General features: G+C 40.5%; 2 protein-coding genes and 1 pseudogene across 3 annotated transcripts in view; 2 read left to right on the top strand and 1 right to left on the bottom strand.

Annotated features, from left to right (window-relative positions):
• LOC147899227 (6-phosphogluconate dehydrogenase family protein) overlaps nt 1-12799 on the top strand; it is a 14334-nt gene extending 1535 nt beyond the window's left edge. The window contains exon 2 of one of the 2 annotated variants that reach the window (XM_087378647.1): nt 11585-12799. In XM_087378647.1, coding sequence (XP_087234773.1) covers nt 11585-12617 — 1033 coding nt within the window. In that variant the 3' untranslated portion in view covers nt 12618-12799. The remainder of the gene's footprint in view (nt 1-11584) is intronic. The other variant, XM_087378648.1, reaches the window with a different exon arrangement.
• Nucleotides 12800-23923: 11124 nt separating this feature from the next.
• On the top strand, nt 23924-25321 carry LOC147899226 (AAA-ATPase At4g25835 pseudogene; annotated as a pseudogene).
• Nucleotides 25322-27083: 1762 nt separating this feature from the next.
• On the bottom strand, nt 27084-27710 carry LOC147899225 (caffeoylshikimate esterase-like). Its single transcript, XM_087377667.1, has one exon. The coding sequence runs from the start codon at nt 27708-27710 to the stop codon at nt 27084-27086; it is 627 nt and encodes a 208-aa protein (XP_087233793.1).
• Between the last annotated feature and the right edge of the window lie 25865 nt (nt 27711-53575).

Raw genomic sequence — 53575 nt, 5'->3', positions numbered from 1 at the left:
CGTCTCCTCTAGCTGAATGTGAGGAATCACCAAATATGTTGCCATCCCAGTTATCATGCTAAGTACTTGGCATCCTTGTCTTCCCACTCTTCACTGCAGGTGTTACAAAAGCGCAAGGCATTGGGCTACAGCTTTAAACATTCGGTGACGTTTCAAATCCTTCTTGTCATGACGTGGCTCCATATCTTCACCTTCCACAATGGGTAGCTGGTCCTATCCAACATGCCTTCCTTTCGAAGTTGGGGATAGGCTTACGAGTAGCCACAAGCAGATAGAAAGCTGAAGTGCACATTGTAATATATAACACCCTGATGTTAACTTGACCAAGGCACAGTTAACTGATACCAAGTCTCCTTCCATCAAGTAAAGGGCCTTTTTCACATCTTAAACGCTTGATTAGATCTTTGGGCTTTGATTCATGTCAGAGAATACCTCACAGCCTATGGAAATTTTGAATTCCCACAGATCCTTACAACTCTAGATTTCTTTCCTCACATGTTCACACAAATATAGATGATAAGACAAGACTCAGATCTGGAAATAACACAGCAAGATAGGCAAACCAAAATATGCTCTTGCACATCAAGCTGTCATGATTTCTCATCTTCAGGTAGACCCTTTCATTGATAATCGTCTCTGGAGTATAGCGCGTGGAAGCTTAGAAAATACTTACACATTCTGAGCCCAGATGCAGTCTCAACAGAGAGACCAAAACACATCATGAGTTTTGAGTCGGGTGGTAGCTGCAACTGATATGCTACCTCCGCAACATTGTGGATGAAGTCAAAGTGCAGCGGAAGGTACAAACAAATAGGGAGCGATCTGCGTAGAGAGAGGCAGCAAACTGCGACTAGAGAGAGAATAGACTGCGCAAGACAATACAGGAAAATGTCTGCACATAACTGCTGAGAAAACCTCCAATGAATAATCACAACTCTAGGACTGAACTGCGCCTCTGGTGCCTCTGACGACTGGTAATTGAGGCTGAACTGCACCTCAAATGACACCATGAATAGGTTGTAGACTGCACCTAAGATGTGTAGAATACAAGAGGGCCAAGTGCCCTATATATAGAGAGGGAAGGGGGGAGAAACCGGCAGTGAACTGACCTGACCAGGTCTGCTGACCTGGCTGACTGACCCGACCATGTAACATGTCTGGTCGGGTGAACCTGACCTGGTCAGGTTGGCTGACCTGACCCTGGTCAGGGTCCCAAGTTGCCCTCAAACTGGCCTCTGACTGGCCTGGTTGCTGGCCCAAACTGTGGCCTCTACCAGGCCCTGAACCAGCCTATGCCAGGCTCTCTAACTGAGCCTCTAACCTTAGCATTGTGCCTTGGCTAGACCCCCACCTAACCTGCAGAAATACAATGATAAAGGACCGACATACTACACCTGTCTTTGGGCAGGCACACCACATAGAAGCCCTCTCTCCCTAATATACGGACAAGAGTTGACTAATTCTACACCCCCTCTCAGCTTTTGGATGTTGAACCCAACGTAAGGAAGGAGGGCTCTCCTGGGCCCCATTGTAAATTCTTGGGTCATTGGAGGGGACTTCAACATGGTGGAGCTACCCTCAAAGTGGCAGAGAGGGTGGCATCTATTCTTTGGAGAGGGTAGCTTAGAAATGTTTGGTTTGATGATACCTTTCACACTCAGTCACAGTCACTCTTGTTTTCGTGGTCGAACAGGAGGCCATAGATGCCTATCCATGCACGGATTGATCAGTTTCATGTTGATGATTGGGCCTTGGATAGAGGAGGATTAGTATGCATTGCCCTTGGGGTTTCCACTTCGGATCACTTTCCAGTGGTGTTATTGGTTTCTTATAGAGCAATTGAAGAAGCTTAGTGTTCTCTGTCAAACTCGCATCCTCGTCGAGGAGCCTTTGTAGCCACTATCTAGTCCGCAGCTCCACTAGCAGCGTGGTTCACAACCTTCGTTGATGACAAGGCTGGTTGCTTCTGGCCGCTCCACGAGATCGCTTTGGACCAGGGGTACATCTGCTCTGTGTTGGCAAACTCCTTGTGCCTGGTGGATCTCCTCCCCAACCAACTTTGAGGTTCCACTCCCGCTTCATTAGCATGGGTTATAAAATATGTGAGGCATAGGGAGACTATTCTCATTCTAGCTACGACAATGCCACAATTCCTTTAGATGAATATCTATCAGTGAAGAGAGCACATATAGTATCTATAAGTGAAGAGAGCATAGGTAGTATAGCTGCTCCTTCCCTAACTACCCCGCTTGTCGCTTCGTCCCTGATGGCCGTTGACACTTCTTTGAACCACCCACTTGCCAGTCTTACACACTTCATGTATTGACAACAGATGGTAACCAAGTGCAGGAATATACAAAACCTGGGAGGTATACTTCCCCCCTTTGCCATCGGGGATCATCTTCAACCTACCCTCACCTTCAACTGGTATAGTGGAGTTATCACCAATGCATACATCACGTGACTGTCACGGAAGGTTCTCGAATTGCTCTCGGGAATGTGTCATGTTCCTTGAAGCACCGCTTTAAACTCACCAATGGTATTAATTGTCCCCTTTGAACTTGAAGAAGATGGAGCTCCTGTGCCCTTGATCTCTAGATGTACGAATGTTGGGATCGTCGCGGTTGTTTGTACTTGCTTGATAGTGGTTACATGACCGGTTCGCCTTCAAGTCCTTACGGTCAGCATTGGACTTATTTTCAAAAGATTTCCCTTCCCTTATTGTTGTTGCTCCACCCTTTGCTTGTGGAGCGGCCAAGGCTTCCGATCCTCCACTCTGTGGAACGTTGTCGATCTGCTCCACCTGGTCCAACACCATTGGCACAAGCTCCTTCCACGTTAGACTATTGAGTGTCCCACTCATAATCAGGGATGAGTAAAATGTTAAGCACTCTGAAAAGATGGGACAACAAAGTAATGGCCAGATCCTCCAAATTGACCTCCTTTCTTGCGTGAAGGACCTCTTGCTGAAGAGTAATGTGCTTCCGCACTGTAGTTGACTTTTTGGGGTTCAACACTCGCATTTGGACTCGATTGAGAGACGCCAAATGCTCCCAGTGTCATATACTTCACATGGTTTATCACTTGGGGGTACAATTCCGGACGATAAAGGAACGGACTCGAGCATTTACTTGATCCCACAATTGGGCCAAAGTCTTCCACTCCTTCTGTGATGCTAAGGTCCTCCTTTGGATCCGGCCTCTCAACTCCAAGAAGAATAAAGTTAGCCATGTCATATGATTGAAACACTAGCTGCATTATCACTCTCACACTCCATTATAAAGTCAGCTAGGTCGTATGATCTGGTCTGTTGGAAATGTGGGTAAAGTGTGGGTCCTCATTGGCTTCTCAGCCATCTCATGTAGACTTGCCATCTCATGGGGAGAAAGTTTGCTCTTGTGAAAGGGAGGTGGGGTGGGAAAGAAGAGAAGCTAGGTTGGGTGGGAAAGAAGACCAAGGACGGTGGTTGGGAATGAAGAGAGAAAGAGGAGGCTGTTTCAGTGATGCCTTCTTCACCAGGATCTCCTAGGACCTACTCCCAAGCTGTCCATGCACGTAGCACACCTTCTACAGCAAGTCGCCTTCTTCCCAAACCGTCTGCACCTTCAGAACACCTCCGTCAATGGTTCACCTTGCTGTAGCAGCAGCAACTTCTGTATGTCCCCCCTCACCCTCTCTTGGATTAGACTTTACACGAACTCGGGCTCTGTGACAGTCACCACACCATCATAAGATCAAGACAAGCGATGGTTTCATCCATGCGCAATGTAAGGGTGGGTGAGGCATGGTTGGCGACAATATCTCAGAGTCGGCCTCCCATTAACTTACCCTGGCATTGTGCCTTGGCTAGACCCCCATCTTACTTGTAGAAATACAGTGAGAAAGGACCAATATACCACACTTCTCTCTAGGCGGGCACACCCACATACGGACAGGAGTTGACTAACTCCAATTGATGATCTTAGGGACATAATGTGGGCCAACTTGGTGTTTATGTTACCCTCTAAGGACCATGGCAAGATGGGGAGATAATCAATTGGTTGATTGACTGGGTCTGTTTACAAAAGGCTGCAATGCGAGCTTTAGCATGTCACTAAAGGCCAAGCTCACATGCATTGTGGATTGCCATTGGACTGATGTTGGTTTCATCCCATTAGTTGAGGATTGAGACGAGGACAGCAATAGGTATACCCAGAGAGCAGTGGATTTGTGTAGTATGCACATTGGGAGTGGTTGAGACAGAGGATCATTTTCTCTATGCCTGCCCAGCCTACTATGAGATCAGGGGACGATACCATTGCCTCTACTAGGAGGGGAGTAGCTTTGGCTCAATCTCACGACTGATCTTCTTCCATGATCAGGTCTGCATTGGGCTCTATCTGCTTGAGATGCACCGACATAGGGAGACTCTACTACGACAAATTAGAGAGCACCATGAGGTGACCGGACCACAAGATACACAGGCTGACCTGTCATAGCGACGTGTCACAGGTTTTTGTGCATTTGAGTCAGCTCTAGGGCATATCGGGGTGGAGCTAGTTGACATGCGGACAGTCTCGATCAACGAGAGGGAGATAGAGACCACCCACGACACGGAGAGTGACTAGAGCACACTCTATGGAGATCCGGTCTATCACAGCTTTCCTTAGGGGAGACCACCCGAGACATAGCCCAGTGAGTTTAGAGATTGAGGAGACCACGCCCCCCAGCCACCATAGCATGAGATAGGCCGACAGACGTAGATCCGAGATATTTTCACTGCCCACAGACGAGCCACCACAATGTTGGGCTTTGGTTTATGAGTGCTGGCTCTCAGCCTACTTCAGTTAGTATGCGATTTGTACTTGATTTTTTCTCGAGATATTGAGCTCTTTAGATCAGCATAGTATTAGCAAGGGTCCTAGCACGCCCTTTGCTCCAGCCCATTGAGGCTTGTACGAATTTTTCGTTTTGGGTGTACTTTATACTTTGTCCCATAGGCCCGTGATGCCTCCTGCGGCTGTTGATGCATCTTTATTTATTTATTTATTTCTTTCTTCTCTACCCCCTAGTATGTGAACATTTCTTGATGAATACGGACCTTTGCAGCTTGTTCATATGTGCACAGTGATACTTCTTACAGATGTATGATTAAATGTGCACTTTTCACGGCACCGTATACGTCCATTTCTTTTCCTTCACACCTCAAAGAGAGCTTTAGTAGATTGAAAATTTCAATTCTTCTTTATCGAACTCTAGTGACTTGCCGCCATTACTCAATTCACCTGTAAAGGTCTGGTATAAGTCTTTCTACACTCAAAGCTTGATGCTGAAAATTTATACCTCCATCTGTAATAGAACTTTGTGGCAATGACCTATAGCCATGGTCTCTGCCTAGAGCTGTATTGTATGGAAGAGTGTATCTGGAAGGGGAAGAGGAGGGATAAACTAGTGGAGGGGGAGGTGTGTACAAACAAACACACACACACACACACACACACACACACACACACACATAGAGTTGTATTAATGTGTGTGTGAGAGCGAGAGAGTTGTATTAATGTCTTCATAAGGCCTCACGGGCCTATGAGACAAAGTACACAAAAAAAGAGCACGTCTCTGAGTGTCAGAGAGGGACGAGGAGTGCACATGCATCTCAGCTCGAAATTATTATGTCAGAGAGAGAGAGAGAGAGAAAGTTGTATTAATGTGTGTGTGTGTGTGAGAGAGAGAGAGAGAGAGAGAGAGAGAGAGAGAGAGAGAGAGAGAAAGAGTTGTATTAATGTGTGTGTGAGAGAGAGAGAGTTGTATTAATGTCTTCATAAGGCCTCACGGGCCTATGAGACAAAGTACACAAAAAAAAGAGCACTAATACGTCTCTGAGTGTCAGAGAGGGACGAGGAGTGCACAAGGCATCTCAGCTCGAAATTATGATAGCACACCAATATATTCTAGTCCTATCATAAAATGGCCTTCCTTACATCATTTTAAGACTGAGAGCCTTTGGGCTGCCTAGATTTGAAGGCTTTGATTAGTGCTATTTCATCTTGATAAACAGCCCACATTCCCTCCTTCCGAGCATCTTTCACTTTGGCTAATTCTATGTTCCTTACTTTGAGCTGGTTCGGGGGGAGCTCCTTTGAAACACATGTCTTGGTACCTCTCAACTTGTTGGTTTGTTTGAGAACTTTGCTCCTTGCTAGCTTGTCCTGGAAGAGTACCCTTACTTGTGTCCCTTTTTGGAGGCCATAATCTAAGGCTTGAGTCCCACTCTGGGGATTGCGTTCTTGAGATTGTCAAGCTTTGTTTCTGTATTGCCCTCGCCCACACTCCAACCCTTTGGTAGTGCTCCTATGTGTGCAATCCGATCATTAGCAGTCCTTGTTTCTTACTCTTTTACCTCCTTGTAAACATCACATTTGTCAATCTTGGAGTTCACAGTGGCTCTGAGTCCCTGTTTCATAGACTTGAGTTGGGTGGTAACTATTTCCTGTACTTCAGTAACAAGCTATCGTGCATGTGCTGCTGTGGTGCATTGCTGCACAACCTCTTTGATTACCTCTTGCTTTCCCTCCCTGTACATGTCCAAGACTTCTCCAAAGAAGCAATTCAGAGCTTTGCGTCTCTTGAGTTCTCATTACAAGAAATAAATCTTCTCAAACAGTCGATTTTGCTGTGATAATTGTGGAAATTCAAGGCGGGGGGGGGGGGGGGGTCTCGGGGCTGAAGCAATGGCAGATTAAGAGAGTTTCTTTGCTGGAGGAGTCGAAGGACTGGAGGCAAACAGCTTCGTTTTGGGAAACTCCATGGTGGCCTTCACACATTAGACCCCTTTGCTGAAGCTAACCTCCAAGCTAGGCTAGGGAATCAGCCCAGCCTGGGGTGGATAGGACTGAACGGCTGCTAGGTGGTACGAAATGAAATGAGCTACTAAGCAAACTGATGGAAACGCCCGACCCTACTACGCGCGGTTTTGTTCAGGCAGCCGACCTGGTATGAAGGGAGAGGCAAAGTTGCTGTGCGAGCTGCTCCTACTGGTGGTGATGGTTTTTCTTGCTGCTGATTCGTGCTGTTATAGGGGCGCGCTGCTACAGGCGGGTCTAAGAGGGGTAAGGGGATGAGGAGCCGGGTTGAGAGAGAGAGAGAGAGAGAGAGAGAGAGAGAGAGATGTATTAACATCTATAGGAGGCCTCGCGGGCCTATAAGTACAAAACCAAAAGTAACTCATACAAGCTGCTAAGGGTTGAAGCAAAGGGCTCACTAAGGCCCTTGCTGAAAGCTAAAGTGCTACACTAGTGAGCAAAATAGCTAATTACAAAATAGCAAAATAGTATAAGGTGCTCAGAGCAAATGCTCCGAGTACATGCACAAGCTCCATATATCCAGACACCTTGGTGGCTCTTTGATGGGATGGAGGAGCTCTCGTATATGTGTCTGTCGAGTTGTCTCTCGGGGCGGCGGAGGGCGTGGTCTCCTCTCTCTGTGTATCTGATGGGCTACGTCAAGGGTGATGCCTCGTGTATGGTAGTCTACTTTGAGGAGGTCTGAAATAGACCGAACCTCGATTGTGCGTGCTTTGGTCACTCTCCGTGCCACATGTGGAGTGTGTTCCTCGTCTGGTAGCATCATGGCGGTGACTCTCACTGCGAATCCATGATGCTCTCATCTCATTAAGCTCCTCTCCTCAACCTCCCCAGGAGCTGACTTAGATGCATAGAAGTTTGTGACGTGTCTATGCTCCGTCGATCTCGGTGACTTGTGGTACCGCCTCTTGCTGCTCTCTGTATGTCGCATCAATATGTTTCTGTGTCGTCGCATCTCAATCAGGTAGAGCCCAGCACAAATCTGGTCGAGAAGATGGATCAGCCGTGTAAGTGGACCAAAGCCATGCCCCTCCTAAAAGAGGCAGTGATATCACCCCCGGATCTTATAGTAGATTGGGCAGACACATAGAAAGTGCTCCTTTGTCTCGACCTCCCCCATCGAGCATAGTCTACAGATCCTCTGCTCTCTGGGTATGCTTGCAGCTCCCCTTGCCTCAATCCTTAGCTGATGTGACGAGACTCGCAAATGTCTGATGGCGATCCTTAGTGCATGTGAGACTCTATCCTTCAGATATTGAGGTCTGATGATGAGACCATACTTTGAGACTCTCAGGAAGTAGTCATGGTAGAATTGGATCTTGGTGGGGAACTCTTGCTCTCCCCTCCCCCAAGCCTGAGACGTATGAAGCTGGTGGGGGAGGTCCAATCGTATTATTCGGTTGATCTCATCTCGTGGGATCATCTCGTGTGGTGTATCCATGGAGGGAAGTCTGTCCATCTGAATGCTGTGGCTGTTAAACCATGTGGATACCCGTGCATACCATGCTGAACTCATGGAGGGAAGTCTGTCCATCTGAATGCTGTGGCTATTAAACCATGTGGATACCTGTGCATACCATGCTGTATCAACACCGCTCTATGCTAGTTGCCTGGAAGACTCTAGTGCTAGCCTCGGTAATCTCCACTGGGTAAGCCCAAACTTTGTGGAGGAATATCACTGTTTGAACGATGGCATCAACCTGGAGAGGGCCCAGGGGTCATGGCAAACTCTTCTTGTATAATCTGACGGGGGACCGAGGGCTTACTTTGAATCATCCTAGATCCGAGGGCTACCTATAGCCTCGCAAATCTCTTCCACTTTGTCTCGCTGAATTATCACCTACCCAGAAAGGTGCTGCATACATGGTAGTCGGTCTCACCAGGGTGTCAAAAAGCCAACCCTTTATCGGAGGGTCTTGGAAGTGGACTTGGAAGCACTGCCTCTCTAGTCGGGCCAGAGCACCCTGCCCTCATGTGAGTCGTGCAGTAGTTGCATGGGTCATCGTGAAACTGGTCCGGTGAACACTGCCCCTAAAAATGTGTAAGACCGCACTATCTCCACTGGCTCATCTCGTTATGTGAAACTATGGCGACGGGACATTGTTCGTGAGGTGTTGAAGATCATAACCTTGGTCTTTTCAAGGTAAACTGTAAAGTCTCTCTCTCTACAGAACGTCTCCAGAGCCTCTAGATGTTTCTACAATCCCTCTGCTGAAGATGATATGAGGACTATGTCATCTGCGTACAACAGTATGTGCACCATCAGGTCAGCCAGAAGTGAACCCTCTCCACCCAGACGATCTACAAAGGATGTAATCTCATTCATATAGAGCCCAAAGAGAGTCGGTGAGAGGGGGTAGCCTTGCTTCACTCCGATAGTGGTCTCAACCCAATCCGATAGACCTCTCGGGGCACGTACTCTCCCTCTGACGGACTCATAAAAGGCTCATCACCCCCCAAATCATGATCTTTGGGAGCTGCAACTCCTGTAACCTCCTGATCAAGCGGGAACGTGGGACAGTATCAAATGCCTTACGAAAGTCTACAAAGCAAGTGTAGACTTCCAGGTGCCTCGACTTCGCCTCCTCAATGATAGTCCTCAAGGTGAAGATGTGTCAAAGGTGGAGTGCTGTCTTTGAAAAACCTGCCTGCCTAAGAGCCCGCTGCCCATGACCCTTTGTGTGGTTGCTGATCTCCCTCTCTAGTACCGACCCATATATCTTAGCCAGAGTGTGGCGAATCATAAGTGTACGGTAGTTCTTTAGTGTCCATGGGATCACCCGCCTTGTGAATCGGTACTATGGTGGTAGTGCTCTAGGTAGGCAAGAAGCCATGGGATACGATGGTTGAACAGCTGCGCTAGAACCGGGCTCAAGACCTCCTGCCCATGTGCAAAGTGTCGAGTTCGTAGTTCCTCATCATCTGGTGATCTTCGGTTATGAAGCTAGAGAAGCGCCCTTACATTCTGTGCAGTAAACAAGTGACACATAGTGGGCTTGGGCATAGAGGACATATCAGGTGGCGTTTGACCTGGGACATCATAGAGGGAGCATGCATATGTGTGCCAAACGACTGGATCTATGATGGGGATGGGCGGCTTCCCCTTCGATAAGAGCCCCCAACCCCTAGTGGGATCCCCTCCGCGAAAGGATCAGATCACCTCATCTATCCTATGTATGAGGAAAGCCCACTTCTTATGCCATGTCACTCGGTGTGAGATCCGCTGTGCCTTTGGTGAAGTCAAATGTTCCAATGCTTGCTCACATGTGAGGTGGGCTCTCATCTCTCTGCACTCGTCGTCAAACCAGGGGTTTTGGGACATCTTCTCATCTGGGACACGTGCAGATTGAGTCGTGGGAAAGGATTTGGTTCTGTATCATTGAGACAAGGGTATCTGAGGCGTGGGCGAGGTCCATCCCATCTCCAAGTAAGGCTGGAAGCTCTGAGGCCAAGTGGCTCATGTATACCGGGTCAAGAGCACGGTCAATATGGATCTGAACACAAGTGGGTGCGGGGGGAGCCCTCCTCACAACTGGCATGGTGGTCAAGATACATAAGGCAAGGTATGAGCGGTCGGCACCGAGTGGAGGAGGGGGCACAGTAAAATCGTGCATCCGTGAGGCAAAAGCTAGTGGACCCAACAGGTAGTCCATTGTGCTTCTTCCCCCACCATGTGGAAAACAAGCTAGCCCACCAGATGATGGCCATCTCTGGAGACGGTTATATATGATGAAGTCATGGATAGCCCCCAACTCAAGCAGATGTCTCCCGTATGCTGTCACTAGTGCACCTGCATCCTGCTGATTGCCTCACTATCCCCAGCTCTGATGCATCTATCTCTGGTACTATGAGGGAATTATCATCGAAATCGAGAGAGAGAGAGAGAGAGAAGAGAGAGAGAGAGAGAGGCAGAAGCTTGAAGTAGGTTAGGGGATAAGTAGTCAAATCAATACATGACAACAAACGAGTGGAGGCGGCGCTTTATAGCCCAAATCCTTCTATTTAGCCCTTTTTAAGCCCTAGTGCCAGCCTTTTTAACTAAGCATAATTTCGCCTTCATTAAGTCTCCTTTAGTGCTAGCCTTTGTCATGATTGAGTATGCCCTTCACCTCCGGAATGCCGACAGAAACTCAGCACGAAGACTTTGTATAAATGGATGCTCAAGTATGTGTGGGTGTGTGGATTTGTATATGTGAGAGCATACTTTTCTACTATGGTCTACATCCACTGTTGGGTGCTGATGACATCAGTGGGGATGTCATAGTAGCTTGTCCCTGCTATGCGTGATGGAATTTATGGTTTTCAACCTTATGAGTGACTATCATGAGATTGAAACTGCACTATGTTGTGTTTTTGGAGGATGAGTTTGGGAATGTCATCTAGGTATATCCTTCTCAAAGGATTTTGCTCTCATACTCGAATATGGTGGCTGTCCATGTGGGACTGTGTGTTTTGATCTGACCTTTGTGGAATACATGTATCTCTAGGAGGGTACTTTCCAGGTGTTTTCAACAGACACTTTTTTGAAAGGTTTAATCATTAACCGTGTCAAAGGGCACCTTATACCAGGCGCAATGTGATCATTAGACTGCCTTTTCATTGAATAGAATTTTATTTAGTGCTCGTCTATAATTTCTTGTAATCGAGATCTAATCCTGAATATGCATTTTCAATGGTTTCGAAAAGCGAAGCATCACTGAAGCCAATCCTAATGAAGGAATGTTTTTTTGGAACTTTGGCAGAGATTATAAAGGCTTACTATGGTCAAATCTACCTGTAGTATCTTTGCTTCTTTTTTCTGAAAGTAGAACAAGGAACAGGCAGATACGTCAGATGGCATCCTTTTCTGAACTGGTGGAGGCAAAGGAAATAGCTCCAGGCAATACACGTGTAGGATGGATAGGAACAGGGGTTATGGGGCAGGCAATGTGTGGGCATATTTTGGCAGCTGGATATAGTGTCTCTGTTTACAATAGAACTCCAGGTAAAGCTGATGCTCTTTGTAAAAATGGAGCAGTGTTCCTAGACTCTCCTAGGGCTGTGGCTCAGCAAAGTGATATTGTATTCACCATTGTTGGATATCCTGCGGATGTAAAGGAAGTCATCTTAGGGGAGAAAGGTATTTTGAAAGGTCTGCAGCCGGGAGGTATTGTTGTTGACATGACTACAAGTGATCCGTCACTTGCTCAGGAAATATATTCTGTGGCAAAGGAGAATTCATGTCATGCTGTTGATGCACCGGTTTCAGGTGGTGATATGGGAGCGAAAGCTGGCACTTTAGCAATCTTTGCAGGTGGTCAGGAGGAAGTAGTGAAGACCTTGACACCCTTGTTTGCTTGTATGGGATCTGTAACATATATGGGAGCTGCAGGATTAGGTCAAAGTACAAAGATGGCCAATCAAATTATTATTGCTTCTACAATGGTTGGCTTAGTGGAAGGTATACTCTTTGCATACAAAGCAGGCCTTGATGTATCACGCTACCTGCAGGCAATAGCTGGAGGGATTGCTGGGTCTAAATCTTTGCAACTGTATGCTGCTCGATTGCTCAAAAGAGACCTTAATCCAGGTTTCTATGTGAATCATTTTGTCAAAGACCTTGGAATTGCATTAGAGGAATGCAGACGTATGGGTCTTTCACTTCCTGGACTAGCGTTAGCTCAACAGCTATATGTTTCGCTGAAAGCTTATGGTGAAGGTAACCTTGGAACTCAAGCATTGATATTAGCTCTTGAGCGCTTAAATAATGTGCAACTGCCTCCAGTTGACTCCTAGGGTGGAGTCTCTTTTTCAAAAAATAAATAAAATTGCGTAGGGCTTGTTGCCTTATTCAAATATTGTGATCAACTCATTGTGCAAGGTTAGGAGAAAGAATGTGCAGAGATATGGGCTTGTGTGAGGAGGTTTCTTGGATATTTGTAATTGGTCCCTTAAATACTAGCTGGAGCAGCTCATATCATTGTCAAGAGGAATATTCTGTATTGAGGACTGGAGCAGCTTATATCAGTGTCAAGAGGGATATTCTGTATTGGAAAAATTAAGAGAGATTCTCAAATATATCGATCTGCTTCATCACAGCTCAAACGAGTGTTGTTAAGGGAATTTTTATGCTCTTGATTCAATGTGTGAAAGCTGCCAAAGGATTTTTATGTGTTTGCATGTGTTGCTTCTTGAGTTTTAATTTCAGTGGCTGGAGCTTAGTGTGATTGTGATGGTACAGTGTTCAGTGTTGTTTTCTGATGGGTCACAATTGTGGGGCCATTTGTCCGCTAAGACAAGAATTGTGGCGTGTGTACATTTTTATGTGGTATGTCATGCCTTCAATGTTCTGAAGTGCCCCCAAATGGAGAGTGGCGTGTTTTGCTGCTTTGGTTGTCTGTTTGTACTTCTGCGATCCCAACGGACACTGGAACCTCGCTACCTTCAGGATCTGTTTAGGTGGGAGATCCATGATATTTTGTCAGAAGAAGCATTTGGCACATCTGAAAGAGTAGCTTTGGCATCCACTAGGACCTGCATCACCATTTTGATTAAGCTTTTCTTATCCTTGTTAGCATTTTAAGCTTTTGGGCCACCCTTGTTAGCATTAAAAGTTCTAATTTCCCCCATCACGTTTATAGGCCATGGCCCCAATTGCTTATTGAGCTTGTAATATAGGTATCTTATAACATCATTTACTCTAATACTATTGCATCATTGGGTTGAGACTAGAGGCCTTGCAAAGATAGGAATGACATTGGATACCTCCACCTAAGGATTCTTGAGTATTGTGCCTTGACTTTGAGATAGTGCTTGACATAACGTCATCTATTTTATGGGGTTTTATTGATGCATCTATCATGTCTAAATTGAAAAAACTCGTGTGCGTGCTTGTGGACCTAACCTAGGTGCCTAGGTATGTTGACTTGTAGAGTTGCAAAACTCGAGAGAATTTTATTTGCAATTTTATTCATTGTGCCTAGGATGTTGACTTACAGAGTTGCAAAATTCAAGATAATTTTATTTGCAATTTTATTCGTTGGTCCCATGATTATGAATCATGTTGTTATTTGAGGTTTGGTTCCCAAATGGACTTTTGCTAAATGCCACTTCTTTATTTGTTTTTTGTTTTCCTTCATTTTCAAAGTGTTAGTCTTTTTGGATTTTGTTGAAGCTTTTCTAGCCTTGTAGATAGGAGTGTCGACAAGCTAGACTAGTATGGAGAGTTGACACTTTAGTCCATATGTGGACATGCATTTGTTAAAACTGTAATAATTTTTTATGATGAATGGTTCGATTGTCTTCCATCCTTGGATTTTGCGTGCCTTTATTGATGTATCTGTTGTTGTTGAGACATATGTTATTTATTTGTACTCTGGGTCTTTGGGGCTTGATTGTTTTCATGTGTCAGAAGTATTCCATTGGTGACTCGGAATGGGTGTAGCTATTTTTGTTGAGGAATATTTGTACTAATGACTTCATGCTTGGTGCATGTTCCATTTTTGTAGACAACATTTCTCTACATGCTGTTATCAAGGTACCCATATTTCTTTTAGCTTATTGCATGGTCTTTGAATAATTGCAAGTTTTGTTTTCTTGATGCATATTTTGGGGACCCATGAACTTAATCTCCTATCCAAGCGTTGATGTTGACTGGGTACAAAGCAATTCTCAACTTTCTTTTGTATCGAGATAGATTTTGTCTTTGATGGTTTTGATTGTATATGATTGTATGGAGTGGAACACATTGTTGATGAATGACCATTGCTTTTCTTATTGATAGGTTCATGTTGATGTTTTACCGGTTGTAATTTGGCTAAGGGGAGTCCTCGATGACCTTTTTTGTTGAGCAGATCTTGGCTTGAGAATCTTTTGGTGAGGGGCTACACTCTAGTGGCAATTGCTAGATCTTGTTTGATTTTAATGAGCTCCTCTTACGTCTTGTATCTCTGTGTTTTGTTCGGCACAGTATGAAGTTTGTTCTTTTCATCGTGCTCTTGTTGCACTCATATTGTCTTTGGGGTTAGAAAACCTAGCCTTTCAATTTAGCTTCAATCATTTCTTGATCATTCTCAATTGAGTCTTCAACCATCATTGCAAAATCATATATTTTTGTTATAGTTTTGTAACTATAATGATCCGTTTGCTCTTGAATTTCTTCATGTAATCGTTTGATAAAACTTTTGATTAACTCGTGCTTTGTTAGTGACAAATATCCCTCTATGATAGTACTTTTTAGCTTGTCGACATAATCTGTCACAATTAGGAGAATCATTTAATTGGTACCTCAGAATGGATGCGGAAATACAAAACCTATGGCCCATGCTCCAACAATGCTTTATCTTGCAATTTACATTAATTGGTAGCATGACGTTGGATCCGTGTGATCCACAAATTTCAACAATCATGAAAGATAAGACAAAGGGGTTCAAAAACTAACATAGTCAAGGGTAATTAAAAAGAATTAAGAGTTCGATGAGGGCTCTGATGGATGGTGGGCGTTGGGTATATTATGCTAGGCAGAGTGAAACGATGCATGATCAATCCAAGTGGATATATAAATAGACAGAGTACATACTACAGTGCACACTCTATTGCGTTGCAAAGTATCAAATGTCACCTAAACCTTGCGCCGTCGAACGCTTCTGAGAACTTTTTCATCCATTGCGTCACTTCCACCAGGCATCAACACGATCCCCTTATCCCCTCTTTCCCATCAATAATATATCATTAAGGGCACATTTTTTGGTCAAACTTTATTGACTATCAACAAAATGATTGTATGCGTGTCTGTCTCTAGCAATTGAGCAACCTTGCCACTTTTGGGAAGTTTGGGATCATGAGCTTGTGGAAATAGGTTTCCTCCTGCCTTGAGGTTTCTTCTAACCATCTTTGCTTAAACAAGGAAACTAAGTCTTCAAGGTTACCTCTTCTTCAGAACATGGGCATGTATGCAAATTGATCATGTTGTGTGTCAAGAACTTGTGGGTTTAACTCCAATTGGTCCATTGTATTGCTAGGATACATGTCTATGTATTGTGGGTAGTCTCTAGAGTTTGATCCTATATGGGTTCCATTATGAGCTTTTACATTGGTTAGGTCTCTAGCTTGTGAAAGAGTTATGAGGCACAAAGAATCTAATTCAATACTGGTTGACCTTTAATTTATTGGCATAACTGTGGTAGCAAAGGGAATAGTTTGTTGATTTTATTTATAGTGGATAGCCAAAATGCTTGGAGTGCAATTGGATGGTTAATTATTTGCATAAATTGCTCGAACTATTTGTTGGTGCCACCAAGTTAGTTGAATTGAACTTCGTAAGCTTATATGTGTTGAGATGAGGATTCCATGATCTTGTTTTGCCGTGATTTTGAAATTCTCCAATGATGATATCCATATTCAACCATGCCAATTTGTCTACGAAGTATTCCCCTTTTAGTAACACTTTGACAAAATTGACTAATTATCTTCAAAACTTTTGTAGAAATCTTGGCTTTGAATGGCTAACCATGTTGATGAAGATTGCAAACAATTTTGATGCGGCTCTTTGAATTATGATAAATTTTTTCCAAAATGAGCCTGAATTGGTGCGATGATTGGACTTGGACTTTCTGTCCAAAATTAGGTCAAAAGGATTGCAAAAATCATGCAAAACACGTTCTTTTACACCATCAACATTTGGCGATCCTGTTGGGGAGTGAGAGTGACATGCTAAAAGTCTAAGTGGGGAGTTGAGTGGATTGAGCTTAGTTGTCCTTAGAGAGCACAGACATTGAGAGTAGCAATTAATGCTGACACGCAATAAGTTACAATAGTTGCTTGGATTAGCATATTACTATAAAAGATTTATCCAAGTGTTGGAATACAAGTTAAGTGTTTGAAGATTAAATGACAACTAGTGTTTGGATAGAACACTACATCCAGGTAGTTAGCATGCTTATTCAAGCCTTGATAGATGTCTGATACATGCTCGGAGAGGCACCAAACGTACATGGCCAAGAGACAGACGAGGTTGGAAAATCCAATCAAAGAAGTTGGTATGGAATTGGGTGATCAGTCGATCTGTATGCAACCCATAGTCAACCAAGCATGCAATAAGTTATCATATAGTAGTGCGCTCACCTGATTAATGAGGGCCCGTATTCTCAAAACAAAGTCTTGGATGGACTCATTTTCTTTTTCCTTGAGGTCACTGAGCTTTATACAAACATCTTCCTCATTGATCTCTTGTTTGAACTGCTTAATAAAAGCCTCAGACAGCTGCTACCAATTTGCAAATTAACCGATTGGAAATTGGTTAAACCAGTGCTGATCTATCTTTGCCAAAGTGCAAGGAAAGTAATTCACGTACTCTTCCTTGGTTGTAGCTCCATTGATGTGGCATACGCGCATGAAAATTTGCATATGACTATATGGGTCTTCCTCATCAGCACCTTAAATTCTTGAAACTTAACTTTGATACGCTGAGTGACCTAGCTTTGATAACTATTGGCTCGGGCACTACATGTGGTTCAGGATCTGCAGGATTAAGTGGCCTCGATCTCTGTCTGTGAGACCACTAGGTTCACTCGGTGACTAACTTCTTGTTTTAGTCCCTCATGCAGTTGCGATTGGACTCCTTGCTTGGCTTGATGAATATATTAATATACTTCATCATCATATCTATATATTTTATTTTTTAAATATAATACTATTTATTATTTTTGAATAGATGATATTATGTAATTTTAAGTATGTTTTTATATGAATATATCATATTTATATGATATTACATGATATATTTTGTATCAATAAATCTATATAACTATTATTGTATTGTTTTTTAAAATAAAAGTTATAGATTATACATTTTATGTCAACAATATAATTTTATCAATTTATATGATATTTCTACTTAGAATTTGTACTTATAAGGTATTGCTTATGCAAGAGAATGGAAAGGAAAGCAACTTTTTAAAGGATTTGTGTATGTAAAAGGTTGGAAGAGAATTAATTGTTTTTAAAATCAAGAAAATCTTTAAAAAGTGCAAATGAAATCTTTTTGAAGTTTTTGCATATGCAAGAGGTTGGGAGAGAATTGACTCTTTCAAAATCTTGAAAATTTCCAGAACACACAAACAAAAGCTTTTTGAAGTTGTTTGCATATGCAAGAGGTTGGGAGAGAATTAACTTTTTGAAGTTGTTTGCATACGCAAGAGGTTGGGAGAGAATTAACTTTTTTAAAAATCTTGAAAATTTCTAGAAAGCACAAACAAAGCGAAAGTTGCATATGCAAGAGATCAAATGCAAACAAAAGCTTTTAGAAGTTGTTGCATACACAAAAGGTTGGGAGAGAATTGGTTTTTTTGAAGATCTAAACTTTTTTCAAGAAGCACAAACAAAAGCTTTTCAAAGTTCTTGCATATTCAATGGGTGGAAAGATAATTGACATCTTGCAATGTTTTGAAAATTTTGTGAAACTAAGCAATAGGTTGAGATGAAGAGTAAACTACGATGATGGAAGAATGATGTGTGGAATGAAGGTTTAATGAAGGTTGTGCTGCACATAATCTTAACAGCTTGCCCTAAGAGTCCTAAAGCTAAATGTAACACACCTATCCCTTATAATCCCTGCTCTTTTCTCATTCTCTCATTCTCTCAAAAGTCTCTCAAGATCTTCTTCTTTCCGAATCCAACATTCTTGTCCTCCTTCTCCTCCAAGGTAATCCCTCCTCCTCCTCCTCCTCCTCCTCTCCCTTGGCCACCCCCTCTCCCTCCTCTCTTCTCTGCCTCCCTCCCTCCTTTGCTTCTTCCTCTCCCTCCCCTCCCCACCCTCCCCCCCCCCCCCGCCCTTCTCTCTCTCATGTAGGTACTCTAAAGAATGTGGGTTGCTTTTTGCACTCCTTGGGAGCTGCCATGTGTCCTCCCTAAAGCAGATGTACTAGAGAGTTTCTTGCTGTCCCATAGACCTTTTGGTCTCCAATGCGCGCACACACACACACACACACACACACACACACACTCTCTCTCTCTCTCTCTCTCTCTCTCTCTCTCTCTCTCTCTCTCTCTCTCTCTCTCTCTCTCTCCTCTTGGCTGCCGCCTCTCCTGCTTGACCACTCCCATTGCCTCTCCTCATCCCTCCCCTTTCCTCTTTTATCCACAATAGGAAAGGAGTGGGGACCCCCCTGCTATTGTTGCAACAGGACAAAAAAGGGAGGGAAGTAGGGGAGGGAGGGGCAATCCCCTCCCCTCTCCCACCCCTCCCCTGGCTGCCTCCTCTCACCCTCCTTGCCTCCCTTGCCCATCCATGACCTCCCCCCCTCCCCTTGCTTGCCTACCTCCACCTCTCACACCCCCCTCCGTTGGGCTACCTCATCACCGTCGTCCCCTCCTTAAAACTTTTTAAAGAAATTAAAATTAAAGTTAAATTTATTTATTCTTAGAAATATTTAATTTAACTTTAATTATTTTTATTTTATATTTTAAAAAGTAACTGTAAATTTATAATTATTTAAAATTTTTCATAACATAAAAGTTTAAATTTTTTTGGAAAGGTCCCTCTTCCACATTGTCCTCCCACTTGTTTCCTCTCCCCGTCACCACTGTCCCCCCTCCATCCTTTGAGCCTCCCCTCACCGCTACCATCCTTCGACATTACCCTCCCCTCCCTTATTACAATAAACGTAGTCAAATTTAAAAATTTAATGTAACTAGCCCTGAAAAAATTAAAGTCAATGTTTTAGTTCTTTTTCTCAATGGTGCAACTTATATTTGAGTTATTAGCTGACCCACTTACGTTAGTTATTAGTAAACTAGGGGACTCCAAAAACTTACATAGTTAAGCACCCTCTTGTGTATTGTGTAAGAAATATGTAGAGTCAATGTAACCTAGATGCAGTTAGTTCTAAAGTAAATAAATATGACTTTGTAGGAAATCATGACAATGTCCATATCTATCAAGGTACTGAGAAATATACTGATCATGGTCGGTACTTACTGGGGAAAAATTCAAAGTGTTTTTTGGTGATCTCAGTGGAGAATGTCCGAAATCGTAACATGCAGTGCCGAGACATTATAAAATGGTAGGACAATCATGGGGATAGATCTCGTTTCCTAGATGAAAAAACAGGAACAATCAAGATGCATTGTGTAGGTTATATATTTGCAACAAGAAGTATTCCTTGAAGGCTACACTAAATTCATTAGAAGGATCTCCACAACTACTTGATGACACTGGGATCTTTGAAGAATATATGGGATGCATTAGCAAATGTTCAGATGAATGTTGTACTTGTATCATATAGGGGTTGTACCCCTTCAAACACAAGCTCCAACAAGTGTGCTAGTCATAGCATCTTGGGGTGTAACTACAGAAGATAGGCCCGGGAATGCGAAGACATTTTCTTGATGTAGGTTTGACTTCCATGGCTATTTTGAGAAAAAGAACCAAAATAACTCTATGTATAAGACGTTGGAGTGCTGGGGATTGTTGGGCTTGTACGATTTTGCATACAAGGTTCTTTGCCACACCAGAAAAGATTAAAGTTGGTCCTTTTTGTCATAAATCCACAAGGCGATCCCTTGTATATGAGTCTAACTGCTGTAATTAGGGATCCACTTACAAAATCATATTACAGTTTGATTGTGCATGATGACATGATCTTGCTAGAAGGCATTGACATTCAGGTCTTATAGCCTTTTCTAGTTTATTTCTTGCATAGAGGATGGTTCTCCAATCAAATCCTCAAAGGGTTCTGGAGATCTCATTTGAAAAGGAAGAAAAGGCTAAATTGACTTTGAAAATGGTGCCCTATTAGAAGTTGAAGCTTCCCTCCTTGATAGATAATATGCTAGAAGCTATTTGATAGATGGATGGATGGTACCAATGTATTGAATTAGTTTCATTGTTGAAACATTGCTATGGAAGGGTATTCATGTGAATATCGTTGATTCTAAATATTAGGTGGACTTGTTTAGCACATATGTCTGTTGCATTATGCATTTGAGGATGCACATGCAAAGAGACCAAGAATAGTGTTAAAGAGAAGGTACAGAGGATCATAGGAAGAAAAGAAGCATAAGAGGATGAAGATACTAGGATGGATGATAGAGATTTAAATAATGCTAAGTTTAGCTCAGATGATGGGGATGGTATCTCTACATCTAATGAGGAGGAACAAAAAGAATGCATGAAGATGTGGGGCCATCAAGTATCATAAAGAGTCAAGGAGAGGGCAGTCACCATATAAGAAGGCCAAAAAAAGTCATGGAGATTGCTCTCATCCAGGAGATTGCACTCATTAATACGAAAAGGCTAGAGGCAAGAAGCAATATATCATGTTTCCATCAAAGGAAGAGCGAAGGCTATAGATGTAGTAAGAGAGAAACTAAACCCCATAAAACCACTCAAAGTCCTTTTTGAAGGACTGGGGTGTGGAGAAAATGGGGCAAACAAGGAAGTGTTACCTATATGAGGCACTGATGAGCCTACACCTCAAAGTTTGAAGGCTGGTTCGAAGGGGCCTATCAAGGAATAGTTGCCAGGTTGCTGTAATGAGCCTGCAGCTCAAACCTTATAGACTTGTCTAGAGCAGCCTACTATTTAGGACCATAGAAGCAATGCTTAAATTTGCTGCACACCTCTAGGCTTCATAAAAAATTCAGTGAAGTCATTGAAAAAAATTTAAGCTTCAAAATGAAGATGACACTCTGTACAAATCCCATTTTAAGCTGAAGATGACAATTGCACAGACTCCGAGACTAATGCCAGGCCCTCGAGATTCTAGAGCAGGCAGACTCACATTATTTGGGATACATATTAGTAGTATAGTAGATAAATTCTAACTACTAACTATATGTATGTACATTATATGTTGAAGTCTTGGAGATATGCTTGAGCTTCATGAATGCTGAGCTGGTGAAATTCTTGGGAGTCATATGAAGCCCAAAAGTCTAATGAAGCTCCATCTGCACATCAAATTTAAGCATTGCATAGAAGTCAAGAGCATGGATGACTTTTTAATGCTAGTTTCATTAAGAAGCGAAACTTTTAAATTAGTGCCGAAAGTTTGTATGTTCTAATAAAAATAAATGTTTGAAACATTTGTCACGATTTGAACCTTTTATACAAAAAAATATGAAGTTTTGCCAGGATTTGCATCTTTTACTTCAAAATTGAGAAGAAAATATATAAAAGCTTACTATGTTATATTAATATTGCGAAACTAAAAAATTTATCGCTATAAACTTTCACCAAGATTTTATATTAATATATCAGTATAGCTTCGATAAAAACATCCCTGGTCAAGAGCCTTGTACTCAAGAGCTTGGTAGTCAAGAACCTAGTAGTTAAAAGCTTGGTAGTCAAGTGCTTCGGACTTCAATGCAAAGCAATATTAGAATAAAGCCTGATATTGACCCTAAAATAGTTTTGTGATTGACTACACCCAATCTTGTATTGTGCAGAGAAATGTCACCTACCACTAATTCTGAGGATACAGACAGATAATTGCTAGAGAGAGAACAAGAATATATTCATGTTCTCATTTTCCTTGATGCTAGTTGTCATCGAATCTTTCTTCATTCAACCTTTCCTACAAAGGTCATTCAACCTTTCCTACAAAGGGGAAGTGATGCTCTCAAAGGTCATAGCAATTTGCATTGCTTTTGCTTTTTTCTGAAGGATGAAAAACCAACAATGTAGTGGAAAAACTATCTATTGATACAAAATGGAAACCTGAAGATCCTTATAGTCTCTTAACTTTAATTTCAAGCAAGGAAATGCATCCAAAATAGGCTCCTATACAAGAATCTACATATAAATGTCAGTATGAAATAGCAGTGCTTATAATCGTTTATTGGATACAAAAAGGAAAGTGAGGGTAAAATACCCTCCTTAATAGACACAAAATGCAATGGTAAACAGAAAGACACAAGAATCGATAGAATACCTTGAGAAAAGGCGATAGAATACTCATAGAATACCTTGAGAAAACTCGAAAAAAAAGATATTGAGGAAAAATCCACTTTGTGGAATAACTTGTGTCTGAGGCCATTGATAGAGCGAGCGAGAAAATCGAGAGAGCCCAAAAAAGAGAGCGACAATTTGTTGAAGCGTAGGAAAATCAAGCAAGCAAAGTAAGAATTGAAGTATCGATTTTAGACATTCCGCCTCTGGCACAAATTAATTAATTGCGCCTTATTTGCGGAAAGATCGGATTTCGGAATAGAATACACAAATTCATAATCAAGTGTTTGTCGAAGACTTTTATTTCAAATTTACGTGGAAGGAAAGCAAGAAAATACAGACTATGATTTGCGGCTGATGCACATGCACTGAGGAGAAGTATGTTTTGGGCTCTAGTTTTGAGCAGCTCGTGCTTGAAAATTGAATGGGAAAAGAGTTCTCGCCGTGATCATCTTCCTCAGGAAAAATGATAATGATACTGCAATCCGCATAATCAAACTGCAATGGCTTGGATGTGACGCTACGTGATATCCTTTGCCTAACGACAGGACCGACACTAGGTGAGCTCAGCTCGGATGTCCGAAAACCTGCGTTGGAGATCAAATTTTGGTTTTCCGACTAACCATGACACTTGAATTGTGCTGCTCATGGCTGAAATAGGTCCACGAGCTGTGGTCGCCCGATTCATCCTGACCCCTCAAATGTACGGTAGTCAACAGTAGGGACTGTGCAGATGCCGGCCACGAGCGCTAAGCCTTTAGGACTGATAAGCGAACGTGGTCTTCAATGTCTGCGTTGCGGGCCGATGTCATCCTTTATTCTATTCGTGATCAAGAATCAAGAGTAAGAGTCAAGACGCGATGCTAGAGGCTCAATTTCTTAAAGATTGCGTGGAAGAGGGGTAATTGCAAACGAGAGTCCCTTACATGTATAAAGTGTTGGGAGTTTTGAAGTGGCCAAGTAGTTTCAAAGGTTTCGCTTACAGAGGTAGTATAAGGATAAGCACCGGATGTTATTCTCAAGAAGAACGAGCTTCAGAGGCTAAATGTAGGTTGAATAAGAAGAATTGAAGAGCAGCAGACTTAGATTGCGGTTGTAGTGGGAAGTTTGATACAGCAGCTCACTACAAGCACAAATTCTAGCTTCAACCCGAGCTATGGAGAACTCTTCCATTTCTTATGGCACGATCTTCTCATTCCTTGCTCTTCTGCAAATTTTCATCAACACCTTTCTGCCCCCTGAAGTGCAAGATGCGCTCAAACGGATAGCCCGCAAGCTATTGCGAGGTTTCTCTAATTACGTCGACCTGAGAATCGACGAGCATGATGGGGTAAGCACAAACGAGCTCTACTCCGCAGTTCAGCTCCACCTCAGCCAAGCTGCTGTAACAGCTGCGAGAAAAGTAAATCTGGTTCTGCCCAGGAATGCATCCTCGCCCACCTACAGCTTGGGAGAGGACGAGCGAATGGAAGATAGTTTTCAGGGCGTCAAAATGTGGTGGGAATTCACCAGCTATGAGCGCAGACACCAGGGTTTCACCTGGGAGAGTGTTCCGGATGAGAAACGCTCACTGACCTTGCGAATACACAAAAAAGACAAGGCCAAAATTCTTGCTCCCTACATCCAGCACATGATCCAACACGCCGAAGAGATCAAGTTCAAGAGCCGAGACAGAATGCTCTATACAAATGCAAAGAGGCCTTCCGGCCGGGGCTCTAAGTGGTTTTCTGTGCCCTTCAAGCACCCTTCCATCTTCCAAACTCTGGCAATGGATTCCTCCCAGAAGCAGAAGATCCAGGAGGACCTCACCGATTTTGTCAACGGCGAAGCTTTCTATAGGAGGGCAGGCCGTGTCTGGAAGCGCGGGTATCTTCTGTATGGGCCTCCCGGTACAGGCAAGTCCAGCATGATCGCTGCCATGGTCAACTTCCTGCAATACGACCTCTACGATTTGGAGCTCACTGCGGTAAAATCCAACGCAGAACTCCGAGAGCTTCTTATCCAGACGAGCAACAAGTCTATTATAGTTATAGAGGACATCGATTGCTCGTTGGATTTCTCGGACAGGAAGAAGAAAAGTAAGGATTCTAAGGATAAGCTTCCAACTCCGGGTAGTGACGGCTCTGAGAAAGAAGAGGCTAGCGAGGTGACGCTCTCGGGGCTACTGAATTTCACAGATGGGTTGTGGTCTTGCTGCGGGAGCGAGCGGATATTCATCTTCACGACCAACCACATAGAGAAGCTCGATTCAGCATTGCTGAGGTCGGGGAGGATGGACATGCACATACACATGTCGTATTGCACCTACGAGGCATTCAAGGTGCTGGTGAGAAATTATCTGGCGATAGAGGAGCACGAGTTGTATGGGGAGGTGGAGCAAGCGATGGTGGGAGTGGAGATAACTCCTGCAGATGTGAGCGAGGTGCTCATTAAGGAGAAGAAGGATGCAGGAGAGGCAATGAGGTCTCTTGTGAGGGCATTGAAGGAGAGGAAGGCTAAGAAGGAGCTTGAGGATAGCATCTTCAACGGGGTCAACAAGCTGCACACACAATAATGGACAAAACTGAATTGCATGTAAATTGTAAACGAGGATGCGAGTATATCGATGGAGGAGGGTGATGCTAAAGAATTGGACAAGAATGCATAGGAAAATTATTCGAGGTCAAAGAGAAAGACAAATTAGATTCCAACAATGAGGCACCTAGTAAAGAGATAACGATGAAATCATTGAGGAGGTTGGCAACTCAAGTAGGCTACCCAAGAAGAATGACTGATTCAATAGTTACTTTTATCCATCTTTCCTTATTACTATCATTGACGAATTAGAGACCAAGGTTTGTTCAAGGAATAAAAGCTTACTATTGAATGCTTTTAAAGGGAATTTCAAGTTGTATGTTTAGCTTAACTTTTAGTTGGGAAAGATGCTTTTGGTAGCATTGCATACATGGTGTGTGTGTGTGAGAGAGAGAGAGAGAGAGATGGATAGTATTGGTATAAAAACTATTTTGGAGAGAGAGAGAGAGAGAGAGAGAGAGAGGAGTGCACAAGATAGATTTTAATTGTATACTAACTTGTTTTCTAAGGAAAATAGGAATATACACATAGGACCCCTTAGGGTTAGGGTTAGCGTTTGTCCCATAACCCTATGGTGCAATTTACACCCTTATCAACAAACTTCGAGGGGTGAGAAAAATCGAGCGTCAACATTTGGCAATCTTGTTGGGGAGTGTAATGCTAAGTTTTGAGTGGGGAATCAAGTGGATTGAGAGAAGAAGGCTAGGAATGAGTGCACACACAATCCAAGCATTGACAAGTGACAAGCTATGGCAATTACTTTATCACACACAATATTTTAAAAGATACCTCTGAGTATGATCTGTTGATTTTAGAATCCTACAAATTGGTTTGATGACCGGTGTCTAGATTGAAGAGTGTTCCTAGGCAACCCTTTGTATCATCTAGGCCTTAAGAGATGCCTGATACATGCTCGGAGCAAAGACAAAGATACACAGTCAGGAGAGAAGAGAACTTACATTGAGGATAAAGAGGTTGGCAGGAATATGACCAAAGAGCTGTAATGAATTCCAAAGCAAAGATGGAGAACCATGATAACCAAGAGGATGGAGCAGAGAGAGCCACAGACATTAGATAGCTCGAGATAGAAGAAGACCTACTGACCATGGGGAGAGAGTGTTGTCTTTTGACTCTACACTGATACGAGAAGTGGTTCCACAAAGGCATCTCATTGTTGAGCATGTTTCCAAAATCAAACTTTTATGCATGCCAGCATAGTCTCTCTCTCTCTCTCTCATATTGCACATGGATTAGTCCAAGTGGCCCTTTTCATATTTCACCAAGATGCATTTTAAAAGTGACCGTATCTTAGCCAAGCTTGGTGGAAGTTGAGAGGCTAAGATTGGATTCAAAACCGTTTTTATCCTCTCATGATTATTGATTACTTGGACAGCACTAGGACGTTTTTTAAAATTCTGAAATCCTGTGCTTCCACATGGCACAATATACACCCTTAGATCATTAGTCTATATTGAGAACATGTACTCCAAAAGCTATGGGCTTGAAAAGCCCAAAAGCTTACAAAGCGTAAAAAGCCCATGCTCAAACCTTTAAATATATGTGAAGGATGAATCGCTGCTCACTCACCGTTAATGATCTTCTTGCTCCCAGGTATGTACTATTGTTTTTTTTCCTTTATCTGTACTATTGTTTTTTTTCCTTGATCTGACGTTAAGTGCCAATTCAAGTACTTCTTGACGATCTCCATCTGTAAAGCTTTCAATGTTGTCAGCCAATGTTGTTCAAAATAATCCGCAAGTGGAGCTGCTCCAATTGCCCATCACCTTTTTGGTGAAATGCTGCTGGAGATGTGATACGTCGGCTTCTAAGTGCATGTTCATCCTTGTTCTCTGATCAAGCCAGCGAATGATGTCTTCGAAAACAGCCTCCACACTACCTTCCGGCTCCCCAAAAGTAAGCCCGTGCCACATCCCTTCAAATATCTTGATCGTTTTGTCTTTGCTTCGAGAAATCTCGTACAATTCCATGCTGATGTTTGGATCTGTGACCGAATCATTGTTGCCGTGTAACACCAGAAACGGAATTGTTACCTCCCCAAGCTGCTTCTCCAAACCCATGCTTGCGTTTAGTAGTTCCACCGTCTTCAGCCTTGGTGTGCCTTGGTATATGTAGGGATTGCATCGAATCTCCTCCACTTTCCATGGATTTTTGAAACTGGATTCAATTACGTCTCCTGAAGGCACAATCTTCCACGTAGGAATCACATATGTGAGCTTCTTCAAAACGGAGGTGACAAATTCAGGTGGCTTCATGTCTTCCGAGATTTTGCACATAGTAGCGATTAGAACTACGCCATTCCAACTTTCAGGTTGCTTTCTGTGGATCAGCAACGCCAAGGCACCACCCATGGATTCACCGTATAAAAACGCTTGTTTGCCTTTGTACCGCTCGCAATCTCGGACACTCTTCATAAACGACACGCAATCGTCGATAACGTCGTCGAAATTATTGATAAAGCATCGAAGACCCTCAGATTTGCCATGGCCTTCATTGTCGATTCCAAACACAGCATAACCGGGTTGAGCGAGCTGCACTCCGACTCCTTTCATGTATATACTGCACTCCATGCCGTATCCATGACACAAAAGAATCAAAGCTCGAACTTCTTTGTCGACAGGCGACCATCGGCATGTAAACAGCTTCATGCCGCGAGAATTGAGAAAGAACTGCTCTGCATAGCTAATGCCTTCTAAATCAGAACCCATCTTGTGAGAGTAATTTGCGCGAAGATGAAAGTGGATTTGAGTCCGATGTTTCCGTGGGAAACACCCTTATTGACATGTATGGCAAATGGGGAAGCCTTGAGGATGCACGTAAGATTTTTGACTGTTTGCCACAGGAGGATGTTATTACTTGGAGTGCAATGATAGAGGTGTGGTTTAACAATGGCTATGATAATGATGCCCTGCAACTTTTTGAACAAATGCAACATACCAGCACAGAACCTGATCAGGTCATATTTGTATGCATCTTGAAAGCATGTCGCAGTATAGTTGTCCTTGATCATGCAAGAAGGATTCATGCCGGGTGACGGACAGTGTAGCAGTAGTGAAATGCTCTAGAAATCCATTGACAGATTTCCGAAACTCGATGGCAGACATGATTCTGCAGAAGCAAATCTATACGGCACCTGATTTTGAGGAGCTGCTGCAATGTTTTCTATCACTTAATTCTCTAGAGCACCATGAAACAATAGTCGAAGCATTCATAGAGGTATGGGATAAGGTTTTCCAAGATTGCTGTGCAGCAAGCAACCCAGCTCTACAAATCCACATCTCATGATCTCGATATTATCTTCCATCATCTTAAAACCTTCCCAATTACCCTAAACTACTCTCTATCTTAAGCTTTTACCAAATCCATCCATGTTCTCTCTAACTTTGATCTTCGTCCTTTGACTAATTACATGAATTGAAGAGCTTCTTCTCTTAAACGTCTTGAAAATTTAAGCAAGATGTCTTATTTCTGCTACAATTATGCTTTCTCCATTGTTCCCCCACATCTGAGACCATACTTTTGTTATCTACATTTGGAACCAGATATCTTTAGAACTCTGAATACTTTCGTGGTCAACTTTATCTTGCAAAATGGCAGCCCAACTTCCCTAAACGTCTTCTCCGTTGTCTGAAACCTATAGATGTTAGAAAGTGTGTTGTCTGAAACCTATATATGTTAGAACGCTGAAAGTGTGTTTACTGTCGTGCCACAACAATCAACACAATAAATAAACAATTCTTGAAAACTGAAAATACTAACGTTATCATCGTCCCAATTTGGAAAACTCCCTCCTTTGTGTTCTAATATTTCTAACCTTAGGTTTTCATTGTCTAAAGTCTTCAAATTTTGCTTCACCAAGCTATGCAATCCACGGTTCGGCTTTACAACTGGAAGCTTCATTTTTATTGTTGGATTTTCACATGTTCTATAGCTTGACATTACATCTTCACACATCTTCGAGCACTTGTAGTTACAATTTTTACCTTTGTAAGATTCGGGAAAATTACGACTATGGAAACATAAAAGTGCGTATATTCAAAATCTTTGATCGCTGGATTGTGTATAGCTTTTGTGCTTGAATTTATCATCTTTAGGAAATTACACATATGCTAACCAACATATCCAAACATGCAGAACATGAGGAATGCATATTGACTAATCATGATTGTTTTTCAGATTCCAACATTCCAACAAAGAAATAGGCGACTTCTTGTCAAGTTGTTGACGTCACAAAGGATACTCCACGTAAGTAGAATGTACGGTCATTTCAATTCTGAAATGTTTTTGCACCATCTGTTGCTGTGGTTCGCATTAATGCGCTACACCTCCAACACTGGAGGTGACTATTCGAAACGGGGGAATGGCATGTTCCCCTATGATATATAATTTTTGGAGAGACATGTGCCGGCTCTCCACCATACATTACGTATGGTTTTTTTTTTTACACCTCATCTTGAGCACGCACACTTCTTCGCACATTTTGTTTCTGCAAGGGAACATTACATTTGCTTGGTTCGACCAACATACTAATCATGTTTGCAACACTTCTGTTTTCAAGATGTTTGCAGCCTCCAAATGAGTGTCTTCTCCTAAAGGTACGCACAACAAAGTGTATTTGCTTGATTCAAGTTATTTTATCAATTCCTTCACCTTCTAAAGATAAAAGTTCAGTCCATTTTGTTTTTCCTGCTGCATTTAGACAAAACCACGTGAGTGAAATTATAGCAAAGTTTCGGATCGTATTTATTATTAATCCCTGTAGATTTTTAAACCCAAACATAAGACATCGATTCATGTCACGATGTAGAAATGACCACCAGAAACTCCTTCGAACATGGCCATTCGTCAACGCGAGCAGCTAGAGGTCAAGCTATTCAACTTGATATGACATCAAGAAAGATGTCCTTGAGGCCAGCTACGTCATCGTGGTTGACCATTGCAGATAGATAAAAGCAATAGGTTTGTAATTACGCTGCTATTTTCTCTAGTCTTGAAATGTGCGGTGTTTGTGACATAACCATGCTACTATCTGCAAACCAAAGGATCGTTTCTTTGCAAGGCATAAACATCTCGAGCCATAGCGCCACAATTAGAACCATGATACTTTTGGATGCTTGCAGAAAATATGACATACCAATTCGAATTTGCCGTATGTGAACTCGCTCTTTTTTAAAAAAACACACACAACAAATTCGATTTGCCGTATGTCTACTTCTACGTGATTGATCTTAGGTTATCTACTATGCAATTGAACATCAATCTTCTGCATCATGTCTGACAATGTGATTAATGTGAACCTCAACAAGCTAGCAGAAGAGAGAAGTATTCATCAAGAGCCCAGCTGGCCAAGCAAGCTAGTTGGTGGAGGATGAGAGGCTAAGCATGAAATCCTTTTATTATCGATAGAGCATGAGAGGCTAAGATCGGTCTTAGAACCGATCTCAGCCTCTCATGCTTAATAATCCACCACTAGGCACGAAATGTTGAGATATCAAGCTCCACTCATGATATGCTAGGGTGACCATTGTGCATTTATGTCACCAACTTGTTAGCTGCAGATGCGGTTGGTACACCGCCCACCATGAATAATAGCTGGATGACAGCTATCTTTATGTACTCTAGTTAGTGGCTCAGTTAGTATGCCACCTTAGTTAACTCAGTTTGGTTTGAGACCCACATATAGGGTTCACCTATTCCTTTTGTATTTAGAGAGTTTTTTTGGCTTTCACAACTAAGAAGAGGAAAACTGTTTTCAACCTCCACCTTTGTGTGAATTCCCCCATTGTGTATGTGAGAAAGCTTAAAGTGAGACTCCTTACTTCTCTCCCACTCTCATCACATGGTATCAGAGCTTAGTTCATGGTAAGGAGCTCAAGAAAGCAAACCAAGTTCGCGGTGTCTTGGTAAGAGAATCAGTGTTGCTTTCCTTTTTCAAGTTTGGGAGCAAATCTCTGCAGGTAGCATAGCCAGAAAGTGCAAGAGTGCACTGTCTCAGATTGGGACGCCCTTTGTGGTGCGGCAAGAGGGCTGTATATGCTATGGGTTTGGGCAAAGCTCTCGGTGCAGTTATTTTTTTGATTCGAGGCCATTTCGAGGTCCGTTTTGGTGGCAGAAGTTTTCCGCAGGCACTCAGAAAAGTGCCTTGTTTTTGCTGTGCGACCACTGTTCTATAGGTCCGTGAAAAGTTGCCATAGAAATTGCATTGTATGCATGTGTGCAGAGATATTGGGAGTGACAGAATCATTCTTATTGCCTATTGATGCAAAATCGTCACTAGGAAGTGACTGTGTGGTCAAATACCACTTTCGTCAGTTTTGCAGATTTGCCCTTCTGAGGCAGAAGTTGTGTTTTTTGCAGTAACAAAATAATTTTGCAGTGTTCTGTAATGGCGTCTGATGCTCTTTCACAGATAGTCACTGAAAAGCTTGACAAGAACAACTTCCAAGCATGGAAGTTTAGAATGACGAATTTCCTTAAGGGAAAAGGCTATTGGGAGTTCGTTATTGGAGCTGAATAAGAACCAGTTATTCCTAATGTTCCCAATAAACAGGAGTTACAGGCATTTAAAGGCTGGCATGAGAGAGCCAGAAAAGTTATGTACTGGCTGTCTATCAGTATTTCAGATTCTATGATTGTGCATATTCAAGATGCAAGCACGCCAAAGAAGGTGTGGGATACTTTGACAAAAATGTATAGCACAAATACGCAAGCCAGGAAAATGCAGCTCAAGCAAGAGTTGCATAATGTGTAGAGAGAAAATATGAGCATCAATGACTACCACATGAAGGTGAAGAAGATTGCAGATGCACTTGCTTCTATTGGGTCGCCAGTGGAAGATGATGATTTAGTTTCTGTGACCTTGAATGGTATAGGAAAGGATTATGTACAGTTCCGGACATCCATTGCCGTCCGTGAAAAATTTCCTGATTTTGAGGAGTTGATTGCGAGTTGATTGCTCTTCTAATTTCTGAAGAACAGAGAAATGGTGGTGCATCTTCTTTAGACTTCAAAAGAAACTATCTTCTACTCAAATGCTGGAAGAGGTAGAGGCAAAGGTAGAGCAGGCCAATTTGGAGGCCGTGTCAGAAATCAGAATATGCAGCAAATTCAAGAAAACCAGTCCTATGGAGGAGGACGTGGTAACTTTAGAGGCAGGGGGAGCCAAAGAGGTAGTGGTGGATGGCAGAGAGGCCCAAATGCAAACAACAATGTTGAATGCTACTACTGTGGTAAAATGGGTCATATGGTTAAAGACAGCAAGAAGCAGAATGACATCATGACTGAAAAATTGCAGCAAGGCAATTATGCATCCTCTAGTAGATAGGGTGATGATAGAAATGAGCATCTGTTTATGGTGTAATGACCAATTCTGTGACAAGTGCAAAAGAAAGCAATGATGTGTGGTATGTTGACTCAGGTGTGTTAAACCACATGACAGGTCATGCAGAATGGATGTAGGATGCAAGGAAAATGAAAAGACCAGGATTTGTGGAGACTGGTGATGATATTGTACATCCTATTGTGCAGATTGGTAAAGTTCCTTTGTCTATGCAGGATGGAAAAAAGAAATACCTGTCTGATGTATTTCATGTCCCGAATATCACCAAGAACCTAGTTTCTGTTGGTCAAATGGTTGAGTAGGGATTGCAGGTCAGATTCAATCCTCATGGATGCTTTGTTGAGGATATGAAAAATAAAGGTCGCTCGATAGTAAAAGGGAAGACGAAGGGCAAGATGTTTACGTTGGATGTGGACATGCCTAAATTGAGTGCAGCAATGTTTGCACATGGGACCGGTGTAGTTGCAGATATAGATATCTAGCATAAACTCATTGGTCATGTTAATGTACAACGACTTAAATTAATGCAGGCCCAAAATATTATTGCAGGATTGCCTAAGTTCAAGGTTGCAGAAATGCATAAGGTATGTGAAGCCTATCAATTTGGAAAACAGGCAAGGAAACCATTTCCTAGACATGTTCAAGAGAGTAAGAGGCCATTGGAATTGATCCACTCTGATGTGTGAACTACTAAAGCTGCATCTATTGGAGGCTATCATTATTTTGTCACTTTTATTGATGACTGCAACAAAAAAGTTTGGGTGTATTTTATGAAAAAGAAAAGTGAAGTGTTTGGGCATTTCAAAGCTTTTGAAGTTATGGTTGAGAAAGAAACAGGCCTGCAAATAAAATGCCTAAGGTCAGATGGAGAGGGAGAGTACCTCTCAAATGAGTTTGCAAGCTTCCTACAGGAGCATGGCATAAAGCAGCAATATTCATGCAGTCATACCCCACAACAAAATGGACTTGCAGAAAGGAAAAACAGGGATATTGGAGAGGTATCCTCAATGGAAAAGACCTGCCAGATTATTATTGGGCTAAAGCAGTTGCTACAGTAGTCTACATAATGAACAGGACTCCCACTGCAGCAATACATGGCATGACGCCAGAGGAGAGGTATACTGGTAGGAAACCAGATATTTCTCATTTGAAAGTTTTTGGTTGCATTGCCTATGTTCATGTGCCGGATGAGTTGAGATCCAAGTTGAATCCAAAAGCTGAGAAGTGCATCTTTATTGGTTATTCTCTGCAGTAGAAAGGGTATAGATGCTATAACCCTTCTACTTGTAAGTTTACAGTGAGCAGAGATGTTGTTTTTGATGAGATGAGCAGCTGGTATAAACCAGTAAATGTGATTGATGATGTAGATGCACAAAATGGTAATGCTGCACAGAATTCACAGCAGCAATCACAAAATATTAGTGGACCTGTAGTGTCCTCTAGCAGTGGTTCACATACTTTGCCATGGATAGGCAGATTAAGATCAGGAGGATCTCCTCAAAGCAATGCAGATAGTGGTATGCAAGTATCATGAAAAGGAAAAGAGAAAGTAGATCAGCCCATGGTTGATGTGAATGCAGGTCACTCTTATGTGGATGGTGAATCCAGTGGCTCAGAACAGCAGAGCCTTGATGATGAGTTGGGTATTCCTTGTGTTGTTACACCTGGAGTAAGGAAGATAAGGAATGTTTTGAGAGCACCTGGTAGTGAGCCTATTTTGCATAGGTCTACCTAGCTAGGTATCCTGTGGATAGGCTGAAATATGATGGATTTACGCCATTCACTATGCCTATATGGTGAAACCGATACATGAACCAGAACCCACTTCTTTTGAGCAAGCCATGGGAAAAGAAAAATGAGAGAAAGCCATGGATGAAGAAATGGATGCCTTGGAAGCAAATGCTACATGGGAATTGGTGCCTTTGCCTAAAGACAAGAATGCAATTGGCTGCAAGTGGGTTTATAAGGTGAAGCACAATGCAGATGGTTCTGTGAATAGATACAAGGAAAGATTAGTTGTCAAGGGGTATGCACAGACATATGGCATTGAATATGAAGAAACATTCAGTCTGGTTGCAAGGATGGCAACCGTAAGAGTAGTCATTGCTATGGCTGCATCAAAGGGATGGTCTTTACATCAGATGGATGTAAAGAATGCTTTCTTGCATGGTGATTTGCAAGAAGAGGTCTATATGGAGCAGCCACTAGCTTATGTTCATGCTGTTCATCCTGAGTTTGTTTGCAGGCTGAAGAAAGCCTTGTATGGCTTGAAGCAAGCACCCAGAGCATGGTCTGACAAGATAGGATAGTATCTTGTCACTTTTGGCTTTCAGATTTCCAAGGCAGATTTCTCACTTTATGTGAGAAAAAAGAGTTGTTCTTGCAAAGGTTTTATGTGGATCAGGTATCTTTTTCATGGCCAAGAATGTGTATTTCCACAATTCTTACCATGCAATGTGGATGAGTGTTAAAAATATGCATCAGTGTGCTTCTAGCATATGTGTGTGGGTTTGATGGATATGATACTTTATACAAGTCTTAATATCAATAATACCCTTATCCTTACAAATTTTTGAGTTGATAGGATATCATTTGCATGGTTGGATAGGCATATTTTCACAATTCTTAAACATGCATCATGCATGAGTGCTTCTAGCATATCTATGTGTGTCTGATAGGCATGATACTTTACATAGCTTCAACAAGATAAAAACCCTTGTGCTTTCAAATTTTTATGGGGATAATGCATCAATTTCATGGTTGGGCATGCATATTTTTAGTTTTGTTACCATGCATTGCGCATGAGTGCTAAAAATTATGCTACAAATCAAGAAATGAGTAAAAAGCAACAATGTCAAGCAACGAAGTAATCAAAACAAACAAGAGAAATGAAAGAACACAAATAAGACAACAAGATACCAAGAAAGCAACAAACTCAAGCAAGCAAGCAAGCAACAAGATGCAATCATATCAAGCAAGCAAGTAATTGGAAAATTTTGACAGCATCTCCCCTGGGCCACAGAAAAATCTCATATTTGCCTTTTGTGCAACCACAAAGACATAAGAAACATGTAAATACACAATAAAGTTTCCAAAGATTATTCTAATGTAGATGAAAGAGTTGGGAAGCTTACCTAGAAGAAGAAATTTGAAGACAAACCACTCAAAATATCATCCACTTCTTTAGTTCCCAAAATAGAAATCTTTTTCTTCAAGCTTGGAGTGGAGGGGAGTGGGCCAACCGTTGGTGTAGGTGGTGTAGGGATGGTAGGGGAGCATAGGGAGATGGTGGAAAGGTCATGAGGAAGAGGCAAAAAGTTGGCAAGATCTCAAACAAGAGAGGTGTGGCAAAAAAAGAGGCATTTGGGTTTGCTTTTTGAAAGTTTATCTGAGTCGATATAGGCATCGATATATACGGCACCTATACCAATGAAAATAGAGTTTTTCTTTGTTTTTGCATTTCCTAAAACTTTTAGTACTTCTCTCACTTCTAGTTTCTTACTAGGTTTAATAAATGATGACTTGTATTGGATTACAAAATCTTCTAGCCTGCGAGGCCTTGTCTTAGGTGCATGTTGACTTTTTTTTAATCATATCTCATTTTTTACCATGCCTTGCACCTTTTAAAACATACATCGTTGTACTTCTAGCCATGCATATGGTATTAGATGTGCATGATATTTTTCAAAAGCCTTAAACCAGGTGATTTCAAGTCCTATGCAAAGAATCTGTTAGATATGCTCAATGCCCCACCCTCCTGGTAACCACCAGTGGTCCAAGGTGCTCAAGTTGTAAGGCCCCCATATGACGAGAAGCCATGTGTGAGCCGAGGACACTAGATGGATCCTGACTTGCATGTCAGATGAGGTCTATCAATGAGATCATTGATGGTAGAAAGGTGATTGTGTGGGAGCCCCTTATTCTTGCTGGGGCCTGGGGACCAGCGGCCCCCTAGTGGGGGTTCGAGAGCGAGAGCCCCTGAGGCGATGGTATAGGGAATATTCCTTGAATATTTCATGGATGACTAGTTAGTTCCACTGACTAGGTTGATTGGTCGGCTTCACCGACTAGGTTGATTGATCGGTTCCACCAACTACGTTGATCCAACTACCGCCCTCATAGCTATAAAGAGGCGACCTTCCCAGTCCATTGTATCAGCTCAGATCTTCCAACAGAGATCTTCCAGCTAGTAGCTTTTCACCTAGTATCTGTCTAGATCTAAGCTCCACTGTGGGAGCGCATGAGTGGACGGAGCCATCATCTGTACTACATCAATATTGAAGGAAAATTTTATTCATATCCAGTTTACTGTGTACTCTCTATTCTTTGTTCAATTTCTATTCTGCTGCGCCGTGTAATTTAACAGACTCATGGCCAGTCGATGTCAGTTTCATGGAAATTGGATATTTCCTAGTTTCACACCATGCATCATGCGTGGTCATTGAAAAACATGCATCTATCAACTTCTAGCCATGTAAATGACATTTGATAAGCACCATACTTTGTGCAAGCAGTAAAATGGGTGAGTTCAATGCTTGTGCAAAGTATCATGGCCATTTGGTGTTATTTTCATGGCATGGAATGGATATTTCCTAGTTTTTCACCATGCATCATGCATCCGTATTCAAAAACATGCATTGGTGTGCTTGTAGCTATGAAAATGGTATTTGATGGACAAAATGCTTTGATCAAATCTTAAAATCGGTAATTTTAATGCCTACACAAAGCATCATAGCTATCTGATGTCATTTGCATGGCTTGGAATGGATATTTCCTAGTTTTTCACCATGCATCATGCATGAGTGTTGAAAAACATGCATTGATGTGCTTCTAGCCATGCAAATGGTATTTTATGCACAGGAAACTTTGTAAAAGCCTTAAAATAGATGATTTTATGGCCTATGCAAAGTATCATGAACATCTCATGTCATTTTCATGGCTTGGAATGGATATTTCCTAGTTTTTCACCATGCATCATGCATGAGCATTGAAAAAACATGCATCGGTATGCTTAGAATCATAAAAACGGTATTTTTTGGGAACGATACTTTGCACAAGCATTAAGCAAGGCAATTTAAATGCCTATGGAAAGTATCATTCCCATCTAATGTCAATTGCATGGCTTGGAATGGATATTTCCTAGTTGTTCATCGTGCACATTGAAATACATGGATCGGTGTGCTTCTAGCCGTGAAAATGGTATTCAAAAGACATGATACTTTATACTAGCTTTAAAATGATATATTTTAAGTCCTATTCAAAGTATCATGGCTATCAGATGTGGTCTGCATGGCTTGGATCATATATTTCTTCCTAGGTTTCCACCATGCATTATGCATGCCCATTCAAAAATATGCATTTGTCAACTCCTAGCCATGAAAATGACATCCAAAGGTCATGACACTTTGCACAAGCCTTAAACTAGTAAGTTCAAGCCTTTGCAAACTCATCAAACTTCTTTGAATGGTAAGAAGAGTAGCCATATGTCCATAATATAAGTGAAATTGTTTCATTTTATAAATGCTTTCAATCTCAAAAAGTTTGTAAGGTCTTAAATATAATTTCCATAACTAATTTATGTATTATAGAATCATGTAGTCCAAGTCCAAGCATGGACTATGATCTTATTGTCTATTTAGCCTTTGATGTATTTTTTATTTTTGTAGGATCATCTCATGGGGCTACTTTCAATGAAGCTCCACTCAAAAACCAATTAGTTATTAATCCAAGTTATTAAATTGCATATTTTATGTTTAAAATGAATGTACTTGTACTATATATAGTGTTTTTCATTTCTTTCATTTCCTATGATATCTATATTTTGTTCTAGGTTCATCTCATAATACAATGGCAATAGATCCGTCATCATCTGTTTCAGTTGGATCCTGTGAGTGAAATCTGAATCTCTTTATACTTCTTATGTATTCAATATTTATCGTTTCAAATTAAAGTCATGATTTTTTTAAAAATAGCCATGAGATATTGTTTACAAAATGATTTTACATCTAAGGAGATGATCGACCAACAAATTTAGTTGAATTTTATCAACGAAAGTGCAACAAAGAAATAGAGCACACTGAGTTTTATTGGTATGCATGTCCTTGCAATAAGTGCAATGGATATATTATAAAGTCACACAATCCAATCAATAGACATCTTCTTAAATATGGTCCTGCTGAAGATTGGAAAGAAGTCAGTAGGATCCAAAAAGTAAGCCTTTTCATATTATATTAGCTGTAGCATTTATGCATACTAAAGAAATAGGAATATATCAAGTAATTTATTTCTTGTTACAGTGGGCTTGGGGAATTATTACATGCTCTATAAAAATGTAGAGCATGAAATGAACACAATGGGAAGAATTTCATTTAACTTGAACTGTCCACCAAGTTTAGAGGCTCAAAGGATTAGAGATTTTGATCCTTCAAAGAAGGGTGGGGTTAGAAGGGTAAACTCCCAATTCCAATAAGATTCTTCCACAGAATAATTATCTTCCTTCATCATCATATGAGGCCAAAAGTAAATTTCATGAGTTGGGCTTACAGTATGATACTATCCATGCTTGTGTCAACGATTACATTTTATATCATGGGGAGTATGCAAGTTTGGAAGTGTGTCCCAAGTGCAATGAAAGTCGATGGAAGTTAAGTGGCAAGTCAAAGGTTCCTCAAAATATATTACGGCACTTTCCTTTGATTACATGACTTCTTAGACAATACAAGTATGTAAATTGTGGATCTTATATTTGACCTTATGCTATTAGATGTTGACATGTTTTTCTATACTCTAATATCAAAAAATTTTAATAGATGTCCTCTTATTGCCAAAAACATGAAATGGCATGTTGGTAGAAGAAGTCAAGATGGTTTATGTAGGCATCCAGTGGATTCATTAGCATGGAAGCATGTGGATAGTACATGGCCAAAATTTGCAAGAGAGATAAGAAATGTACGTTTAGCTCTTGCAATTGATGGTGTGAATCCATTTTTAGATCTACGTAGTGTGTGGAGCACATGGCCTGTGTTGATTGTGAACTACAATCTACCACCATGGTTGGCAACCAAGAAGTTCTTTTTGAAGTTCTCACTTTTAATACCACGTCCAAAACAAGTTCCTTAAGAAAATATTGATGTGTACTTGTAGGTAATGCGATCTTTATGCATGTCAGCATCACAAAATTTCACAAATGGTATAGATGTATGTAGTATTTTGCTTTAGTTGTGAAATTGCATGAAACATAATATTTTAAGTTTTATGTTCTAGGTTCTTATTGATGAGCTTCAAGTCTTATGGACTGGAGTAAATACATATGATGCAAGTGAATCTGATAGAAGAAGAAAAATATTCACTTGAGGGGAATCTTGCTATGCACCATCCATGACTTTCTAGCTTATGGCCTCACTTATGGTTGCTACACAAAGGGATACAATGCTTGTCCTTATGTAGTCCTGCATTTCGAGAAAGATACGCATCCTGCCTTAAGAAGATGGAATATATAGGCCATAGGCGCTTTCTTCCAATGGACGATAGATTCATAAGTTTAAGAATTGCATTCAATGGCTCCACTAAATATAGAGAGCATCCTATATATCCTAGTGTCAAAGAAATAAAGGAATTTTGCAAACCAAGGGAGAAGTGGCTATTGGAAAGTAATAGGAGGCCTAAAGAAGATCCAGGGTTATTGATTGAGTGGAAAAGATGGCCAATATTTTATACATTGCCATATTGGGACATAAGCACTCATGCTTCTACATGATTAAAAAACTTAAAATACCTTGTTTTATCTTCCATGAAAAATTAAATATTGTATTCTTTTTCATGCAGCACCTTCTTGTTTGTAACACTCTTGATGTGATGCATGTGGATAAAAAAATTGTTGAAAATGTTTTAAAGACACAAGAATCAAATAAAGATTGATTAAGAATTCGTTTAGACATGAAGGATATAAAAATATGACTAGAATTATGGCCTCAAGTAGTCCATGGAAGAAATGACAAGTTGAAAATGCCAGCTGTATCATATAGATTTACAAAGAAGGAAGAGGATGATTTTTTTGCATTTGTAAATAATATCAAAGTTCCAACAGGGTACTCAACATCTTTGCAAAAGCATGTTCTTAGCAAAAAGACACAAGGAATGAAAATGCATGATTGTCATATTTTCCTTCAGCAAATACTACCACTAGATAAGACATTCTTTGACTAATTCTATTCGCTCCACTATTATGAGATTAAATATTGTGTTCACCAGAATATCTACAAGAGCTTTGGACATGACACAATGGGATGCATTGTATGAAGAAGCCATATATGTTTCATGTTTAATGGAAAAAGTATTTCCTCCTTCCTTCTTTGACATTATGACACACTTACTCATTCATATGGCAGTCTCACCGACGGAAAGTAGGAATTGGATGCTATATCCCTAACTACATAAGATCGTCCAGTTTCTATGGGTCCTACTAGTGGAACTCCTTCAGATGTTTCTATCCGAGAGGATGTCGCCTCCGAATCATTCCCAGACCGGAAGAATCCGATTCCCTTACTGGGGTTGGTCGTGGTAAAAATACTGTAAGAGACACATCATCTTCCTAGTCGATTGAAAATAGTTGAGGAATTGAGAGTTTGTGGACCTGTTAGTATCAGATGGATGTATACTTTTGAGAGAAATATGAGGAATTTGAAAGAGGATTACCAAAAAGTGAGCGACAAAAAGCGAGCAAGCCAAAAAAAGCGAGCGATAAAAAACAATAAAATATTTATAAATCCCCCATTTTAGTAGCAAAGAATAATAACTTGTGAAACTAATTTCACATCATCCATGAGATAGTTTGTATGTTTAATTTCCAAGTCATTGTTTGTATCAAAGACAAACCCTACTGCAATTAAGTTCTCTCTTTCCATAGAGTAATTAATATCATCTTTCCAAGGACTCCTTGCATGGATTAGTCTAGATTTCATGCATATGTAAATGCTTAGCATTTTTAACTCTGTTCACTCTTGGAACAAAACCCATATTTCTTTGTTATTGCAAAATTATCCTTCCCTAATGATTTATTCTTACCTCCCACTAATCTTACCAATGCAGCAAATTGACCATAAATTCATATTTTGGTGCTTTAAATTTTACTAGATGGTGCACAAAGACATGATAATCATCTAAAGTACGCCTTGCCATTTGATTTGATATGTAACATGACCCTATTTGGACTTGTAAATCAAAAGATACAGGGATGTGAAAATGTCCTCTTTTGGGCCAAAAGAGGACATTTTCACATCCCTATATTTTGGGAAGATGTTAACATTTGATTGTTTTGGCCCAAAAGATGAGTTTTTAACATCCCTGCATCTTTTGATTATCAAATATAAATGGCATAATGTTACATATCAAAACAAATGACAAGGCATGATTTAGATGAATATCATGCCTTTTTGCACCATCTAAAAAACTTGTATGCATCAGAATATAAATTTTGTGACACATAACCACCTTTTTGAATACTTTGTACTTCAAGCCATTATTTTATAAAAAACTTAGATTCTTTCTTTTCTTGCTTAACTTTCCAACCACTTCAACTAATTGTCGCTTGCTTTTTTGGGCTCGCTCGCTTTTTCTCGCTCGCTCTATTGACTGCCTCAATTTGAAACAGTATGTGAAAGATAAGGCAAGGACAGAAGGAAGTATGGATGAGGGATATGCAATCACAGAAGCTATGGGATTCTTCTCAAAGTATATCTGCGAGTTTGATAAAAAATGTAGAAGAGTATGGGATGTAGAGGAGCTTGAAACTTTTTACAATGAGGAGTTGAAAGGGAATGAAGTGGAGATCATACTTGATGACTTGACAAGACATCAAGCCAATCTTTGTGTCTTGGAAAATAGTGAAATCATCATGAAATGGAAAAGGTAATTGCTTTAACCAACTTGAACATCCAATCATGTTCTTTAAAATATTATGCAATGACATTCTTTTTATTATGATCTTCTAATAGGATATTTGAAGAGGAGGTTGAAGTGATGTTTCAACATTCAAGAAAGAAGGTCTCTCATAATGAAAGAACAAAATACTAAAGAGCTTTTCCAATGTGGTTGAAACAAAAGGTGAGTAATAATACTCTTGATTTTCATTCACATGTAGATTTGCTAGACTAAAGATAGTTCTAACTTTATTTTATGTCCTTCCTATAGGTCACCAACTTAGTTCAAAGTGGAAGCTTTGAAGGTGATGACTATTTCACACTTCTTGATTTGGCAGAAGGGCCTAGTTATAAGGCTATTTCTCATCAACAAATGTGTGTTAATGGATACCCTCTATGGACAAAAGATGGAATTTTCCAAATAATGTTCATGATGAAGAAGTTACATCACCGGTAACCAAAAAAGGAAGAATATTAAAGGATGATGCAATGATAGTAGAAAGAGAAAGATATCTTAGATGGGCATCTAGAGAGGCCAAGAAAGCAAAATTTATTAACTTGGGACATCGTATTAAGGTGGATGTAAATGAGGAACAAGTTCCTTGTGGAATACATGAAGATTCATATGCTCAGACAATAACTCAAGCTATCCGTAGGCATATGGATCTCTCATTGCAATCAATTAAAGTTGTACCAATCATTCAAAAGGAGGCAGTGAGAAGATATGTTGATGTAAGGCTTGACTTTTTCTTGATATCTTTCGATGGTCTTACTTTTAAATGTTTAGTATTTAAAATTTCTTTTATATCGATTAATACTTTTGTGTATATTTTATTATATTTGCAGGCTCGATATGAATGTATATATTTCATGTTTTTTATTGTGTAGGATCCTAATCCAAATGACAATGGGGACAATAACATTTTTGGTCCAAGATTGGTTGTACCTACTAAAAAGACTACTTGTGGCAAAACAATATTTGCAATTGGTGATTTAGACCAAGTGATACATGAGAAGACTACTGAGTTGCAAAGAAAGCTTCATGAAAAGGATAAGGCTATGGATGCCTTGCAAGAACAACTTAATGATTTGAGGAAAATCATTTCTACTCTACCTTTGGTAAATTTCATGCCTACTTCATGATAATTTTGACATAAAAGATGATTCATGCTCACACACACACACACACACACACACACATGCGTGCGTGCATGTATTGTAGATCCTTTTGCCATTTCTTTCACGGTTTGGTCTTAATTGTAGTACCATTTCATGCATTAAAAATGGCAAAAATATATGGTACTTTTGGTTGCCATTTTGATTGTGGAAATGGCAAAACTATATGGCACTTTTAGTTCCCATTTCATTCGTAAAAATGGTAGAATATATGGCACTTTTGGTTGCCATTTTAGACATCAAAATGGAAAAAATTATATGGCACTTTTAGTTGCCATTTAATACGTAAAAATGGCAAAATATATGGCACTTTCAGTTGCCATTTTAGACACAAAAATGGCAAAACTATATGGCACTTTTAGTTGCCATTTCATACATAAAAATGGCAAATTATATGTTTTGGTTGCCATTATGGACATAGAAATGGCAAAAATATATGGCACTTTTGGTTGCCATTTCCAAAAAATGGCACATGTGGAAATGGTGGCAAGAAAGTGCCATTTAATAATGTAGAAATGTCACTTTTGGGCTGCCATTTCTACCTAGTTTTGTAGTAGTGATATATATAAGATCAGTTTTAAAATGGATCTTGGTCTTCCATGCCCAGTGGAGGATGATTAGTTCTAAAATGGATCTTGGCCTCTCTACTTGCTAGAGGATGAGAGGCTAAGATTGGTTATAAAACCAATCTTTTCCTCTCATGCCCAGTGGAGGATGAGATGCTAAGATCAGTCTTGAAACCAATCGTGGCTCACATGGTGGAGGATGAATGTTTAGACCAATTTTAAAACCAATCTTGGCCTCAAATTCCTAGCAGAGGATGAGAGGTTAAGATCAATTTTAAAATCGATCTTAGCTTGGGATTATGTGGAGAATGGCAATAGTGCAATCTCCATGTGATTCTCCGTAAACCCACATGGAGAATGGCACGTGCTATTCTCCATAAACCCACATGGACGTTGGCACTAGTTCCATTCTCATGTGGGATTATGGAGAATGGCACTGATGCCATCTCCATGTGACTGGAAATTTCAGACTCACATGGAGATTGGCACTAGTTCCATTCTCCATAAACCCACATGGAGATCGGTGCCAATGTCATACTCCATAAACCCACATGGAGATTGGAACTAGTACCATTCTTTACAAACCCACATGGAGATTAGCACCACTTCCCTTCTCCATGTGGGATTACAAAGAATGGCACTAGAGCCAATCTCCATGTGGGCCTCAAAATTCAAAATTCAATTAAGATAATCTAGGAAAATAATTCATGATTTCATGATATTTTTTAAACTTGAGCCATTCCTTGCATGGGTCCTAGAGATTGGCACCAGTGCCATTTTCTACAAACCCAAATGGAGATTGGCACTAGTGCCATTCTCCATGTGAGATTATGGAGAGTGGCATTGGTGCCAATCTCCATGTGGGCTTGTGGAGAATGGCACCAGTGCTTAGTGCCAATTCTCCACAAATCCACATGGAGATTGGCACCAGTGCCATTCTCCATGTGGGATCGTGGAGAATGGCACTAGTGCCAATCTCCATGTGGTTTTATGGAGAATGGAACCACTGCCATTCTCCACAAATGTACATGGATATTGGCACCAATGCCATGTTAGTGTGAATATTACAAGTTCCCTTCCCGCCATTGAAAGGTCAACTAGCACTCCTACTATTCTCCCTATTGGACGGGGAGAATGGCACTAATGCCATTCTTCCCATCCATGGAGGGAATGACACTAGTGCCATTCTTACCATGCAAGGGGGTAGATAGCTTTCTGCCCTTGCAAAGAGGGAGAATGGCACTAGCACCATTTTTCCATTGCAAGGGAGGTTGTCACTTTGTGCCATTCTCACTTTTGCATGAAGGATTGCCACCAATTTCATTCTACCCTTCAAATGGAGGGAATGTTACTTGTGTCATTCTGTCCTTCAGATGGGTAAGAATGGCATTGGTGCCATGCTTCCTTTGCAAGTGAGAATGGCGGGGGGGGGGGGGGCTAGGGAATAGCAAACTCCCTATTGGTTTCTCCTTTAAGTGCTTTTTTGCATATCTCATATTGAGAATGGCTACATTGATGTACTCCACAACCTCATAAAGAGTTATAGTGCCTTTTTTCATACCTCATTGGGAATGGCTACAGTTCCATTCTCCACAACCAGAGAGAGAGAGAGGATAATGGCACTAGTGCCACTTCCCAACACCTCATGGAGAGAATGGCAAGTCTAGTGCCATGCTCTACAATCACAGAAAGTTAAGGATTTTGGACTTATCAGTTCAACTTGTTTGAGATTGTCTAATGAGATTATTTGGTTGTGATTTGTTTGTAACTTTATTTTATGTAATTGGAATGGTAGGGGGTGGATTTTAACTATCGGGACAAGGTCATGGTGATGGTGGGGAACTTGTGGGGAATGAAGTGGTTTTAGTTTGTTCAGTCTATGTGATAGACCCAAAGGGTACTGTAGTGGTGTGAAGATTGGGACTGAAAATGTATTGGTAGTAGTAGAAAAGTCTTATAAAAAATGACATGATCTTGCCATTTTCGACTATGGATGTAGAGCTTATTTGTGAAGCACTTTGGAGTGTTGTCAGGTGGCCTAAGACCTCGGGGGTTCACCCAAAAATATGTAAGTATACAATGTGGGTTCAAATGGAGGGAGTCTTTAATTCAAAAATTGTAGGTAAATTTACAAAAATATATTTACATATGGGGTTTTTTAATTGAATTTTGAAAAAAAACCGCAAGTTTGTATTAAAAAAGGGTTATTTTTATCCAATAAAATTTCATAATAAGTAAGGGATTTTTAAAATACCCCTTGAACACATGTCGTATCTAGGGTTTCTTAATAGTACACCCACCAAGCCTAAGACCTCTTGAAAACATGTTGGTGATTCTTTAGATGAATTAGTATCTCAAAGAGTTGTACCAAAGGAGCTTGAGAAGCCTTATGTTGAGGCAATGCTAGTTTCTTTCAAAACTGACAACCACATTTATGAATCTTAGAAGGAGAAAAAGGTTGTCTTGTGGGATGAGAGAAAAACAAATCTTGACCATGGGGAAAGGTGTGATCTTATATGTTTTCCCTAGATGACTCTATAAATTTTGATATATTGGGTAATGATTGCATTGGTTTGGGTATTGAGAAGAGAGAACAAGTTGCAAGAGGTAGCTTAGAGTCTTCAATGCAAGATGTTGGTTATCTTAGCCTAGTTAGGTGGCCCATCAGGAAATTTACATTATTGAATGGAAGCCCATTGCAACAATATGTACCCATGGACCAGGATGCTAGCATACATGTGGTCAATCATCAAATGTTGCAAAAGGATGCTTTTCCTTCAAAGAAAAAAAGATACACTTTCATTCAAAGGGAGCCTAAGAAAAGAAAAGAAAAGAAGATACACTTTCATTCAAAGGGAGCTTAAGAAAAAAGAGCCTCTAACACCAATGTACAAAATGTCACTAGAATCGATGCAACAAGTGTCTTCCATCAATTGCTGCAGAAGTAGATGTTGCCAACATCCTGAGCAAGACTTCTTACTATCTATAAGGAAGAATTTTTGGGGTAGTTCCTTGGAGACTTGTACAAATGTTGTATATAATGATGTGTTGTCAACAGATTAGCATTGTGACTTGGCTAGGAAGACATGCTACGACCTTAGGCTGGTCGAGAGGTGTGTTACAAAGCATGATATGAGACGGCGGAATACCAAGAACATAACTTTAATGATATAGGGAGAAATTTGAGAATGGTGTGCAACATGTAAATTCAAGGATTATGAGGAGGATCAAGGAGCACACAGGTATGGGTATGACTCTCATTTAACAATTTGTAGATAATAGCTCAGAGCATATTCCTAACAAAAGTAGAACCATGTTGGATGGTCCTAGAGAGACACAACTAGTGATGCCTAAAGTATACAAGCAAATAGACATAGGTCAACACTTCATTGAAACAATACAGTTATGAGAGCCTGTCCAAAGCTACATTTGGTAGAATTTGGAATACAGACTTCAAAATCTAGCCCTTGCTAAGACTAGTGAATTCCCTAAATGTAACTTGTGCAGTGGGATCAAGGCTCAATTGGTAGCCACAAAAATTCAAGAGGAGAACAATTTGCTGATGGAGGAGAGAAAGAAGCATATGATACAGAAACATAGTTGTAGGAGCTATGCAACGGTAGGCTTAAAATTCTAATTTCATGATCTATGCAATGGTAGGCTTAAAATTCTAATTTTTATAGGTATAGAAGAGATAAATTGGAAATTTCAAGATGTATATGAGAGTTAAAACTTTTTCCTAATTCATATTATGGTAGGAAGGAGTTCAGTAAGAACCACATTTCCTTAAAAGTACTTAGGTTTGGAGAATTGGAAATATTTTGAAAATACCTCTCTTGCCTTTCCATATTTGATAATGTATTAGAGATTAATTTATGATTGATAATAATGGCTTCAATTAGATATTTTCAATATCCTTTTCCTACTCATCCAAGGAATATGGTATACAATGTTACATGAGAGCTTCTCAATACTTCAAATATGGAATTGCTAAAGCTAAGGGAAACCCTTTTAAATCGATTGAATTATCATAATCCTCAAAAGAGAGTATGGTGGGGAGGGATTTATAGGAGTTTCTAAAGTGTTTACTATTTGTTCATATATAGATAATGCTCTCTAAAATGAGGGTTATAATAATAAATAAGTAAGTATATGGTTCCATAAATGAGAAATTAAGAAAGAATTGTATATTCCTTTGAGAAATATACTAGCATGGTTGGTGTCAAACATTATTGCTCGGACTTTTTTGGTCGTAGGTTTTTGCTCGGAAAATGTGCACATCCTCTTCAGAGATGGATCCCCAAAAATACGTAATAATACATGACAAGATGGACTAGAAGAAGACATCAATTCTAAGACTTTGGGTGAGGTCAAAGGACATCGATTCCACATGGTAATTACAAGTTTCACATATTGTAATGATTACTCATGGGAATGGACGTGGTTATTATGGGCAATTCACCCTCAATGGTTTATGGCCATCTGACCCCAACCTAACAATTGGGGACCCCTTTCAATTTGTTTGCGCAACTTGGAGAATATGGATACACATGACCTTGGAGATCTTATCACTTCTGATGGGATCCAAAGAGGCAATGTTCAACTTTTGAATGCTTTATGTTCCAAAAGGCATTGGGCTTTATGTTTGACTTATGAATCCTTTATGTTCCAAAAGGCATTAGGCTCTCATTATAGCTTTGAAGGTGTGCATCCTTCCACTATGGACGGCTCATGTGAAACTATAGATGGTAGCTCATGTGAAATTGTAGATCGCATGATCATAAATGGAGATCTAGAGATTGTATCAGATGGTGAGCCAATGTTTAGTACACATGCCATGACAACTTCCATTGCAATAGCTACAACCACATGCAATACTTCCTTACTATCACATCAATGTGAAAACCCAATGTCTTTAAATGGAAGTGTTACTGTTGAGCCACCATACCAAAAGTTGCCAAAGAACTTGCTACTCTAGCTAGGTAATTTTGCATCTAAGCACAAAATTAGATACTTATTTGCATACCTTTATCTTCTTATAGCAAGAAGCATTTTCAAGACTACTCAATTGGGATTCTTGATGGTAGGTCACACACATGAGGACATTGTTGCAATGTTCAAGAGGTTTTCTAAGATATTGCAAGTGGGACAAACATTCATGTTCCATCATCTAATGGATACATTCAAAAAATGTGCGTCATCCTCACTAGCACTATTGCTTCTTGCATGGGTTCTAGTTTCAAGGGTTCTGTGGAAGGCTACAAATGTGATGTGCAAGATATGCTAGTTGGTCAAGGAAATCCATTGCAGTTTCAATCTGTGTGCAAGGTGACACACCGATGATGATGTCCAAGTGCATTCAAAATCACCAAATTGGATGCCCATTGAAGGGGAATCAAACTATGGAAGAATGATAGCGAAGGATGACCATTGTTGCCAACATGTTGTTCGAATATAGTGCCGATTGTTGTTGAATTTGTGAGAGACCATTTGCAAGTAATATCAGGGATAAAGGATTACATTAAGTTTTGGGAGAGGTGTGCAAGTTATATTTGTGAGAGACCACTTGCAAGTAATGTTGATTAAGAATAAAGGATTACATTAAGTTTTGGGACAGAATGCAACATAAGAGTCCTATATTAGGCTAGTGATGATAGATTACTCAAAAAACCTGATTGGTGAGCTCAAACAAGAAAACATTTCACAGACAGGAGTGCACATAGATTTTTGGCCGAGAACACAGTCATTTGATGAGGAGCATATTAAAGATGCTCACATTAATGAAGGTTATGAGGAATGGAATGTCACTATTGCAGGCCTCTATGTGGTAAGCCAAGGGAGGATTTTAGACCAATGGTAGATGTTAAGAAAGGTGACTTTGTCTTGGTGAGGCCATTAGGCCTGAATACCCCATATGGCTTGGGGTTTGCCCAATCAAGTGTCCTACATGTCCTAACTTCAAGAAATTATTAATTCAATATTGGGCACCATCCGTTAAGAGAAAAGGTCATAATGATGCAGATGTCTATGCTTAATTGTTGGAACAAGTATTGGGCAGAGAAGAGGTCAGATACATAGGTATGGGAATGTGTTGATGCGGTGGTCTAGTCGTGGATGTCAAAATCCATGAATCAACCCAAGAAGATTAAGATTCAACATGATGTATCTGTCAAAGATTAAAAGGCACACCTATGACCAATGAAAGATTCCACAACCAATGAATTTTCCCAAAAGCATTGGAATTTTCTAGAATCAATAAAATTTTCAACATTAGCATAATTCCCATAATTAATAGAATTTCCCATGATCAACAAAAATTGTCCCAAAGTTAATGAAATCCAAACAATTTCAAAACTCCGAAAATGCAAGATTTTTCCCACTTTATCTAATATGTTGTTTTAAAGTTCCTCATCATGTTGGACCTCAAACCGAGATGCTGGCTAAAATCTGGATACTAGAAAATACCTATCAAACTAGAAGACCATGAAAATATAGCATTCTAGGTGTGCCTTTTATTTCTACCAATTCAATGTGATGCCTTTTAGTTTGGAAATTCTCTTGGAATGTTCTACATGTTTATGAACTTCATCCTTCATGATGTGATTGTGTAAGGCACTGCATTGCTCTACCTTGACAACATGCTAATTCATACAAAACAATGGGAGAAACACAAAAAAATTCTCAAACAAGTACTAAAGCTATTGCAATAGTTTACTTTGAGGCTTAATCTCAATAAATGTAAATGGGAACAAGCTAAGTTGAGATACTTATGCTACATTTTTTCAAGCGAAGGAGTTTGAATTGATCCTAAAAAAGTCAAGGCGGTTTCTAGCTCAAAAAAATTCAAACAATTACAATTCTTTCTCAGGATGGTAGGTTTTAGCTCTAGATTTATGACTGAGTTAACAACTCTTGCCACCTCGCTTTGCAATATTCTACTCATAAATGTCGAATTTAATTGGTCTCCTGATTTGCAACAATCATTTGATCAAATTTGCACCCTTTTAAAAAGAAGATGTAGTAATTCAACATCTTGGTCCCCAATGACCTTTTTAGTTCATATCGATGCATTAAAAAAAGGCCTAGGGGCTATGTTACTCCAAAAGGTAAATTGAAACCTATTGTCTACCTCAACATATCTTTGACAAGCTAGAAATCAAGATATCAGGCAACTAAGCTAGAATGCTCAATGATAGTGTGGGCAATCTCTAAATTTGATGCCTATTTACATGGCAAGGAGTTTAATGTTCAAAATAACCATGTACAGCATGGATGATTTTTTCAACTTAGTTTTGTTAAGAAGCGAAACTTTTATATTGGCGTTGAAAGTTTGTATTCCGTAATAAAAATAAATGTTTGAAACACTCACCAGAATTTAAACTTTTATGCAAAAAAGTCGAAAGTTTCGCCAGGATTTACATTTTTTCTAAAAAATTCAAAAGAAAATAAACAAAAAAGTATTTACCTTCTATCAATATTGTGAAACTTAACAAATGAGCTTAAAAACTTTTGCCAATATTTTATATTAATATATAAGCATAGCTTTGATAAAAACATCCCTGATTGACATGTTAATTGAAGAGAAAAAAGCTTCATGGCTGGCTGGCACGAGACTGGCACATTCATTATTTGATATCATTTAGGCAAGTACTATGCAATCGTTGGTGCCTTATCTTGTTTGGGTATAAGCACAACTCAAAACTTAGACAACCTTCTTGTGGCTTCAAAACTCTATTAAAACTTAGACAATCTTCATGTGGCTTCACAAACTCCATTATCTATTCTGTAGGATCATCATTCACTTCCGTCGATCCAAGACCTAAAAGTTTTTCAAGATAATGGTCTTGAGATATAAAAATTAATTTTGCAGATGAGGTCCTCTAAGCTATTGCTTAATTTCAAAACCCCAATTCTTGTCACATCTATTGATAGCTTCAAAATTCAAGCACCAACATTGGCATACTTTCAATGATGGCATATTTGGAGGACATCCTAGATTCCTCAAGGTGCCTACCAAGTTACAACTAAGTTGACCAAGAATATGGCATTCATTGAATTTATATTTACAGCAAACTCGATAGGCCAATGTTTCAAAAACTGTACAATGAAGCATGACGGTGATATGCCATCAATCATTGTATCACAACCATGTGAATTAGATGAATATGACAATCATGGACCTTTGCCAATTTCAATGACTAAAGTAGATTCATCATTGTGTTGACAAACTACCTCACCCGTAGGACAAAGTATTGTTATCATCAATCTCTATGTTGATGATCTTCTTTGTAATGTCTTCCATATGTGCTGTCAAACATAGTGATGGACACAATAATTATATGAGAGGATGAGGATGTACACACACACACACACACACACACACACACACACACACACATGCATACATACATATCTATACCTATACCTATACCCTCTCTCTCTCTCTCTCTCTCTCTCTCTCTCTCTCTCTCTCTCTCTCTCTCTCTCTCTCTCTCTCTCTCTCTCTCTCTCTTTCTGTGTGTGTGTGTGTGTGTGTGTGACCATTGTACCATATTGGAAAATTACAAAAACATCCAAAGTGGGTGATTTTCTTTTCAACATCTCATTCTTCCAAATGAATGTCTCAAAAATTATTCTTTGATCAGGGAAGTAATTTCTAATCTAAAGTTGTCAAAATTATAGTAGATGAATTCAATATCAAGCAATAATTGTTAGATATCAATGCTCCACTCTCGTGTAACTATGCGGGAACCAGCTAACTCTACTTGTAAGCCCCCCATATGAGGAGAAGGCATTTGAGTAGCTCGATTATCCGGTAGGTTCTAGTTTGGACACCAGATGGGGGCCATGTTTGGCCTAATGGTTGGATGGCTTTAGATAGAGTTGGCACACCGGGCCCAAGTCGATGCACTCAATAGAGTACGAAGGGGGGCTTCCTTGTAACATTGAGCAAAAATGTAGAGAGAGCCGTGCCCATGAGGCTAGTAGAGAAGCTCATAGTAGGAAACACAATGCATTTGTACAGAAACGTGCCTAGTCTTTGTCAAATTGAGTAAGATCCCTTCTCAAAATATGACTGGGAGGATAGCTTGCAAAACCACAAGAAAAGACGAGGGTGCTACTCTACAAAAATGGGCCCGGATAAAGTGACCGTGATGGTAAAATTGACAATGCAAAAGACCACCAAGGTGGAGAAGACCAAGTGGAGCTCACATAGG

The sequence above is a fragment of the Dipteris shenzhenensis genome, chromosome 8 (assembly GCF_047967505.1).
Source record: "Dipteris shenzhenensis isolate YYH24624 ecotype China chromosome 8, Dip_SZ_1.0, whole genome shotgun sequence".
NCBI classification, from domain to species: domain Eukaryota; kingdom Viridiplantae; phylum Streptophyta; class Polypodiopsida; order Gleicheniales; family Dipteridaceae; genus Dipteris; species Dipteris shenzhenensis.
This window is presented reverse-complemented; position numbering and strand designations above follow the sequence as displayed.

Excerpts from the sequence above, each read along its gene's own strand:
- LOC147899225 (XM_087377667.1), bottom strand. The coding sequence starts at position 27,710 with ATGGGTGGTGCCTTGGCGTTGCTGATCCACAGAAAGCAACCTGAAAGT.